We start from the raw sequence: 60,948 nt of genomic DNA on the forward strand, positions 1-60,948 counted from the left end.
GGTATTGTGATAAGACTTTGAGGGCTGAAGAATGTGAAGGGCTTCAAGACATGATGACACAAGCCACAGGTTCCAGTTGACCAGTGTCCACATGAGGAGAGGGACTTCTTAGCACATGTGAACTTGGGCAGAGTCTGCTCAGTGATCAAGATACTAGATCGGTCCCCTGGAATTTAGAAACTATTCCAGGTATATGTGTGGGCACAGCGTGGAGCGTGAGGTGCAACCTTCAATTAATGGAATTTATTTTATTCTAAATTGGTCTGATTGGCCAGGTGCAATGGCTCATGCCTGTAATCCCAGCACTTTGGGAGGCCATGGAGGGTGGATCACTTGAGGTTGGGAGTTCAAGACCAGCCTGGCCAACATGGTGAAACCCATCTCTACTAAAAATGCAAAAAAAAAAAAAAAATTACTCTGGCATGGTGGTGGGCACCTGTAATCCCACCTACTCAGGAGGCTGAAGTAGGAGAATCGCTTCAACCCAGGAGGTAGTCATTCTCTGTCCAGCTTTGTTCCGTTGCTGGCAAGGAGCTGCGTTCCTTTGGAGGAGAAGAGGCACTCTGACTTTTAGAATTTTCAGCTTTTCTGCTCTGGTTTCTCCCCATCTTTGTGGTTTTACTGCACTTCAGCCTAGGTGACAGAGGAAGACTCTGTCTCAAAAATAAATAAATAAATAAATAAATAATAAATAAATTGGCCTGATTAAAATTTTCTGATTTTCTGCTGCCAGGTAGAATGAGCTCTTGAGATAGAAACCAAGTCAATAGGGAGGTTCCAAGATGGCCAAATAGAAAGAGCTCCATTTTATAGCTCCCAGCGTGAGTGACGCAGAAGAAGGGTGATTTCTGCATTTCCAACTGAGGAACAAGGTTCATCTCACCGGGGCTTGTCAGACAGTGGGTGCAGGACAGTGGGTGCAGCCCACCGAGTGTGAGCCAAAGCAGGGCGAGGCATCATCTCACCCGGGAAGTGCAAGGGGTCAGGGAATTCCCTTTCCTAGCCAAGGGAAGCTGTGACAGGCAGCACCTGGAAAATCGGGTCATTCCTACCCTAATACTGCACTTTTCCAACAGTCTTAGCAAACGGCACACCAGGAGATTATATTCTGCACCTGGCTTGGAGGGTCCCATGCCCACAGTGCTTCTCTCATTGCTAGCACAGCAGTCTGAGATTGAACTGCAAGGTGGCAGCGAGTCTGGGGGAGGGGTGCCCACCATTGCTGAGGCTTGAGTAGGTAAACAAAGTGGCCGGGAAGCTCAAACTAGGTGGAGCCCACCGCAGCTCAAGAAGGCCTGCCTGCCTGCCTCTGTAGACTCCACTAGTGGAGGCAGGGCATAGCTGAACAAAAGGCAGCAGAAACCTCTGCAGACTTAAATGTCCCTGTCTGACAGCTTTGAAGAGAGTAGTGGTTCTCCCAGCATGGAGTTTGAGATCTGAAAACAGACAGACTGCCTCCTCAAGTGGGTCCCTGACCCCCGAGTAGCCTAACTGGGAGGCACCCCCCAGTAGGGGCAGACTGACACCTCACACAGCCAGGTACCCCTCTGAGATGAAGCTTCCAGAGGAACAATCAGGCAGCAACATTTGCTGTTCAGCAATATTCACTGTTCTGCAGCCTCCACTGGTGATACCCAGGCAAACAGGGTCTGGATTGAACCTCCAGCAAACTCCAACAGATCTGCAGCTGAGGGTCCGGACTGTTAGAAGGAAAACTAACAAACAGAAAGGACATCCACACCAAAACCCCATCTGTATGTCACCATCATCAAAGACCAAAGGTAGATAAAACCACAAAGATGGGGAGAAACCAGAGCAGAAAAGCTGAAAATTCTAAAAATCAGAGTGCCTCTCCTGCTCCAAAGGAACGCAGCTCCTCGCCAGCAACGGAACAAAGCTGGATGGAGAATGACTTTGATGAGTTGAAAGAAGAAGGCTTCAGACAATCAAACTTCTCCGAGCTAAAGGAGGATGTTCAAACCCATTGCAAAGAAGCTAAAAACCTTGAAAAAAGAGTAGACGAATGGCTAATTAGAATAACCAGTGTAGAGAAGTCCTTAAATGACGTGATGGAGCTGAAAACCATGGCACAAGAACTATGTGACGCATGCACAAGCTTCAGTAGCTGATTCGATCAACTGGAAGAAAGGGCATCAGTGATTGAAGATCAAATGAATGAAATGAAGTGAGAAGGGAAGTTTACAGAAAAAAGAGTAAAAAGAAATGAACAAAGCCTCCAAGAAATATGGGACTATGTGAAAAGACCAAATCTACATCTCATTGGTGTACCTGAAATTGACGGGGAGAATGGAACCAAGTTGGAAAACACTCTTCAGGATATTATCCAGGAGAACTTCCCCAACCTAGAAAGGCAGGCCAACATTCAAATTCAGGAAATACAGAGAATGCCACAAAGATACTCCTTGAGAAGAGCAACTCCAAGACACATAATGGTCAGATTCACCAAAGTTGAAATGAAGGAAAAAATGTTAAGGGCAGCCAGAGAGAAAGGTCAGGTTACCCACAAAGGGAAGCCCATCAGACTAATAGCAGATCTCTCGGCAGAAACTCTACAAGCCAGAATAGAGTGGGAGCCGATATTCAACATTCTTAAAGAAAAGAATTTTCAACACAGAATTTCCTATCCAGCCAAACTAAGCTTCATAAGTGAAGGAGAAATAAAATCCTTTACAGACAAGCAAATGCTGAGAGATTTTCTCACCACCAGGCCTGCCTTATGAGAGCTCCTGAAGGAAGCACTAAACATGGAAAGGAAAAATCGGGTACCAGCCACTGCAAAAACATGTCAAATTGTAAACACCATCGATGCTAGGAAGAAACTGCATCAATCAACGAGCAAAATAACCAGCTAACATCATAGTGACAGGATTAAATTCACACATAACAATATTAACCTTAAGTGTAAATAAGCTAAATGCTCCAATTAAAAGACACCGACTGGCAAATTGGATAAAGAGTCAAGACCCATCAGTGTGCTGTATTCAGGAAACCCGTCTCACATGCAGAGACACACATAGGCTGAAAATAAAGGGATGGAGGAAGATCTACCAAGCAAATGGAAAACAAATAAAGCAAGGGTTGCAATCCTAGCCTCTGATAAAACAGACTTTAAACCAATGAAGATCAAAGGAGACAAAGAAGGCCATTACATAACGGTAAAGGGATCAATTCAACAAGAAGAGCTAACTATCCTAAATATATATGCACCCAATACAGGAGCACCCAGATTCATAAAGCAAGTCCTTAGAGACCCAAAAGAGACTTAGACTCCCACACAATAATAATGGGAGATTTTAACACCCCTCTGTCAACATTAGACAGATCAACAAGACAGAAAGTTAACGAGGATATCCAGGAATTGAACTCAGCTCAGCACCAAGCAGACCTAATAGACATTTACAGAACTCTCCACCCCAAATCAACAGCATATACATTCTTCTCAGCACCACATTGCACTTATTCAAAAATTGACCACATAGTTGGAAGTAAAGCACTCCTCAGCAAATGTAAAAGAACAGAAATTACAACAAACTGTCTCTCAGACCACAGTGCAATCAAACTACAACTCAGGATTAAGAAACTCATTCAAAACCACTCTACTACATGGAAACTGAACAACCTGCTCCTGAATGACTACTGGGTACATAACGAAATGAAGGCAGAAATAAAGATGTTATTTGAAACCAATGAGAACAAAGACACAACATACCAGAATCTCTGGGACACATTTAAAGCAGTGTGTAGAGGGAAACTTATAGCACTAAATGCTCACAAGACAAAGCAGGAAAAATCTAAAATTGACACCCTAATATCACAATTAAAAGAACTAGAGAAGCAAGAGCAAACACATTCAAAAGCTAGCAGAAGGCAAGAATAACTAAGATCAGAGCAGAACTGAAGGAGATAGAGACACAAAAAAACCCTTCAAAAAATCAATGAATCCAGGAGCTGTTTTTTTGAAAAGATCAAAAAAATTGATAGGCAACTAGCAAGACTAATACAAAAGAAAAGAAAGAATCAAATAGACGCAATAAAAAATGATAAAGGGGATATCACCACCGATCCCACAGAAATACAAACTAGCATCAGAGAATACTATAAACACCTCTATGCAAATAAACTAGAAAATCTAGAAGAAATGGATAAATTCCTGGACACATACACCCTCCCAAGACTAAACCAGGATAAAGTTGAATCCCTGAATACACCAATAACAGGCTCTGAAACTGAGGCAATAATTAATAGCCTACCAACCAAAAAAAGTCCAGAACCAGATGGATTCACAGCCGAATTCTACCAGAGGTACAAGGAGGAGCTGGTACCATTCCTTCTGAAACTATTGCAGTCAATGGAAAAACAGGGAATCCTCCCTAACTCATTTTATGAGGCCAGCATCATCCTGACACCAAAGCCTGGCAGAGACACAACAAAAAAGAGAATTTTAGGCCAATATCCCTGATTTACATAGATGCAAAAATCCTCAACAAAATACTGGCAAACCGAATCCAGTAGCACATCTAAAAGCTTATCCACCATGATCAAGTGGGCTTCATCCCAGGGATGCAAGGCTGGTTCAACATAGGCAAATCAATAAACGCAATCCATCATATAAACAGAACCAAAGACAAAAACCATACGATTATCTCAGTACATGCAGAAAAGGTCTTTGACAAAATTCAACAGCACTTCATGCTAAAAACTCTCAATAAACTAGGTATTGATGGGACATATCTCAAAATAATAAGAGCTATTTATGACAAACCCACAGCTAATATCATACTGAATGGGCAAAAACTGGAAGCATTCCCTTTGAAAACTGGCACAAGACAGGGATGCCCTCTCTCACCACTCCTATTCAACATAGTGTTGGAAGTTCTGGCCAGGGCAATTAGGCAGGAGAAAGAAATAAAGGGTATTTAATTAGGAAAACAGGAAGTCAAATTATCCCTGTTGGCAGATGACACGATTATATATTAAGAAAACCCCATCGTCTCAGCCCAAAATCTCCTTAAGCTGATAAGCAACTTCAGCAAAGTCTCAGGATATAAAATCAATGTGCAAAAATCACAAGCATTCCTATACATCAATAACAGACAAACAGAGAGCCAAATCATGAGTGAACTCCCATTTACAACTGCTTCAAAGAGAATAAAATACCTAGGAATCCAATTTACAAGGGATGTGAAGGACCTCTTCAAGGAGAACTACAAACCACTGCTGAATGAAATAAAAGAGGATACAAACAAATGGAAGAACATTCCATGCTCAGGGATAGGAAAAATCAATATCGTGAAAATGGCCATTCTGCCCAAGGTAATTTATAGATTCAATGCCATCCCCATCAAACTACCAATGACTTTCTTCACAGAATTGGAAAAATTACTTTAAAGTTCATATGGAACCAAAAAAGAGCCCGCATAGCCAAGACAATCCTAAGCAAAAAGAACAAAGCTGGAGGCATCACACTACCTTACTTCAAACTATACTACAAGGCTACAGTAACCAAAACAGCATGGTACTGGTACCAAAACAGAGATATAGACTAATGGAACAGAACAGAGCCCTCAGAAATAATACCAAACACCTACAACCATCTGATCTTTGACAAACCTGACAAAAACAAGAAATGGGGAAAGGATTCCCTATTTAATAAATAAATGGTGCTGGGAAAACTGGCTAGCCATATGTAGAAAGCTGAAACTGGATCCCTTCCTTACACCTTATACAAAAATTAATTCAAGTTGGATTAAATACTTAAATTTTAGACCTAAAACCATAAAAACCCTAGAAGAAAACCTAGGCAGTACCATTCAGGACATAGGCATGGGCAAGAACTTCATGTCTAAAACACCAAAAGCAATGGCAACAAAAGCCAAAATTGACAAATGGGATCCAATTAAAGAGCTTCTGCACAGCAAAAGAAACTACCATCAGAGTGAACAGGCAACCTACAGAATGGGAGAAAATTTTTGCAATCTACCCATCTGACAAAGGCCTAATATCCTGAATCTACAAAGAACTTAAATGAATTTACAAGAAAAAAACAAACAACCCCATCAACAAGTGGGCAAAGGATATGAACAGACATTTCTCAAGAGAAGACATTTATGCAGCCAAAAAACACATGAAAAAATGCTCATCGTCACTGGCCATCAGAGAAATGCAAATCAAAACCACAATGAGATACCATCTCACACCAGTTAGAATGGTGATCATTAAAAAGTCAGGAAACAACAGGTGCTGGAGAGGATGTGGAGAAATAGGAACACTTTTACACTGTTGGTGGGACTGTAAACTAGTTCATCCATTGTGGAAGACAATGTGGTGATTCCTCAAGGATCTAGAACTAGAAATACCATTTGACCCAGCAATCCCATTACTGGGTATATACCCAAAGGATTATAAATCATGCTGCTTTAAAGACACATGCACATGTATGTTTATTGCAGCACTATTCACAATAGCAAAGACTTGGAACCAACCCAAATGCCCATCAGTGATAGACTGGATTAAGAAAATGTGGCACATATACACCATGGAATACTATGCAGCCATAAAAAAGGATGAGTTCATGTCCTTTGTAGGGACATGGATGAAGCTGGAAACCATCATTCTCAGCAAACTATTGCAAGGACAAAAAACCAAACACCACATGTTCTCACTCATACATGGGAATCAAACAATGAGAACACTTAGACACAAGAAGGGGAATGTCATACACCAGGACCTGTGGTGGGGTTGGGGGAGAGGGGAAGGATAGCATTAGGAGATATACCTAATGTAAATGACGAGTTAATGGGTGCAGCACACCGTCATGGTACATGTATACATATGTAACAAACCTGCACTTTGTGCACATGTACCCTAGAACTTAAAGTATATATATATAAAAAAGAAACCAAGTCAATAAAAGCATTTACATTTATTTGCACACTAAACACATTGATTTACTACTTATTCCCAGTTTTCTTATTTACTTATATAGGATCCATTCATTCATTTTACAAATACAGATTTTCAGAGTAAGAAGAGAGAATAATTCTTCTAAAAATAAAGGCATTACAATAGAATTTGCAAATCTAGGTACCACGTGGAAAGTCTCATCTGTTCCCATATCATTAACTGCTCATTTTCATACTAGTGACTTCCAAGTCCTTATTGTCAGCATCCTCTATCTTCCCATCTCCACTGGAGCATTTCCAACCTCCTGCCACCAACTCAACACATTCAGGGAGAAGAGGGCTGGTCTGGGACCACAGAAATCCTTGTTTTAATCTTGGAGGCAGTGCTCAGTATGAACTTAATGAATTGTTAAGTGAATTTGTTTTTTAAGAAAATCAACAAGTAATGTATCCCCAGGCAATTTTATCTGATTTTTAATATTTAGATTGGTTTTCTATTACTTGGCAAAGAGAATGGCGTACCGTCACTCCTCTGGGGGTTCTGCATGAGGAAGTATCCATTATACTTGCTGTTTAGCAGTGATCAGGTAGGGAGGGAAAGGCTTGGTCACATCAACTCTCCTTTGTGAAGCCAACAGCTCTCAACAAGCAGAATACAGTGCTCTGTAGAGCAGAAACATGAATAGGGCTGAGATCCTTCCTGGATGATCCCAGGCAGAACCCTGACCCTCATTCTCCAGGCCCACCTGCCCTCCATGGGGGCTCTGCATTGCTGGGTAGAGGGCAGCCTCCTAACCACGTGGGTGAAGGATTGACTCCAAGGTCTTATCCCTGACACTCTTAAGAAAGCTCATAATTGCAGTTCCACCTGTGCCCCTGTCTTTTAAAGCCTGAGGAGGCCCTGGGAGATGGTTTGGCTTCCCATGCTTTGCCTTGGCTGCAGCTGTGATGAGGTATTTGGTGACCATGGTGATGTGATAGCTCCGCAGCTCTGCCAGGGCCTGCACACACTGGTTATAAGCTGTCAGCAAGTGGTCCTGTCCAGAGGACAGGATGTAGTCCCTCAGGGAAGGTGCTGAGTGGATGTCTTCTATGAAGGCCTTATGGGAAGGAGGCATGTAATCCCTCATTCTGTACAGAAAGTCAGCTGAAAGAAACAATACAGCATAATGTCATAGCTCTATGTGGAAATATAGCAGAGCTCGTCTGCTTCTTCTTCTTTTTTATTTTTTTTTCTCTAGATAAGATCTTGCTCTGTTGCCCAGGCTGGAGTGCAGTGGTGTGATCTCAGCTTACTGCCACCTCTGCCCCTGAGTTCAAGTGATCCTCCCACCTCGGTCTTCTGAGTAGCTGAAACTACAGGTGTGCGCCACCACACCCAGCTAATATTTTTTTGTATTCCTTTTAGTAGAGACGGGTTCTTGCTATGTTGCCCAGGCTTGTCTTGAACTCCTGGGCTCAAGAGATCCACCTGCCTCAGACTTCCAAAATGTTGGGATTACAGGCGTGACCCACGGTGCCCAATCTTCTCTGCTTTTTCAGACAAGAATGCACCAGAAACTGTTGCTGGTGTTCTAACTCAAATCTACCTTGGCCCTTTTGTTTGCAGACTTCACGTACTCAAATGTATATTTCTAACAGTTGACAGGAGATGGAGAAGAGGAAACGAAGCAAGAACATCTCAGATGACAGAGTTGGAACTAGATTTGTTTGCCAATGTATAAATATTTACTACACAACAAATGTAAACAAAGTATCCCGTTGGTAGCTGCTGTAAGGAATATCTTCAAATGTAGGACACAAACCCTTGAACTGACTAGCTGAATACTCCGGTGAATTTTGTTTCCTCAGTGCTTTGTTTTGGAGGGAGCACAAGAAAAGGAGAAAGTTATATAAAGCCCGTGAAGGCAAAAAAGACAAAGAATGAGTCACTGTTTTAGTAATAGCCTCTTGAAGCCAAGTGATTTAAAAATCAAATCAATAGATACTTATAGGAAATTCGTTATGGGTTTAATATTATGCATGGTAAGTAAATCAACCATTAACGTCACCAAATGCCAAAATCCATGAAAAATTATGACGGTTTTAGAGAACTGACTTGAATCTATGACACTAAGTTCTGGTGATTCTTTTTCTTCTAATCCAACTTGCAAACTCCATAGTATGAAGTGTCTTTTTGCAACTGTTAAAAACTTAACTTGATCCTGGCAGGTAAGAAAATGAACAATTTCAAGCTTCCAGGGTGATAGATCCCTCTGCTGGTATAAATAGATTTGGCTAGAAGTTGCACCATTTTGTGGGGAAGGACTTTCTTGGAAGAGCCCAGACCTGTTTCCAGCTGGCCCAGACTCACAGCCTTCAAACTCCACATCTCTCCCCCATTTCAGAAAAAGGAAGCTAGTGTCTAAAGATCCAAACCAAAGTGATAGTGAACAGTTGGAAACAGAGCAACATTTTAAGATTTGGAAGTAAAACCCAAGATCAAGCTGAGATCTGATATTCCAATATTAATTGGCTTGACACAAAAACATTGGCAGTCATGCAGTTTCTTGGCTGACAGAGAAGTATAAACTTCATGACATTTTAATTTATATTTGGTTTTATCAATTGGTTAAAAAAAAAAACACCTCTCCTCTTCCTCCCTCTACTGTCAAGGGAAAACAAAATGTCTGACTTACCACTTTCCTTGCTATGACGAATGTCTAAGAACTCATCAAAGGCATGAAGCACTGTGCTCTGAGCTGCACTCCTGCCGGAGTATTTCAGGGGCTCTTGGGAAACTCCTTCATACATCAGCCCTGCAGGCATTGCTGGGTTGTCTTTCCATCTAAGCAAGAGAAAAGTGAGAGAGATGAAAGGGGTGCAGGGAGGTAACGGTATATTTTCTGACATGGAAACTGAGAGTGAATGAGAAAGGGAACATGATTTCAATGGTAATTTTAGGGCGAGGGATTGGGGGTATCTTTGTAGGGTAAGTACTGAAGCATCATCTTCACTCCAGCTTCATAACAAGCTATAAAATCACAGCCCTTTTCTTCCTCATCTAAAGGGTTATTCCAGAGAGGTAAAGGCTATTTAGAGAGGAATTTGTGGCACGGGTCCCAAGACATATTTATTGCACATACTCAGTTATAAAGATGTCCTCAGTGTTGATCAAAAGGCACATTTTAGGGGCTCTGGAAAAATCTTCACTTCCTTTGCTAATCTCAATGTTGATGACCAGATACTTTTTAACTCCGCCAAGTAAAGAGCCTCACAAATATACACAAACACCCACAATTACATACACAGATACACACAAATGAACACACACACACACACACACACCCCTTTGCCCTTCCCTGAAACAGTTAAGAAGTCATCACATTAAACTACCAATTCTGGATATTACTCAACTTTGTAATCTATAACGTACAGATGTTACCTGACTTTGAGGATGCCTTTATCAAATACTTTGTTGACCACAGGTATTGATAATAAGGATGGATAAGAAGAGTAACAGCAGGAAGCACAGAGTAAGCCTGTGCCTCACCAGAGGCTGAAGTCAGGGACATGCAGAAAGGCTGGGACTGGGCTGCCGGCCATGCTCTGTGAAGCAGCTGTTCTCCTCTCCTCCATTCCCTTCCCCCCCTTCCTTCTCCTCTCCTCCCCACCTTTCCTCTCCTTTGTCTTTCTGATTCCTGCTCTTCACTGTTTTCTCTGAGTTCCCCCTCTTTATGCCTCCATCTGTTTTACTTATTTTCCTGTGTCTGACTTTGCATAGTCTTGAACAATCACAATTTGTGGGGGTGACTTTATAATGTGTCCAAAACAAGAACAAGCTCATGTCACATTTGCACCTACCATGCTGTATAGTTTATAAAGCATCTTCACATTCATTTTCTCATTTGACCTCTTGTGTGTACATCAGGACAGATTTTTGGAGTTTTTTTAATACTTCATTTCATAGATAAAGTAACAAAGACTCAAAGCAATTAAGGTTCCAGGGTCATACTGTTAAAGGATGATAGAACCAGAACTTGATCCCCAAACTTGCAATTTTCTGTCTTCATTTTCACAAGAACCCCATATGTGGATTTCCATTTTTACTAAGGAATATCGTCTTTTCCTCCTATAGCCAGAAACAAGCTACTTTCTCTGTTATGAGTTTAAACAGCAGATTCACATTGATGTTGCACATTTTTTTTCTATAATTCTAAAAGTCATTTTGCTCAAGAGAAAGGACATACACACACACCATATACACATACAAAAGCCACAGACAGACTGCTGCGTTTGCTGTTCATGATATTTTTCAAATACTGCTCTGAGGCTGGAAGTGCTGTAAGGAGCCAGGTTGTTTTCACTGGGGGCGCTTTGGGTTGGCTGTGCTACAGCTTTCACTGGATAAACAGCACAGTGGCCTCTGCAATTGGGGCAACATCACTCTGAAAAGAGATGTGGTACAGAAAGCAGTGCAGGGGAATGGTGGGAAGAGGAAAGGAGAGGTTACTGCTGCCAGGTCCTGACAGGCTGCAGCTGTTAGGAGCAAGGCCTCTATCTCAAGCAGATATGGAATTTAATTTTACCTTTGCTATTTATTAACAGTGAGCCTTGGCTTAGTTCATTAACCTCTCTGAGCCTCGGCTTTCTCATCTGAGTAAATTAGTATCTCCCTTATTGGATTATTGTGAGAACTAATTAAAATAATACCTGCCCAGGGCCTGGAACATGTTAAGCATTCAGTGAATACTAGCCATTTTATCATATTCTTTAGAGTGAGTGGGAATCCCGGCTCCCCTTTCATTACTGTGTAACTTTGTACAAATCTTTCTGAGCCTTAGATTTCCAATTTGTATTTGCTTCCTACAGCTGTTGAAAAATAAAATAGGCTCCAGAGAGGTTTTGTGATTTGTCCAATGTTAAGACCCTGGTCTAATAAAGTTGATGAACAACATTTTATGGGGAAGAAACTTGAAAGACATAACTGCTGTTGGGTGATATATGGGCACACATGTTCGGGTTTTTCTTTGTAATCTGGTTGATGGTCTTATGTAGTCATTTGGGGCTTATTCACTAGCTCCTTCCCATCTTGAGTACTGCTAAATGTTGCACTCTCAAAGGGTCAGTCCGTGGACTGCTCACTGCTCTCAATTCCCAGATGGTCTTATCTAGCCTCATAGATTTAGAAAACAACTATATCCCAGCTGGATGGGGTGGCTCATGCCTGTAATCCCAGCACTTTGGGAGGCCCAGGCGGGGAGATCGATTGAGGTCAGGAGTTTGACACCAGCCTGGTCAACATGGTGAAACCCCATTTCCATTAAAAACACAAAAATTAGCCTGGTATGGTGGTGCACACCTGTAGTCCCAGCTACTCGGGAGGCTGAGGCAGGAGTATCGCTTGAACCCAGAGGCAGAGGTTGCAGTGAGCTGAGATTGTGCCATTGCACTCCAGCTTGGGTGAAAGAGCAAGACTGTGTCTCACAAAAAGAAAAAGAAAAGCCTATATCCTGACTATTTACAAATGTAAAAAGCTATTTACACTGATAGCTGGACCACTCCCCTATATTCCAGACCCATACATCCAACTGCCTACTTGATATGACTGTGTCCCCAAACTGATATCCTGATTTCCTTTCTTCTTTGCTAAACCTGTTCCTTCTATAGTCTTCCTCATTGGAGTAAATGATGTCTCTGTTCTTTCAGTGAACCAGGACCCCAAAACCTGCAAATTATCTTTGACTCATATCTTTCCATCAACTTTGATTTCAGTATATATCCAGAATCTGACCATTTCTCAACACCTTTAGCCCTTGTACCCTAGTACAAGCCACCACCCTGGATTGTAATGATAGCTTCTTAAATATTTTCCCTGTTTCCATCTTTATTCTTGGAGTTTATTTCCTACTCAGTCAATACGGAGATGATTTGCAACTGAAGGCAGATCACATTGTTATTCTTTTCAAAACGTGTCAGTGTTGTCCATCTCACTCAGAAAAGAAGCTGACAAAGCTCTACATGATCTGGTCTCTACTGTCACCTCACTCTTTCTCATTCTCCCCTGAGTGTTGCGGCCCTGCTGGCTTCCTGCAGCTCTTCCACCATGACCAACACGCTCCCACCTTAGGGTAATTGCACTTGCCATTCCTTCTTGGCGGCTCACTCCCTCACTTCCTCCAGGTATCTGCTCAAATGTCATAGAGGGCTGTGGCACTCTTGGACCACAATAAACAAGACAATTTGGCCACTACATTCGACAGTCTCTAATACTCTCTATCCTGCTTTCCATTTCTTCATTGTGCTTACCATTGTAATGTATATTGTATGATGCTTTTATTAGATTTACTCGTGTATTAATTGTCCATTCCCCCCACCCACCGCATGAAATGTAAGCTCCAGAGGGGCCAAGTTGAGGGTTGGTTTTACTGCTCTATTTCCAGCACCTAGAACTGACATGGGGTAGGCACTCACTAAATATGTGATAAATGAATGATTTAAAAATAGCATCCTACAAGTATGTATTATGTATCCAGAATATGTAGACCCAAGCATAGTTCTTGAAAGAATGTGGCCAACTTAAAAGAGCCATCCAATGTCTCAAATGGCCAAGAGACATTAATCAATCTGCTTTCAGTGCCTCACCCTGAAGAGGATTTCCACAGTGAAGGTGACAGAGAAAACACCAGCATACAAGTCCAAAAAGATAAAAGAAGCACATCTACTTTCAAAACTCATGTTCTCTAGGTTGGCAATTCTAGTCTGAGGAAGGGAAATTGTGTTTCTTTGAGCAGCCCAAATATTGCTCCCATACATTCTCAGGTCCAAGCTGCTACTGTGAAAAAAGAGGAACTATTTTCCTTTCAAATATCTGTAGGCACAATTATTTTTAGCCTTTCTTGTAGCAACTTTCTAGCAACCCCAAGAAAATGAGAAGTTTTAGTGGGGAAAAAAAAATGAGATGACTTTTTTTTTTTTTGCAAAGGCTAACTTCCTCAAGAAATTGAATGTGAGTGGGAACTAAAGGGAATGAATGTGTCATCTACACATGAAATATCTCCATTCTCCTAAATAAAAATGTTTTTTAAAAAGTAAGCAAAAAGTCCAGGTGTGGTGGCTCATGCCTGTAATCCCAGCACTTTGGGGGACCAAGGTGGGCAGATCACCTGAGGTCAGGAGTTCAAGAACAGCCTGGCCCGCATGGCAAAACCCTGTCTCTACTGAAAATACAAAAATTAGCCAGGCACTGTGGCAGGTGCCTGTAGTCCCAGCTACTTGGGAGGCTGAGGCAGGAGGAACGCTTGAACCTGGGAGGCAGAGGTTGCAGTGAGCCAAGATTGCACCATTGTGCTCCAGCCTGGGCGACAGAGTGAGACCTCCATCTAAAAATAAATAAATAAATAAATATAAATAATAAATCAAAAATAGGATAAATCAAGAACAAAAAAGCAAATTTACATTTTTCAAGACAATGCTAATGGGAATTCTCAGTAATCCAGATATTTTTGTCCATCTACACTTATTAATGCATGTAGGATTCGGTACCGGCCACTTAGCTACATGGGAAATATTTTGAGGGTAAGAAACAGAGGGGAGGCATTTACGTAAATCAAAGATAAAATGTGTCAATGACTCCGAATTTATTTTAATGAAAGTAAAATCACCTTCTAGTACACATCTAATCATGGGGATTTCAGAATATATAGTTCATCCTCATCAGATGCTTCTGACATAAAGGAGAAGTAGAATCAATTTATCCCTTGAAGGATACTGTGGTAGGTATAATTCTAAAAATGGTTTTCCAAGATTCTTATCGTAATTCTTAGAACTATTAGTATTATGCTATAGCATGTCTGTCAGTATGATATATTATGGCAAAGGGGACTTTGCAGGTGTAATTAAGGTTATTAATCAGTTGACCTTGACATAGGGAGTTATCCTGAATTACCTAGGTAAGCTGAATCTAATCACATAAGACCTTTAAAATCAGAGAGTTTTCTCTGGCTAGAGGCAGAAGGAGAGGTGAGAAGGAATCAAAGTGCTAGAAGGATTAGAATTGTCAGTGCTGGCTGGCATGATGGCTCATGCCTGTAATCTCAGCACTTTGGGAGGCCGAAGTGGGAGGATCACTTGAGGTCAGGAGTTCGAGACCAGCCTGGTCAACATGGTGAGACCACATCTCTATGAAAAATACAAAAATCAGCCGGGCTGGTGGCGGGTGCCTGTAATCCCAGCTACTCGGGAGGCTGAGGCAGGAGAATCACTTGAACCCGGGAGATGGAGGTTGTGGTGAGCCGAGATCGTGCCACTGCACTCCAGCCTGGGTGACAAAGAAAGACTCTGTCTCAAAAAAAAAAAAAAAAAAAAAAAAAGTGCCAGTGCTGAGATGGAAAAAAAAAACACATGACAAGGAATACTGGATGCCTCAAGAAGCTGATAGCAGCTCCTGTCTGACTGCCAACAAGGAAACAGATCTCAGTTCTAGAACCACAAAACACTGAATTCTGACAACAACCTAAATGAGTTTTGAAGGGAATTCTTCCCCAGATCTTCAGTTAAGAGCCCAGCCCAATAGATAAATTGACTTCGGCCTTTTGCGACCCTAAATGGAAAAGTCAGTTGAGCTTGCCTATGATTCCGACTTACAGAATTGTGAAACAATGAATGCATATTGTTTTAAGCTGCTAAATTTGTGGTAAATTGTTACATAACAAGGGAAAACATACAGATTTAGAGAGCAATGTGAAGCAAAAAGGGATTTTCCAGAATTGGGGTGCTTCCTAAATCCCAGTCTGTTTCTGCATCTATAGTATAAGCCTGCTATGTGGTAGCATGAAATTTTTTAAAATGGTCCATTTTTCTTTTTCTAATCCTATCAAAGGTATACAGAGAAAGCCTAAATACTAAAACACACTCCCAGCTCCATTTCTGCACCCTTCTTTTTGCTTTCCCTTTCCCCCATAAACCATACACCCATTACTCTCAATCTTGGAAACCTTCTTGCTTCCACTCTGTACCCTCTACAAGGAGGATTCCATCCCCACTCCCTCCCAGGCTGGACTCTGTTTGAAGTGCTTCACACGTCAAACCCACCCAATCTGGAGAAAATACTTAGTATGTGTTGCTACTCTGTCCTTGCACCAATGTAATATAGTAGATTTTTAGCATTTGCATGTCTCTTGCTGTATCCAGACACAGCTTCAGATTATTTCTATTGATAGCACTTCAGGTGTCTCCTAGTTAATAAGATGGCCCACTAGATGATATCTATTTGACATATTCACCTCATCCAGCCATTGCCTCCACCTTTCATTTTTCACTGTTTAAAAATTAAACAAAAACAAACCAGAAACTCTTAATTTCCGAAGTTAACAGGAAGGCAATCTGATTAAAACATGTCAAGGAAGGAATGGCTAATTTGTTTAAGCAAAGAGAGTATCTAAAAGTAGAGTTATAGGCCAGGCGTGGTGGCTTAAGCCTGTAATCCCAACATTTTGGGAGGCCAAGGTGGGCAGATCACCTGAGGTCAGGAGTTCAAGACCAGCCTGACTAATATGGCAATACTCCGTCTCTACTAAAAATACAAGAATTAGCCAGGCTTGGTGGCAGCCACCTGTAATCGCAGCTACTCAGGAGGCTGAGGCAGGAGAGTAGTTTGAATCCAGGAGGCAGAGGTTGCCGTGAGCCAAGATGGCACCACTGCACTCCAGCCTGGGTGAAAAGAGCAAGACTCTGTCTCAAAAATAAAATAAAATAAAATAATAGTAGAGTTCTCTATGTGAAGAAATTTCAAGCCATGTGACAAAAGAAGAGTACTCAGAAAATACTAAAAAAATGGTTTGGGATAGTGTCTGAGTTTGTTCCTGTTGCTACAACAAAATACATTAGACTGGGTAATTTGTAAATACAGATGTTCCTTAATTCACAATGGGTTACATCCTGATAAACCCAATGTAAGTTGAAAATATCATAAGACAAAAAATGCATTTAATACATCTGACCTACCAAACACCTTATCTTAGCCTAGCTGCCCTTAAATGTGCTCAGAACACTTACATTAGCCCACAGTTGGGCAAAATCACCTAACGCAAAGCTTATTTATGTCAACATGTTGAATATGTTGTGGAATTTATTAAATACTGTACCAAATGTGAAAAACAGAATGGTTGTATGGGTACTCAAAGTAGTTTCTACTGAATATGTATGCTTTTGCACCAACATAAAGTCAAAAAATGGTAAGTCAAACCGTATTGAGTTGGGGACTACCCATAACAGAAATGTATTTCTCACAGTTCTGAAGGCTGGGAAGTCCAAGATCAAGGTGCTGGCAAGTTCAGTGTCTGGTGAGGGCCTGGTCTCCACGTCCAAGGTAATGCCTCAACTCCCGTGTCCTCACATAGTGGAAGGGACAAGGAATGGAAGAAAAAAGGAGCAAAAAGGGCCAAGTGAACTCCCTCCAGCCCCTTTATAAGGGCATTAGTTCCACTCATGGGGATTGTCTTCTCCTCTCAGAGGAGACATAATCACCTCCCAGAGAACCCACCTTCGAATACCTCACCATCACAATTAGGTTTTAACATATGAATTTTGGAGGGACACATTCATTCAAACCATAGCGTAGCTCTTCCAGGAACTTTAGAAGAAAGCTTCGATGCTATCCAACTCTATACTACACTCCTCAGCCTTCTACCTGCCTTAATAACAAGAAGAAAAAGTAGATGTAAGTGATAGAACTGTGTGAGTGACATACTGTCTTTTTCTTCTTCTGTCATTGAGCTAGGATTCTAAGAAAAGTGAATATAAATGGATCTGAACTGCCTAGGAACAAACACTCTTAACTGAAATATTTAGCCCTCAGTGTTATTTGTTGTGCAGATGGTATCCCACTTCTTTTACCTGAGAGTGGATCCCTAGCAAGAGTAACTTGGTATGTTTCTTACGCTAGGAAGCTTCTGTCTCTTCATCCCCTTATACATTCAGTCAATGCTACAGAGACTTCACACAGGAAAACAACTGAACTATACTTACCCAGAGAGAAAGATCCGGATGACTGCATAAAATATGTCTGGATCTACATAATCTGGAGAAGCAATCAAAATGTGAACTTTACTACAGGCAAAGAAAGCAATTGGTTACATGTGCATGGGCCCTGCTGCTGTCCCGGAGTTCCTTCCCTATCTGATATGCATGGAGACCTGGAATGAAAGCTGCAGTAACGGGGGATAGAATGTTCTCTTCTGCAGTTGCCCTCATGGGTGCTCCCGGAACTTCTAAACTATTCCATATGTTGCCCTTTGCTATTTGTGGTTCTTCCTTTCTCTGTACTTAATAATAACAACAAAAAAGAGAACAAGGCCATCTTTTAAAATTTCGTAATTTAAACAGGCAATGTTTGAGAAAATGAAGGAAGGGAAAAGAAGAAAAGCAGAGAGAATTACCTCTCTCAAGGTTTTCACAAGAGATGAAAACTAAATTCAGCGATGCTTAACTGAAAGTCTGAATATTCAGTGAAGGATACAAGAGCGGAGCAAGTGTCCCTTGCCCAGGGATTGCCACACTAGGTCAGAGACAGGTTCACTTAGCTTCATGTTTAGCTACCTTCATTAATATAAACAACTATTTTTGATCTATTCCAATGTTTGAGGATAACTGATTCTTCCAGTTTACTAACTTGTATGTAAGGAAGCCTGCCCTCTTATTTGTACCAAATTTCTTTTCATCAACTTTTGAAGGTTGTTCTATTGTTTTCAGGTAGTGGGACCCCTCTGAATTCTGTCACCTGGCATATGCCTATCTTACTGAGATCACTGTGTCTCTGTTTCTGAGATTATCTATCTATCTATCTATCTGTCTGTCTGTCTGTCTGTCTATCTATCTATCTATCTCTGTCTAATCTATCTACATCTTTATGTGAGGCCTAAATAACAACATCTATTTATCGTCTATCTATCTATCTATCTATCTATCTATCTATCATCTATCTACCTATCTATCTACCTATTTATCTACATCTTTTATGTGAGACCTAAATAATAACATCTCCATACCATCAACTTCCTTTTCCAACCAACATACATAGTCTTTGATCCTATTTCTTCTTCCTGCTCCCTAATTTCTCTGAAGCGTCCATGAGCCTGGGTGACTCATGTCTTCCTTCAGCCTCCAGCCCTTCAGATGCTCCTTGGTGGTGTCACATTCTGTCTGCTTACATGTGACAATGCCCCATGCGCTAGATTTTTACTGGGTCCTATTTCTACGTCTTTTTTATTTGATGCTGTCTTTTCACCAATACTGCTAAGACACTACTACTTTTTGCTGAAGCAGAATGACAGGTGATACTTTAATATTTTGCCCAACTTAACATATTAAAGAAGGAAAAGTGAAATGACCATTTCAATAGGTGTGAAATATCTTCTATGTAAAATGATTTCAATAGATGTAAAAAAAATCCACTCGTGATGAAAACAAACATGCAGAAAACTTCAGCTAATTAGGAATAAGAGATGTTCTTAAATGGATAAAAGGAATCCACAGAAAGCCTATGGTGCGTATTATACTTAACAGTGAAATAGTAAAAGCAATCTTTTTTCAAATGTGAAACTAAACAAGGATCAGCACTTCCACTCAATACTGTGTTAAAGGTCCTAGCCAGGAGAATAAGAAAAAAATTATTAAAAAGAAATAAAAGTTGTAAATTTTATAAATGAAGAAGCAAAGCATGCTACTCAAACAATATGATTTATAAATAGAAAACACATATAATCTACTGATAATTATTAGAATGAATAATAGTGTTTACCAAGGCGCTAGACTTAAGGTTAATATTCAAATATCAACATCATTTTTGAAACTGGCAATGAACAGGTAAGAGGCAGGTAAATAGACACCATATTTATTAGAAACAAAAATATCAAGTAGCTATGAATAAAGCGGAAGATAGGTAAGCCCTTTATCTTGAAAGAAATTGAAGAAAAACTAGTAAATGAAAGGATATATTCTCTTTTTTTCATTTGTTTTAATTTTTTTTTTTTTTTTTTTTTTGAGATGGAGTCTCACTCTGTCACCCAGGCTGGAGTGCAATGGCATGATCTTGGCTCATTGCAACCTCCGCCTCCTGGGTTCAAGCAATTCTCCTGCCTCAGCATCCTGAGTAGCTGGGACTACAGGCATGTGTCACCACACCTGGATAATTCTTGGGTTTTTAGTAGAGATGGGACTTTGCCATGTTGGCCAGGCTGGTCTCAAACTCCTGACCTCAGGTGATCCACCCGCCTTGGCCTCCTGAAGGGATATGCTCTCTTATACCATGTTCATGGACAGGAAAACTCAATATGAATACCTAAAAGAAGAAATCTATTGAAGAGAAGAGCTCTCTGTCTGGATATATTTCAGGCCATGTGACAAAAGAATATTGAGCCATATGAAGAAATCATTTGAGGTGTTTTATCCAGGAATTTTAGTTATTATTTTATGCTATTCTCTGCCTCTCTTTTTGCCTTATTCATAATACAGAAATATTGAATAGATAATCAAAATCAAGTCATTTTTCTCCAAATTAATGTAGACATTTAATAAAATTTGTACAAAATTTCCAACATAGATATTTATTTTATTTATTTATTTATTTTTGGAGATGGAGTCTCACTCTGTCACCCAGACTGGAGTACAGTGGCATGATCATGGCTCACTGCACCCCCCGCCTGCCGGGTTCAAGCGATTCTCCTGCCTCAGCCTCCTGAGTAGCTAGAATTCAAGTGCCCAACGTCCAGCTAATTTTTGTGTTTTTAGTAGAGATGGGGTTTCGTCAGGCTGGTCTCCAACTCCTGACCTCAAGTGATCTGCCCTCCTCAGCCTCCCAAAGTGCTGGGATTACAGGCGTGAGCCACCGTGCCCAGCTCCAACATAGATTTTTAAAATGCAACTTGACTAGATGATTCTAACAGTCTATATGAAGGTCTTAGTCCAGGATAGCACAAGCGATGCTGGAGGAGAAAAGCAAGGTGACGGGGTTTGCTCTACTTGAAAATGAGGAATACCACAAGGCTAGAGTTTTTAAGGCAGATGATATTGTTGCAGGAAAAGACAGTCAATGAAACAGAACAGAGAGCCTAGAAAACACACCTATTCATTTTAGAAAATCTGACATAAGACTGTGCTAATACTGCAGGTTTGTTCTTATCCATAGAAGGGAAATAGAATTTATTTCTCATCTCATACTACTTACAGATAATTATAAGTAGCAAGTAGTAATTATATGTGAATTAAAAACTAAAAAGTGAAAGACAAAACAACTTTAGAAGAAAATACATAAAAATGTATTTATGGGCCAGGCATGGTGGTTCACACCTATAATCCCAGCACTTTGGGAGGCTGAGACAGGTGGATCACTTGAAGTCAGGAGTTTGAGACCAGCCTGGCCAACATGATGAAATCCTGTCTCCACTAAAAATACAAAAATTAGACTGGTGTGGTGGCACATGCTTATTATCACAGCTACTTGGGAGGCTGAGGCAGGAGAATTGCTGAACCCAGGAGGCAGAGGTTGCAGTGAGCTGAGATCAAGCCACTGCACTCCAGCCTGGACAACAAAGCGATATTCTGTCTCAACAACAACAAAAAAGTACTTATGACTTATGATGATGGGATAATTTCTTATTCAAGACCTCTTAAACCACAGACTTTCACAAATGATTACAAGTTGGCTATATTTAAATTAAGAACTTTTACTTTCAAAAGGCATAAGACAAACCATAAAAAATGCAACACATACAATTAACAAAAATCAGCCTTCAGAGTGTACAAAAAACATTAAAAAAAACAAGTAAAATAAAAGCCTAATTAGTATAAAAATGAGGGAAGATGGCTGGGCGCAGTGGCTCACTCCTGTAATCCCAGCACTTTGGGAGGCCGAGGCAGGCAGATCACAAGGTCAGGAGTTTGAGACCAGTCTGGCCAACATAGTGAAACCCAATCTCTACTAAAAATACAAAAATTAGCTGGGCATGGTGGTGCATGCCTGTAGTCCCAGCTACTCTGAAGGCTGAGGCAGGAGAATTGCTCGAACCCGGGAAGTGGAGGTTGTGGTGAGCCAAGATCGCGCCACTGCACTCTAGCCTGCAACAGAGCGAGACTCTGCCTAAAAAAAAAAAAAAAAAAAATGAGGAAAGCCACATATTTTACAGAAAATAGGCACGAATGGTGAGTACCTGTTTACACAGAGAGAGAGAGAAAGAAAGAAGAGATTGTTAACTCATCAGAAATCAGGGAAATCAGCTGGCCACAGTGGCACACGCCTATAATCAATCTCGGTACTTTGAAAGGCCAAGGTGGGAGGATCATTTGAAGCCAGGAGTTCAAGACCAGCCTGGGCCATGTAGCGAGACCTTGTTTCTACATAAAAATAATTTTTTAAAAATTTAAAAAGGAAATCAGAGAAATGCAAAGTAAAACCATGATGAAGCACCACTATACACCTATCAGACAGGCAATAAACAAATAAACAAAAGACTGAATGAATGAATTAGTGAATGAAGAAATGAAGTTGACAAAACTAAATGTGATGGGGAGGTGGAATTTCAACTTAGTTCAAACATTGTGAAGAACAATTTGGTGTTGGCCAATAAAACTAAAGATGAATGTAAAGTCCTGTTGAACAATTCAACTCCCTGGTGTCCACCCTACAGAAAACCTGAAATATGTAAACTTGTAGCTATGGGCATGAATATATGTAATGACATTGCTTTTCATAGCAAAACAAACAAACTCAAAACAAACAAACAGAAATAAGTGCAGAATAAGTAAATTGTAGTCTATTTGTACAAAACGCTGCTATATAGTGGTGAAAATGTGCTATATCTATATGACCAATGTGAATGACCCTTAGTGAAATAGGGAAATTGCAGGAAGAAATTCATACATTTTAATTCTTTTTAGACAAGGTTCAAAACCCTACAAAACAAAATAATATATCATGATAATATGCTGTTTAGGAACACTTTTTTTTTTTTTTGAAGATGGAGTCTCACTCTGTTGCCACGCTGGAGTGCAGTGGCACGATCTCAGCTCACTGCAACCTCCACCTCCTGGGTTCAAGCGATCCTCCTGCCTCAGCCTCCTGAGTAACTAGCACTACAGGCATGCCACTACGCCCAGCTAGTTTTTGTATTTTTAGGAGAGACATGGTTTCATCATATTGGCCAGGATGGTCTCAATCTCTTGACCTCATGATCCGACCACCTCAGCCTCCCAGAGTGCTGGGATTACAGGTGTGATCCACCAAGCCCGGACAGGAATACTTACTTTTTTAATAGTGAAAGTATACTGGATGTTTTATAATCACCTTAAATTAAATGTCTTTAAAAAATTATCTTTGATTATTTTTAAAGAAATTAATTTATGAAGTCTAGGTAAGACATGCATTTGGCACACAATTTATGAAGTTCAACAAGGTATCTAATGAGAAGTATGCTTTCCTCCCATTCCTGACCCCAGCAATCAATTCCTCTCACCGAAAGTATCCCATGGTCACTGGCTGCCTCTGGTGAATGTTTACGGAGAATATTCTCAGATTGGCTATTGGGCAAGACTTCTAAAGCTTACAATTGACCTTTCTTCTCATCCTCTTGAGGAAGAAAATAAAAAGTTTAACAATTTTGGCCAGGCGTGGTGGCTCCCGCCTGTAATCCTAGCACTTTGGGAGACCAAGGTGGTGGATGACCTGAGGTCAAGAGTTTGAGACCAGCCTGGCCAACACAGTGAAATCCTGTTTCTACTAAAAATACAAAAATTAGTTGTGCATGTTGGCAGGTGCCTGTAAAAATAAAAAGTTTAAAAATTGTGGCCAGGCGTGGTGGCTCAGGCCTGTAATCTTAGCACTTTGGGAGACTGAGGCGGGTGGATCACCTGAAGTCAAGAGTTTGAGACCAGCCTGGCCAACATAGTGAAATCCTATTTCTACTAAAAATACAAAAATTAGCCTGGCGTGTTGGCAGGTGCCTGTAATCCCAGCTACTCGGTAGGCTGAGGCAGGAGAATCGCTTGAACCGAGAGGCAGAGGTTGTATTGAGCCAAGATTGCACCACTGCACTCCAGCCTGGGCAACAGAGGAAGACTCCATCTCAAAAAAAAAAAAAAAAAAAAAGAAGCAGCAGAATGAAGCCCAAGGCCAATAAATTGAGCAACCCAAAAAGTAGACAGATACAGAGAAACAGGTACACATAGTCAGGGGAGAAAGATAAACCGACAGCTAACATCTCAATAGCAACCATGGAAACCAGAAGCTTTTGTACTGATATATTCAATATCTAAAAGAATATAGCTGCTAGCAAAAATATCCTTCAGGAATTGAGGAGAAATAAGGCAACTTTTAGAGGGGAGAGTTTACCACCAGCAGACACTCACTAGAGGAAGTCTTAAAGGATGTACTGAAGGAATTTCTAAAGGAGTGAGGACAAACTTTAGAAGCATTAACATGGGGCTGGGCATGGTGGCTCACGCCTGTAATCCTAGCACTTTGGGAAGCTGAGGAAGGTGGATTTCCTGAGCTCAGGAGTTTGACACCAGCCTTGGCAACATGGCAAAACCCCGTCTCTACTAAAAATACAAAAAAATTACTGGGGTGTGATGGTGCGCACCTGTAATCTCAGCTACTTGGGAAGTTGAGGCACGAGAATTGCTTGAACCAGGGAGGCAGAGGTTGTAGTGAGCCGAGATCATAGCATTGCACTCCAGCCTGAGTGACAGAATGAGACTCTGTCAAAAAAAAAAAAAAAATGAAGAATAAAAAAAGCATTAACATGGGAGGGAGGGGAGTCTGAGTCCTGCAAACAGAGCTCCACACTGGAACTGATTCCCTTGCAGTTATTTTCTGTCCAACCAAACAGCTGATCAGACATGGGAGCCAGCCAGAGCTGCACTGGAGATGAATGGGGACTGCTGTATGACACGTGCTTCTGCACGGGGAATTTCCGAAGACTGCACTGGAGGAGTCATTATGTTATAGAGCCTCATGATGACAGTGAGGACAGCATGAATGGTCATGAAGATACAAAAAATGTATATTTTGTTCAAATATACATTTTTCAAAAGAAAGTTGCAGAGAACAAAATATATATTTTTTGATTGCACATGTCACTAGGATAATGAAACATGCCATATCTCAAATGGGAAATGGCCAAGAAAGTGTTAAACAACGTGTACGTGTGTTCATCAGCTTTATAACACCTGAGGCAAGTGAAAGATGCCCCCAAGAGAAACGGAAATGGCCAGTGGAGAGGATTTTCACTTTGCCATGTCTACCATAGGCTTCGACAGTTATGTGGAACCTCTGAAATTATCCCTCAGAAACTCAGAAAGGCTGTGAAAGGAGAGAAGGGACTTGGTGGAGAAGTCAGAGCTACAGATGGGCTAAGTGAGGAGCTCACAGAATAGGCATTTGCTAGCCAGTCACCAGCCGGCTTCATACCTGCTGCTGGGCAACAACAAATGTTATGACTTATGTACCACCATCGCAAGAGATTTCTGGTGTTCAACAAATTCTGTTTCCATGCTCTGAAGAAATGATGGGATGGGGAGTGTAGGGAAGTGAGAGTGTGTGATTCTGGAATAGAAATATCAGAAGACAACGACTGGTGAAAATGTGTCCCTTTGTGTATTAAGTAGCTGTAATGTAACTTCCTGATGTTTGGCTAGTTGAGGTGTTAATTCTGACTACAGAATCTTTTTCATAAAAGACATTTATTTATTTATTTATTTATTTATTTATTTATTGAGACAGGGTCTCACTCTGTCCCTAGGCTTCAGTGCAATGGTGTGGCCTTGGCTCATTGCAGCCTTGAGGTGCATCCTCCCACCTCAGCCTCCTGGGTAGCTGGAACCACAGGCGCTCACCACCATTCCCATCTAATTTTTGTATTTTTTTGTAGAGATGGGGTTTTGCTATGTTGCCCAGGCTGGTCTCAAACTCCTGGGCTCAAGCGATCCTGCCTTGGCCTCCCAAAGTGCTTGGATTACAGGTGTGAGCCACCGCATCTGGCAATGATTTTTTTTTTTTTTGCTTTGGATTTTAAAAGTATAAAATATTTTTATTTCCTAGGAGAGTTTATTCTTCCCTAAGACTCCTGCATGTATTGTATATTACAATTTATTACTGTCAGAAATTTGTAGACAGTTTCTTATTTTCATATTGAGTCATGCCACTTTTGTAATTCAGGAAGCAGCTGGGTTAATTCATAAAGTCTGCCCTTTTAATAAAATATAATGGTAGAGTTCATTTTGAATGCAAGTTGCTTGTATTACGGATTTGTATTTGTCTTGGTTATATATCTTGCATGATAGTTTAGCTAGAGTTTTAGCATTTACTGTATTTATTAAAATGATTTCTTTTGTAAAGCATTCATAGCTTGAGCAGCACCATTTTTCAACAGTGTAACTGAGTAAGTGTGAATGCAGAAGAAAATATTGTCTGCCCTATTAAACTTGGTGCCAATTAGCGGCGTTTACAATGTTCATTGTGCCTGTTAACGTAGTTTTAGTTGTTGGAGCTTTTGTTAACACTAGACTTGTTTTTGAGTTACATTATTAAGAGTGTTGGAATTCATTTAAGTTTAATGTAGTTCTAGTGCTTGTAAAATGGTGCCCTTTCATTTAGTATAATTTTTTTGAAACCGTATCTTCAAGTACTATATTATTATCCTTCAGAAGAATTTCAGGCTGGATGCGGTGGCTCATGCCTGTAATTCCCAGCTGTAGGGGCCAGCCCTACAGGGTCTGTGGGTTTTTCTCCTCTTGTGCGGAGACAAGAGATCGTAGAAATAAAGACACAAGACAAAGAGATAGAATAAAAGACGGCTGGGCCCGGGGGACCACTACCACCAAGATGCGGAGACAGGTAGTGGCCCCAAATGCCAGATTGAGCTGTTATTTATTAGATACAAGGCAAGGGGCAGGGTAAGGAGTATGAGTCCTCTCCAATGACAGGTAAGGTCACGCAAGTCACGTGTCCACTGGACAGGGGACCCTTCCCTGTTTGGCAGCTGAGGCGGAGAGAGGGAGGTGACAGCTTACGCCATTACTTCTGCATTTCAAAGACTTTTAGTACTTTCACTAATTCTGCTACTGCTATCTAAAAGGAGGAGCCAGGTGTTCAGGGTGGAACATGAAAACGGACTAGGAGCGTGACCTCTGAAGCACAGCATCACAGGGAGACGGTTAGGCCTCCAGATGACTGCAGGCAGGCCTGACTCATGTCAGGCCCTCCACAAGAAGTGGTGGAGCAGAGTCTTCTCCAACTCCCCCGGGGAAAGGGAGACTCCCTTTCCCGGTCTGCTAAGTAACGAGCGCCTTTTCTTTTTTTTTTTTTTTTTTTTTTCTCTTAGGTATAAAGTTTATTGAGATTTTTATATAGCAATGAAAATAAGCATGACATATCTCAGATCTATAGGAAATCAGGGAAGATTAAACAAAAATAAAAAGTATATTTAAAAAGAGTGCCTTTTCTAGGCACTGGCGCTACCGCTAGACCACGGTAGGCGACAGGCATCTTCCCAGACGCTGGCGTTACCGCTAGACCAAGAAGCCCTCTAGTGGCCCTGTCCGGGCATAACAGAAGGCTCACACTTGTCTTCTGGTCACTTCTCACCCTGTCCCTTTAGCTCCTATCTCTGTATGGCCTGGTTTTTCCTAGGTTATAATTGTAGAGCAAAGATTATTATAATACTGGAATAAAGAGTAGTGCTACAAACTAATGAAGAATGATATTCATATGTAATCATATCTATAATCTATTTCTAGTATAACTATTCTTATTCTATATATTTTCCTCATTATACTGGAACAGCTCGTGCCCTCTGTCTCTTGCCTTGGCACCTGGGTGGCTTGCCGCCCACACCCAGAACTTTGGGAGGCTGAGGCAGGTGGATCACTTGAGGTCAGGAGTTAGAGACTAGCCTGGCCAACATGGTGAAACCCCATCCCTAGTAAAAACACAAAAAATTATCCGGGCGTGGTGGCATGCACCTGTAATCCCAGTTACTTGGGAGGCTGAGGCAGGAGAATTGCTTGAACCTGGGAGGCAGAGGTTGCAGTGAGCCGAGATCACGCCACTGCACTCCAGCCTGGGCAACAGAGCAAGACTCCATCTCAAAAAAAAAAGAAGAAGAAGAAGAAGAAAAAGAATTTTATAGGCTGATGGTAAATGTCCTCATTTTGCCTTTTAATTGAAATGTTAAGGTTCCTGTTATACCATCAGGCATCATTGTGTGTACAGACCTTTTGCATGAGTGAGTGAATGGCTGGAGAAGCGAGCGAGGGCTATGAACAGTGTGAATAGAGGCCGTCAACTACTAGTGTGCTCTTGATCTTTGCAGTAAACTAAGCTTAGATAATATAACATCATATAATTTTTTAGTATTTACTTTGGTTGTTTCTTTTTTAAAGTGAGGAGTTGTATTTTCCCAATTATTCTTTTGGTGTTAATTAATCTGAAGGTTTTTTTAAATGGTTAATATTAAAAATTGCTATTATGCAGTCTGCCTAAAAGGAAGTTTGAGTAAATGTCATTTCTGAAGGATACCCCAGTTTATAAGGTAGGAACAATTTCCCAGATTCAGGCTGAACAGAGACATTTACTCTGCCAGAAGGACCCTCTGGGGCATATTTGGGCTAATCGGAGTTTAGTAACTTCCTCACTTTCTAACCCTATTTAAAAAATAATCAGTCCAGGCGTGGTGGCTCACGCCTGTAATCCCAGCACTTTGGGAGGCCGAGGTGGGCAGATCACCTAAGGTCAGGAGTTCGAGACCAGCCTGACCAACATGGAGAAACCCCATCTCTACTAAAAATACAAAATCAGCCGGGCGTGGTGGCACACGCCTATAATCCCAGCTACTCGGGAGGCTGAGGCAGAAGAATCACTTAAACCTGGGACGCAGAGGTTGTGGTGAGCCGAGACGGTGCCATTGCACCCCAGCCTGGGCAACAAGAGCGAAACTCCATCTCAAAAAAAAAAAGAAAGAAAGAAAGAAAAAGAAACAATCTTCATTATAGAAAATTCAAATTGAAAAGAAGGAGGGAAGAAGTTAAGCAAAATCAACTATCATCCTCTGTGTTGAAATAATCAACGTAAATATTTTAATAAATATCATTTGTCCTTTTATTTTGCTAAATATGTATATTTTTATTAAAATGCACTCATATTATGCAAGTTATGTAGCCTGCTTTTTTCACTTAACAATATATTGTGAACATCTTTTATTTATTTATTTTTCTGGGGACAGAGTCTCACTCTGTCGCCCAGGCTGGAGTGCAGTGGCAGGATCTAGGCTCACTGCAACTTCCATCTCCCAGGTTCAAGTGATTCTCCTGCCTCAGCCTCCTGAGTAGCTGGGATTACAGGCATGTGCCACCATGCCCAGCTAATTTTTGTGTTTTTACTAGAGATGGGGTTTCACCACATTGGCTACCCTGCCCTCGAACTACTGACCTCGTGTGATCCACCCGCCTCTTCCTCTCAGTGTGCTGGGATTACAGGCTTCAGCCACCAGGTCTGGCCTGTGAACATCTTTTCTAGGTCAAAAAGAAAAATAAAGAGATGTTTGTATGATTTTATTATCATATAGAATTTATTAAAGAAGAATCTCAGTGTTAATTACTTTCCAATTGAGTTTAGACAAAATAAGTTCACAGGCTGAGATGGAAAATTCCTTCCATGAAATCAAGTGAACTAATGAGAAAGGAACAGTAGCAGAAGTTCACACTACAGCTTAGCCCCAATTTACTCAAAAAGAAACCTGATTTAAATGCATACACTAAACGGTTAGGAAGAAACCCTTCGACTCCACATTACTGCTAAAAGAAAAAATTCTTAACACTGCCAATGCGCCGATGGGTCAAGCAAAAGCTGGAAATTCTGTTAATTTGGAAGTAAATAAAGGCAAACATTTCCATGGCTTTTTGGGGAGAAAAATATCCTTCACCTTTTCCAAGAAGAACATTACTTCCTAGAGAACAGGGGCGATCAGTAAGCATGCCAAAAAAAGAAGAAAAAAAAAAAAACACATGTCTTAATAATCTCAACACTTGAAAGTCTGAAAATAGTTTAACCTTCCAATGAGTCAGAAAGCTCAGATCTGGCTGAGTCGCTGGAAACCAGCTCCAAAGAAGGACTGGATGCAGACACGCACGGTTGACAGGCAGCAGGCAGTGGCAGACTGACATAGATATGGTTATGTTTCTAGTACCATGTGGACTTCTGCCTTATGGGGGCAGATTATGAAAATAGACCGGGCTGGTTCTGTCTTCCACTCAGAAGTGAGCACTTTACAAAACTGAGAAAAGCTGGGCAAAGGACTAGTGACTCAGGTACCAGGAGGGTGGCTCTCCAAAACGCTACTGCAGTCTGCAACAGGCATCTTCTACTCAGCCCTGAGTGTGAAGGGTTCTACGTGCCTGGAAAGGAAGTATTTATGGATGAAGGGATTAGAGCTCATGACTCTTGCTAAAGCTGGGCTCTGAAAGAAGCAATTGTTTGGTACGCTCCATTTTGGGGAATGGAAGCAGAGGGAAAAAGTCCAGACAAGCTCTATTTATCACGCAGAAGAAAGTTTATCATTACAAACCAGAGACAATGACTGGAGCATTCAGGTGATTCCTTAAATCTTGCAGTTCTAGTGTTTGTTACTATTTTTATAACTTTATTTCTCGTGGTTACTATTGCTGCATAGAAACCACTCCAAACATAGGGGTGTGAAAAAACCACTATATTCTGTTGATGGGGAATCTGGGCAGGACAAGATGGCAATGGCTTGTCTCTGCTCCATAGTGGCTGGTGCCTCAGTTTGGAAGACTTCAAGACAGGACATAAGTTGGGATGGGAGCCTAGAACCATCTGAAGGCACCTTCACTCCTGGGCAGAAGCCAACTGGAGAACCCACACATGGCTCTTTGATGTGGTTTGCCTGTGTCATTTGCACAGCAGAGTGATCTCAGGGTAGGTGGACTTTTTACCTAGTGGCTCAGGACACAAGGTTAAACCTGCATCACCTCTTCTAGTCTTGCCTCAGAAGTCTGTGCTATCCCCTATACTACATTCTATTGGCAACACGTACATCACAAGTAGGGGCACAGAGTCCACCCCTGGTTGAAAGGAATGCCCAGGCCACGCTGTGGAGGAGCGTGCAGGATGGCACGGGGCCATCTTTAGAAAACACAGTCCAATCCATTCAGCTATTTCTCCATATAGATGAATGTGACTAGGAGTAAAACACTGAAACGAAATTATGTCTGTGTGGGAAAATGTGCCTTTTGAGAAAACAAGGGCGGTAGCCCTGGGACCTCCTTAGACGATGAGACCTCCTGCAGAGGCTGAGCAGGAGAACACAGCGGGTTGGCCTGGGCCTAAGAAGTGAGTCTGAGCTGGGCGCAGTGGCTCACGGCTGTAATCCCAGCACTTTGGGAGGCCAAGGTAGGCAGATCACCTGAGGTCAGGAGTTCGAGACCAGCCTGACCAACATGGCGAAACCCCATCTCTACTAAAAATACAAAAATTAGCGGGCATGGTGGTGCATGCCTATAATCCCAGCTACTAGGGAGACTGAGGCAAGAGAATCGCTTGAACCCGGGAGGTAGAGGTTGCAGTGGCACTGCACTCCAGCCTGGGCGACAGAGTGAGACTCCATCTCACAAAAAAAAAAAAAAAAAAAAGAAGTGAGTCTGAAAGTGAGCCCTAGGAAAGCCTGTGACAGTTAGACACTGCATGCACCATCTTACTGCTATGTGCACTGGGACCTGGTGGAAGCTTTCTCATAATCTTCCAAAATTACTTCCTTTTGCTCATCCATGTGATCTGAAGACACCTGCACTATCTCCCTAATAGCCTTGATATCCTAAGTGATGGACTCAGGCTTTCTTGGCAAAGCTAAAACACATCTCATCTCATTTCAGCTTGGCAAAGCCACCATACAACTTAAGGGAGCTGTTTGGCAGAAGACCTACTGATGTGATCATGAGGGCTCTAAAATTAAAATTCAAGGAAATAGAGAAAATACAAATATAAACTATAAAACCAGGAAGTGGATAATACCTAATCCTGTGACTTCAGATAGATTTCTACTAGTGCTGAGAGGCTGGGATGACAAATTATATTTACTTTTTTAATACAAGATAATAAAGCTTGGCAGTACCTAGCGTCTTTCTCCCTCCCTCCAGTCCTGCTTCTTGTAAACACTCTCTTTTCCCAGAATCTTTCTTTCCTACAGGGAAGCAAGATTCAGGGAAAACGATACTTAGACTCTGATATTCTCTTGTTAAGAAACCACACCCCTCTCTCACATCCTCCTAAACACATACGTTCTTCAGATTCCTCTGAGAGAAGAATTTGAAGAGCCTCCCAGATGTTGGAAACTGAATGCAGTAACCAGAATAAGATGTAACCGGTCCAGGAAGGTTGGACCCCATAACTGACCATGCCTGTGTTAAGCAGATTAACAGGGAGAGGCTCCCTAATGGAAACCGATATTTATTCTGGAATAGGGCATTGCAATGGGAATACGTGTGCCATAATAAACCATGTGGGTATTCAGAAAGATAAAGGAAGACAAAGGTTTTTAAAGGAAAAATGAGGACAATTACGTAACTGTTTTGAGATCATTAACCTTGGCTATGAGCATCAATAAAAAGGGTGGCACAAGGCCAGTGTTGGAAAGGCAGTTGCTGGGCAGATGTCGTTGTGTAAGTATTTTTTTGTGTATGTAAGGTTGTGATGGCCTTTGTGCAAGGTGGTGATTTTTTCAGTCCTTTGGAAAAGATTTTGTTATCAGGCATTTATACACGGGAGCTCTCTCTTTGTAGCCTTCCCCAGCTCTATTTGTCAAGGTTTAAAAATTTTTCTTCAACACAAGTGACTCCATGTTGATTCTGACAACTTTCCTACCTTTGACAACTCAGCCTGCCCTAACTACAGAAAGGGAACACAGGCCATCCATTAGACAAGGCTTAAAACCAAGGTCAGACATCTCAGGAACCAACACAGGGGGTTAGAATAAAAGGGGCATTACAGAGTGTAGACAACCTGCTCTGCAGTACCTAACACTGCAGGTTGGGGCACAGGCGACCAACATTACTGTGTATCCCATCCCCTCCTCTCAAGCTTCAGGCAAGACCTCAACATGCCTAAGAAATATCTGGCCACTGCAGAAGGGAAACCACCTTAATCACGGGAGAATATAAAGGAGAGGGAGAATACAAAGCTGTGACAATAGCTCTCCAAGATAATACGTGTTTAACCTAAAACAAAGATAGTCCACCAGCGTCATCTGGTGGATGAATGTATTATCACCCCCTTCAGGACATGCCTGGTCTCCAGGCCCTCTTCCCCTAAGCAGAGCCCAGGACCGCTGGGGGATCCTTCAGGAGCTTCGGAAGCATCTTACCATGCATCTGTCCTAAGGTTTTGGTGACGTCCTGAATAGACAGTCTCAGTCGCTGCAGGGCTTGGAGCAGGGCCTCCTGGTTGGGCTGCAAGATAGCATTCGTGGCCTGATCAAGAGCCTAGGGATGAGATTCATGTACACAACTTATTAGCACTCCCTTAAAGTCCATGCAGGCAGAGTAAGCCTCATACTGTGGGAACCCAGGGGAGGACCGGACAGTTTGTCAGAGCTTCCTGGGAACGTCCTAAGCTAGATCCACTGTGTGGTCGGCCTGACAGCCAGAAGCTCCCTGGGGACCTCCCAGACAGACCCCTAGGTAAATGTTTCTGGAATTTCATCTGGCTGTTACTTCTTGCACCTCCCAAGGGCCTGAGTACTACTATTTTACTCTTTTCTTCTCTCGGATTTGTCACGTTATGATCAGTTCTACTGCATCTCCAACTGGGGCATCGTTGCTCCGAAGCTCTCATATAAAGTCAGATTTAAATCTGTGTTTAAATCTGTATCCCCACCCAAATCTCATCTTGGATGGTAATCCCCACAGGCTGATGGAGGGACCTGGTGGGAGGTGATTGAATTATGGGGGTGGGCTCTCCCATACTGTTCTCATGATATGAGGGAGAGTTTTCACAAAATCTGATTGTATAAAAGTGTTTGGCAGCTCCCCCCTTTGCTCTCTCTCTCTCCTGCTGCCTCGTGAAGAGGTTCTTGCTTCCCCTTCACTTTCCTCCATGGTTGTAAGTTTCCTGAGGCCTCCCCATCCATGCAGAACTATGAGTCAATTAAACTTCTTTACTTTACAAATTACCCAGTCTCAGGTAGTATGTTTATAACAGTGTGAAAATGGACTAATACACAGACAGATTCTACAGAGCCCCCAGCTCTAGAATCCCCTCTGCTGGGAAGACTTCCTTGTCTTCCTTGAGTCTCTACTTCATCTGAACTACACTTGGAAGGCCGATATTTGACTCTGTATCTTCTAATGGACTAAACACATGGATGAGAACTAAAGTAACCATGGAGTTTAACTACTGAGAGAGAAAGAAAACGCTATAATACCAGCAATGGGTCACCCTATTGAGGACCAGTAGGTGCTCAACATATGCTTATCAAGGGAGGTAGTGTTGGCTGGGCAGGGTGGCTCACACCTGTAATCCCAGCACTTTGGAAGGCTGAGGCAAGCGGATCACGAGGTCAGGAGTTCGAGGCCAGCCTGACCAACATGGTGAAACCCTGTCTCTACTAAAAATACAAAAATTAGCCAGGCATGGTGGCGTGCACTACTTAGGAGGCTGAGGGAGGAGAATCGCTTGAACCTGGGAGGTGGAGATTGCAGTGAGCTAAAACCACGCCATTGCACTCTGGCCTGAGTGACAGAGCAAAGGCAGAAATCCAACTGAAATATTTTTAGGCAAGGCATTAATGCTGTAGTTGATCACAGGCTGCATCACTGTCTTTTGTCTTCTATCCAGCCTTCCTGGTGCCTGTCTGACTCCTGAAGAATTTCCAGTTTGAGGCCCGGTGCAGTGGCTCACACCTGTAATCCACGTTAATCCATCTTCATCCACTGTATCCATCATAAGCTTCTGTCAGGGCTGGGAAAATGTCTGTCTTGTTCGATCCAATTTCCCATTGCCCAAACCAATGCCTGTTTGTTGAATGGACAAAACGTCCATTCCAAGTTTTATAGGAATTGAGAAAAGGGAGCAAATATGGTGGCCTAGAGCTTAGATCTCTTCTCTCAGACTTGAACTAAGCAGGACAAGGTCTATGTTCATTTGTGTTGAGAAATCCACTGCAGGAAAGGCACTGAGTGGGAAGTAAAGCTCAAGCTCATTTAAAAAGAAAAGGTGCTATCAAGTGAGAAGATACCTTTATCCCAGGCACTGCCGCTTTCTCCACCAAAGCAGTCACCAGTATAAAACCATGCAGGCTCTCTCCCCCAGGAAATGAGATGATGGTCTCCAGGTTCCTTGGGAAGGAGAGGAGCACATGATTAGAGGTGTGGAGACTGTACCGTGAGTACTCACTGCCCAGAGGTCCCTGCCGAGTTAGATAACTGCAGGGTGGAATCACTGGACAACTTTTTCCTCTGCATAAGACAGCCCTGAGGATGGGCATCTACCTTCAGCAACATTCAGGGAGGAAAGAGAACAGATAAGTTCAATTTCATGTTCACCTGACAGGCAGCCTCCCAATGTCTAGCATGGCCCTGATGGTCCTGGACCATCTCCACAGTGGAATAACTGGCTGAATGAGAAGTTCCTAGTAAGAGACGTAGCTGATTCTCCACAGGGCTAGAGAGACCCAGGCAACAGCTAAGTCCGTGCTCTTTTTTTTGCAGGTATGAAACCATGGCCCAGAGAAGCAAAGCAGCTTTTCCAAGGTCATATAGCCAGCTAATTGCAGGACCAGGCTGGGAAGAGTTTCACAACTCAGGCCAGTGCTGCCTCTAATCTGTTTATATGTGTATTAGTTCACTCTTACACTGCTATAAAGAACTACCTGAGACTGGGTAATTTATAAAGAAACGAGGTGTAATTGACTCAGAGATCCTTAGGCTTACCAGGAAGCGTGGCTAGGAGGCCTCATGAAACTTTTCAATCATGGTGGAAGGGTAAGCAAGCATCTTACATGGCGGCAGGAGGTGGGGGAAGTGCCACACTTTTAAACCATCAGATCTTGTGAGAACTGGCCAGGCACAGTGGCTCACGCCTGTAATTCCAGCACTTTGGGAGAGCGAGGTAGGCAGATTACCTGAGGTCAGGAGTTCGAGATCAGCCTGGCCAACATGGTGAAACTCCGTCTCTACTAAAAATACAAAAACTAGCTGGGCATGACAGGGCATGCCTGTAATCCCAGCTACGCAAGAGACTGAGGCAAGAGGTTGCAGAGAGCCGAGATGACACCACTGCACTCCAGCCTGGGTGATAGAGTGAGACTCTGTTGCAATAATAATAATAATAATAATAATAATAATAATAATAATAATAATGAGATATTGTGAGAACTCACTATCATGAGAATAGCATTGGGGAAATCCAACCCCATGATCCTGTCACCTCCCACTGGATCCCTCTCCTGACATGTGGGGGTTACAATTTGACATGAGATATGGGTGGGAACACAGAGCCAAATTCCATCTATTTATCTATCTATCTATCTATCTATCTATCTATCTATCTATCTATCTATGTCAATGCTGTACAATCGAATGGGATCTGGAAGGCTGTTACAGAGGAATCATTTCTAAATGATCTGCTGTCATTTAAATGGAGTAAAACATCTACAAAACCTAAAACCTTAACTCTATGGATCATATTTGCCCTTCACATTTTAAGCATGAGACAAAGATGAAAAACAAACCAATGTCAAACCAAACCAAACCAAGACAAAGTCAAGACTTAAATTGTTCCAGCAGCCACATTAGCTTGGGAAATGATGTCTTCACCTTCTGTGCCCCCATCTGCCCAGTTTTTCTACTGGACACTCTTATTTGATGGGTTTGGCGATAGAAGCTGAGGTTTGGTGATGGGAGAGGCAACACTGGATCAGAGGCTATTTTTGTTTTCCAGGAGAAGCGGAGCCTAAGGATGTGTGGATCAGACCTGCCCCATGAGCTCCAGTCTATGTAATAACAAGGTCTTTTGAAGGGATTTTTCTGTAGCCAATCTGCAATCTGGCCTCCCATAGAAGATATAGTGAGATGAGAAATATTTTTTTCACACTATTAAACTTCAACTGGGTGCAGTGGCTCACGCCTGCAATCCCAGCACTTTGGGAGGCCAAGGCGGGTGGATCACCTGAGGTCAGGAGTTCAAGACCTGCCTGGCCAACATAGTGAAACGCTGTCTCAACTAAAAATACAAAAATTAGCCAGGTGTGGTGGTGGGTGCCTGTAATCTCAGGTACTCGGGAGGCTGAGACAGGAGAATCCCTTGACCCAGAGGCAGAGGTTGCAGTGAGCCGAGATCACACCACTGCACTCCAACCTGGGCAACAGAATAAGACTCAGTCTCAAAAAAAAATTAAACTTCAAAGAGTTACTGAAATTTGATAAAGTTTCATTTTGTTTTGTTTGCATTGCACATTACTTGTTTTATTATGTACAGACTGGAAAATACAGTAAAAAAAAATCCCTTATCTATACAAGGAAGAGGCAATCACTGTTAATTTTTAGACTGTGAATTTTAGGCACATTTCCTTCTAGTATATTTTTTATGCATTTTATATGGTTGATATTATACTATACATATAATTTAGCATGCTTTGTTCTTTGTTTTATTGTAAGATTTTAAATTTGGCCTGGATTCTAAAGTGCGTAAATGATTTCTGAGAACTTACCCAATTTCCAGGAATCTAGCCCAATTTCAGTTATTGATGACCACCAAGAGAGAAAAAAAATAAAAGAACAATTCAGTTTGTAAACCAGATATATTAATAACTTCTGGGGTCACATGTCCACAGGCATGCACACTTGTGTGCAAGGCACTGCAGACACACACACATCCACACTTACTTTGAATTCTGCAAGTTGTGGCTGGACTATGGGGTGCTATGTGATAAAGGGTGAGCGACATTTCCACTCACATTGCAGCCCCAGAATATTTGGCCTGTGGCCATCTTAATATATTATTAGGCTGGGCGCAGTGGCTCATGCCTGTAATCCTAGCACTTTGGAAGGCTGAGGCAGGTGGATTATGAGGTCGAGGATTCGATACCAGCCTGGCCAACGTGGTAAAACCCCATCTCTCTAAAAATACAAAAATTAATCGGGTGTGGTGGTAGGTGCCTGCAATCCCATCTACTCAGGAGGCTGAGGCAGGAGAATTGCTCGAACCCAGGAGGCAGAGGTTGCAGTGAGCCGAGATCATGCCACTGCACTCCAGCCTGGGAGACAGAGGGAGACTCCGTCTCTGAAAATAAATAAATAAATAAATAAATAAGTTATTTCACTCATCTTACATTTTTGTATTTACCACAACCCCACATTTTATTCTAGCTAGTTGATTCCTACTCAACTTTTAGGATTTGCCTTACATCAAGTTCTGCCTCGTCACCAAGATTTTTACTGACTTGTAAAGCCTGCATTGATGTCATTTCTCTGAAATTCTAAAGGACATATTGTTTGAGTCACTCTTTGACATTTGTCATATAGTGTCTTGTTATTTAACCACATGGGGAGTACTTTGCTTCTATTTCTTTCATTTCTTCATAGCACTTAGCTCTGTGTTAGGCATATTAAAAAGGCTTCAAAAGATAATTACCAAGCAGAATAACTGGTGAGACCCAGGACTGTGTCCGCATCTCTGGAATTAAACTAGCCCTTCACTCTTACTCCCTAGGAAACTATTAATAGCTTTTTTGTTATTGTTTTGTTTTGTTTGTTTTTGAGATAGGATCTCACTCTGTCGCCCAGGCTGGAGTGCAGTGGTGCAGTCTCGGCTCACTGCAAACTCTGCCTCCCAGGTTCAAGTGATTCTCCTGCCTCAGCCTCCTGAGTAGGTGGGATTGCAGGCACCCACTGCCACACCTGGCTAATTTTTCTATTTTTAGTAGAGAGGGGGTTTGGCCATGTTGGCCACGCTGGTCTCAAACTCCTGATCTCAGGTGACCTGCCCACCTGGGCCTCCCAAAGTGCTGGGATTATAGGCGTGAGCCACTGCACCTGCCTGTTGTTGCATTTTTGACTACCATTCTAGTACAGTCATTTTTCCCTTCAACCTTCTCTTATTCTGTCTTTCTCTTCGAGTAATAAATCCAGCTTATTCAATATTCAGTACCTTGAACAGAATAAATTACGCACATATATTTATTATTTTTTTCATCCAAATTCTTACCCAGATTCAGCAGCTTTCAGTAGTCACCCATTTTATTATTAAAGCATAATTAATCAAGGATCACAATTCATAATTGCAGAAAACATAAAACTCCAGGGCTCAGAGCTCCCGAGAGAGATGAGATGGCCGAATCTCACTTCTTCCAGTGGGGCACATAATTTTTTTTTTCTTTTGAGACAGAGTTTGTCACCTAGGCTGGAGTGCAATGGCATGATTTTGCTCACTGCAACCTCTACTTCCTTCGTTCAAGCATTTCTCCTGTCTCAGCCTCCCGAGTAGCTGGCATTACAGGTATGTGCCACCATGCCCGGCTAATTTTTTTGTATTTTTAGTAGAAACGGGGTTTCACCATGTTGGCCAGGCTGGTCTTCAACTCCTGACCTCAGGTGATCCACCTGCCTCAGCCTCCCAAAGTGCGGGGATTACAGGGGTGAGCCACCGGGCCCAGCCGGGGCACATAAATTAGTCTTAAAATCTAGGCTGTCTACTAAATATGTAACCCTTTTAAGTAGATTCCCATCATGGCCTCTGGCAATCCCATGGCTGAGGAAGTTCTTCCTCATATCAAACCTCAGTGAATCTTCAGCTGTTGTAATCAGCCACAAAAGAAAGTGCTGTCTCTTTCATCTAGAGCTGAAATAAATTTGGCTGCAAAAATTAAGGTGAAAGGAAAATTTAACATTTCAGATCAACTGTCTAATTCTATTTGTTGAATTTCTTGTTTGTTAAAATCTCATGCTATTCCTTCTGTAGACAAATGCCCCTATTCCCAGCCCAACTGTCAAAGGAATGATGTGACTTTGGTGGAATAGATGGAATTATTAATCAAATTCTCAATCCAACCCACCTGGAGCATCTGCTCTGAATTCATCCATAATCATTCTCTTCTGATCATTATATAATGATTACTTATCAAAGCCAACTGGTTTTAACCTGATATGAATGGAGGGCATCTTAGGGAATAAACAGTTTGAAGAGAAAGAACAAATAAAAGCTGATTTTGCAGGAGCTTGAAGGTCTGGTTGAGAAATTCACACGTGATGTGGAAACAAACAAGACAAAATGATCTGAGCCACTGTGTTCAGAATGGATTAAGAGGAAACTTCCGGGGCCTGTGATATTTGAATTTTTGGTCAAGCTCACCCCTTCTTTGGAACCATACGGCAGACCATAAATATGAACTTCCCTAATTATAAAAAAAAGCCTGGGTGTTTCCTGGGGGAAAGTTATGGAAATTCAAAGCATTCTCTTCTTTCCTTACCCGTCTGCATCTTTTTTGGTCCAGTTCGTCAGCACCAAATCTGAGTGGACCAGGATAGGAGGGAGCCCCGAGTTCCTGGAGACTTCGACAAATGGAAGGGCAAGATTCCTTGGCAGGACCTTTCAGATATAAATCCAGACAAATAGCATATTCTAGAAAGCTTGCAGCAGAGGAAATAACCATGGTTGTCTTTTATTTCAGCAATCCTGTGGTACAGAAATGACCTGGGAACCAAGCTTGAATTACCTGAGTGATGCACATTCATATGCCGCACACATATCTTTCGTTAATGACCCAGTGGAAATACTGCTTATGAGTACACGGTGCAATATATGTGAAAATTACAATGCTGGACCACACATACATATAGAATATAAAATAACCTCTGTAAACTGACTGTGCAAAGAAAGGCATTACCAAAACAATTAAACATAAACTGGGGCCCGAGAAGATTATCAACGGAAAAAAATTTTGATAGATAGGTAAGTAGATGGATGGATAGAAATATATATATATGTATATACACATATATACACACATATAGAGAGAGAGATGATAGACAGATAGATGATGATAGAGAGATGATAGCTAGATAGATAGATAGATAGATAGATAGATAGATAGATAGATAGATGATAGATCGATAGACAGATGATAGATAGATTTATTGATTGACCGACTCATAGAGATACAAAGCTAGATGCAGAAACCTGTGTGTGCACCTAGGTATCAGCCTGGGAGACCACAGTGCCCTAGAAAAGCATGAGGACAGACCGCCTCAGCCTGTGGGGAAAGTGACTCCGTCTCTTACTCCATGAGTCAAACCCAGTAATACCTTCAAGTAAGCCACCACAGGACAGACCCCCTTCAACCTTTTTTATCCAAGTAACCCTCCACGGCGCTTTATCAGCCACAAGTCCAGAAAAGCTGCATGAGGTTCTCTATCGGAGGTAAAGGCTGAACGAGTCTAGATTCAAACCGCATCCTTGTGCCCCCTCTTCCATCTCCATTTTCATTTCTCCTTAAGATAAAATATCCATTAAGAATGCCCTGCTTTTGCCTTCATTTTTCCCTTGAATTTTTTCTCGGGTGGAAAACAATAAAGAGCTTTAATGAGTCTTGCAATGTGAACCTCGGGTAAACTCTCCTCAGAAGGCATTGGAAAGCCAGGTACTTTCTGAGCTGAAAAGTCAAGGGAGGAGAAACAAAGAAAGTGAAGGGTGATCTGAGGCGGGGTGGTGGGTGTGGGGAGCCTCCCGGTCCCCTGGAACTACCAGGGCACAGCTGGGAGGTGGAGACTTCTTTCCGCTATCACTCTTCTCTCCCCCAAACCCCAATTTAGGATAATGGTTTGCAGAGGGGATGGTATAAAGAGGACCCACTGGGACGTGCCTAGACTTCAAACTTTTCAGCATCAGACACACTTTTAAAAATGCACGCCGGGCACGGTGGCTCACGCCTGTAATCCCAGCACTTTGGGAGGCGAAGGCAGGCGGATCACGAGGTCAAGAGATCGAGACTATCCTGGCTAACATGGTGAAACCCCGTCTTTACTAAAAATATAAAAATTAGCCAGGCGTTGTGGTGGGCGCCTGTAGTCCCAGTTACTTGGGAGGGTGAGTCAGGAGACTGGCGTGAACCTGGGAGGCGGAGCTTGCAGTGAGCCAAGATCATGCCACTGCACTCCAGCCTGGGTGACAGAGTGAGGCTCCGTCTCGAAAAAAAAAAAAAAATGCAATGCACTGGCCAGGTGCTGGGGCCCATGCCTGTAATCGCAGCACTTTGGGAGGCTCAGGTGGGTGGATCACCTGAGGTCAGGAGTTCGAGATCAGCCTGGCCAACATGATGAAACCCGTCTCTACTAAAAATACAAAAAAAATTAGCTGGCCGTGGCGGCAGGTGCCTGTAATCCCAGCTACTCAGGAGGCTGAGGCAGGAGAATCCCTTGGACCCAGGAAGCCGAGGTTGCAGTGAGCCGAGATCACGCCACTGCACTCTAGCCTGGGCGACAAGAGTGAAACTCTGTAACAAAAAAAGAAAAAGAAAAAGAAAAGAGATGCATTGACAAATAACAAGGCTGCAATGACTCAACACTTTTCCTCTTCCCTGAGTCTCCTGTGTTTCCCCGAGAGACAAGAGGTAGGATCAATCAGGCAAACACAATGGGCACAGGCTGTTCTTTTCACCATGGAGTTCTAGGACATGGGTAACTCCCTGATTTCTGGGGAAGGCACACTTTTAAAAATAATAGTAACTTTTAAAAACAGTTACTTCCAAAAATAAAAGTAAAAGACACTGTGGGTGGAAACTGTACAAAGTTATGCAATGATTCAGAAGAGATTTGGATGAATTATTAAAAGACAGACTAATAATTGGCTGGATAGAAAGCAGTATTAAAAAAAGAAATAAAGATGAGTGTTGTAAATGTCAGTGCGTCCCTTGGGGAAAGAAGGCTGCACTAGTAAAATCAGAAGACCTGGGTTCTGGCCTTGGCTTTTCCACTAATTTGCTGTCTGACCTTGATTAAGGAAATTAGTGTCTGTGCTTTTCAGTTGTAAAATGGGCTGGTATGGCTCTCGTTACTTTACAGGATTATGAAGAGCAACCTAGATAATTTGTATACATAAGAGTACAAAATGCTGTGAGGTTTTTATGAATTCTCAGAGTCTGTCTTCAGGCCCGGCATGGTGGCTCATGCCTGTAATCCCAGCACAGGAGGCAAAGGCAGGAGGATCACTTGAGGCCAGGAGTTTAAGATCAGCCTGGGCAAAACAGCAAGACCCTCATCTCTACAAAAAATTTTTAACATTAGCTGGGTGTGGCGGTACATGCTGGTAGCCACAGCTTCTCAGGAGGCTGAGGTGGGAGGGTCGCTTGAGCCTGGGAGGAGTTGAGGCTGCAGTGAGCTATGATTGCACCACTGCACTCCAGCCTGGGCAACATGGTGCGACCCTGTTTTAAAGCAAAAAAGCAATCTGCCTTCAAATGCAGCTCTTCAAACATTCTTGGAAGAGGGTGCCAAAAACCAAACAAACAAACATTCAAAAGCTTATAAAAGGAAGAAATAGCTATCAGTTTAAAAAACAAATTAGCTCTTAGTCAGAAAAATAAAAATAAAAAACTCCTTCATTTAAATGGCCCTTCAGGCTGAACGCAGTGGCTCATGCCTATAATCCCAGCACTCTGGGAGGCCCAGGCAGGCAGATTACCTGAGGTCAAGAGTTCGAGACCAGCCTGGGCAACATGGTGAAACCCATCTCTACTAAAAATACAAAAATTAGCCAGGTGTGGTGGTGGGTGCCTGTAGTCCCAGCTACAAGAAAGGCTGAGGCAGGAGAATTGCTTGAACCTGGAAGGGGAGGTTGCAGTGAGCCAAGATCACCCCACTGCCCTCCAGCCTGAGTGACAGAGTGAGACTGGCTCAAAATAAAATAAAAAAATAATAATAATAAATAATAAATGAGCCCTTCAACGTTGCTTAAACTAATGCCCATCGAGAAGAAGAAAGTACCCATTTTCCAGGAAAACAGGGTAGCACCAAGCAGGGAGCACGTTACTCCAGGCGCAGGTAACCTGCCAGGTAACAGGAGAAGCTGCTCTCTGGCCCTCACCTCTGCAGGCTGCGCCTCTCCTTCCTGCCAGACATAACCCATGGTGAGGAAGCTCAGGACCAGGTTGGCCAGGCGCTGCTCCCGGTGACCCTTCAGGAACTGGTAGCTCAGCAGGGGCATCTGTTCATGAAAGTCCAAATGCCGTCAGAGGAGGGATGGGAACGGGGACAGGGGAGGTAACGGGGGCCGGGGACCTGGGATGTGAAGGGACCTTTGGGTGGAAGGCAATGGGTTATATTTTAATGAAGGTACAAAGAGCCCGCACACACACCCATTTATCCCCAGACACAGGACCCTGCAGTATAGGAGGTGGTCCACAGGACTTTGCTCAGGAAGAACCTAACCGCCCACCCGAGCCCACAGTTTGTCCCCATGGCTGTGGCAGCCTCCCGTCTCCATCCCTGAAGCCACTGCTTGGCTGGAATGTTGTAGGATACTTAACTCCCAGGACCAAGCGGACTTATTTCCTAGGAGTCTTGCATGGCAACTTTTACAAGCCTGTCTTATCCAAACACTGTGGCCTGCTTGCTATCGCTGACCCTGCAACAGCCCTGTGCGGTGGGTGTTCCTCTCTCTATCAAACAGGAGCAGGAGCACAACCCCTGACGCTGCCTGGGGCTTTTCACACCCCCTCCACCCCCGCCCTCCATGCCTATAGCCCTGTTGCCATAATGGGGAAGACACAGCATCACTGTGACGCGTAAAGGCGGGTATCATGGTTGAAAGCAACACTTGGTAAACAAGTATCGGCAGTTTCTCCGCGCTGCCCGGGGCTGCCCTGCCTGACAGCAGCGGCCTCTGAATTCGGCTTCCAGGCGCGTCCCCTCTGCTCGCCTCTTCCCCCCGCCCCAGCCCACTCCCCAGCTCTAGACACAGACTGATCTGGATCTTCCCGGGTGGTCCCCTCCCGGGTCCGAAGCGCCAGAAAGGAGGGCGGCAGGGGGTGTTTTTGTTGTCCTTTTAATCTCCAGGCACCGCCACGTGGGCGCGGAGCTGGGGCTCCTCCAGTGCAGGCCCGGGTTGAGGTTGGGGTATCCTCAGGCTGGTCCTTCACCCGCTGTCCTCCCCATGGCCAGACTGCGCACTTCTTCCTCCCAAAAATGAGCTCCCATTCACCATCCCCAAGGGTTCCTAAATACAGCTAGATAGAATGAATAAGAGCTGGTGTTTGACAGCACAACAGGAGGCTACAATAACATTGTACATTTAAAAATAACTGAAAGTGTAATTGGATTGTTTGTAACACAAAGAAAGGATAAATGCTTGAGGTGACAAACACCCCGTTTACTCTGATGTGATTATTACATGTTGCATGCCTGTATCAAAACATCTCATGTACCCCATAAATGTATACACCGACTATGTGCCCACAAAAATTAAAAATAAAAATAAAATTGGCTTTCAGAATCACAACTAGAATGTGCCCTAGGCTTGCAGGGGAGGCACAGCTGGAAGGAGGGAGTACTGTTGAGATGTTACTTGTTTTGTTTCGTTTTGTTTTGTTTTAGAGACAGGATCTTGCTCTGTTACCCTGGCTGGAGTGCAGTACAGCGATCATAGCTCACTGCAGCTTTGAACTTCTGGGCTCAAGCAATCCTCCTGCCTCAGCCTCCTGAGTACCTGGGACTACAGGCATGTGCCACTGCATCTGGCTAATTTTAAAATTGTTTGTAGGGATGGGGGTCTCACTATGTTGCCCAGGTTAGTCTCAAACTCAAACTTCTGGGTTGGAACAATCCTCCCGCCTTGGCCTCCCAAAGTGCTAGGCTTACTCATGCCCGGCCTTGAGATGTTGCTTTTTAACAGGAACCAGGTGAGCATTATAACAGCAGTTATTTATTAAGTACATTTTAAATTTATTGACACTCTCTTAGCCGAAACCAGGTAGTTCATTGTTTTCACTGGCATTTTTGTTTTATTCTTGAGATTGAGCATTTTTGCCTGTTTATCATCAATTCAAATATCTTTCACTGTCTTAACGACTTATATTATTTGCCCATCTTTCCCCATCAATCATTCATCTTACTGATTTCATAGAATACATTTTGTATTATGGATCTTAATCTTTCATATAAATGTTCTAAAATTTTTTTTAGTTCATTGTTGTTTAATAATTTATTTTGAGTGTTATATAATTATTTTTATTACATCTAGACACATTTGAAAGATACACTATTAGAAAATTATTAATACTTTTCTCACAAATAAATAAAAAATATTAATCACATTTTATTTCTAAGTCAATTTGTTCTGAATTGTAAATGACTTTGAGGACATGAGCACAAAATTATTTGTCCCTGATGACAGGTGTATTAAAAGTCTATGAATTAATAGAAATAATATCGGACTAAAAACAGAAATACTAATTTGTGGGTTTCCATCACAATGGAAAGGTACTCTACCTTCAGCACTTTTCTTAATGCTACTCAACTAACATTTTGACAGTCTCTGGCCTCAGTTTGGGAGGGCCAAATATGTGATTTTCCCTCTAAAAGCAAAAATGCAGTTTGAGGAGCTTCTCGGAACCATTGTGAACATTTCTTTAGAATCTGCGACATGATTCAGGGCAACATGTTTGCACTATTTTCTGCTGAACACTTTGAAATGCATCTTATAACTTCCTGTTTATTAGAAGCATTTCATGAATTTATACACCGTGAATATAAATTAAACACATGTAATATCTATTTACAACCTAAAGAGTAGACATAAGTAAACACTTATTTACTCATCACTCAGCTTAAGAAATAGAACTTGACCAAAATTTTTGAAACCCTCTGTGTACCTCTCATTGATTGTAATATCCTGCTTGCTCCTCGAGAGTATCTATTTGTTGAATTTTGTATTTGTTATTTCCTCGCTATTTATGTATGCTTCAAAATTCATATACGTACGATCACTGAACAATATATTATTGGCCAGGCACGGTGACTCACACCTGTAATCCCAGCATTTTGGGACGCTGAGACGGGCAGATCACTTGAGGTCAGGAGTTTGAGACAAGCGGCCAACATGGTGAAACCCCCATCTCTATAAAAATACAAAAATTAGCCAGGTGTGGTGGTGCGCACCTGTAGTCCCAGCTACTTGGGAGGCAGAGGCAGGGGAATAGCCTGAACCTGGGAGGTGGAGGTTTCAGTGAGCCAGGATGGTCCCACTGCACTCCATCCTGGGGGACAAAGTGAGACACCATCTCAAAATATATTGATTATTTAGTTTGAATGCTTTTGAACTTAACATAATAGAATTATACTGAATACAGGATATTCTATGATTTCCTTTTCTCATCACCATTATGGCTTTGACATTCATCATTACTGGATGCTTCTGCAGTTTATTTATTTTCACAGTTATTTTATGTTTTTTTGCTATGATAAATGATACTTTCATAACTTTCAGGGTACACAGGCCTAGGAAGCTCTAAGGTATTTATATACACAAGAAGGAAGTTCTTAATAGGATTTGTATTTTCAACATTGCCAGATAATGACAAGCAGTTTTTGAGAGAGGTTGTACCCACAGTGAATAAAAGATTCAGGTGTTTTATATTCCTGCCAATACCTGTTCACGCCAGACTTTAAGCATTTTTCAGTTGTATGGTTATAAAATGCTATCCCATTATGGTTTTAACTTTCATTTTCTTGACTATTAATGATAGCTTGCATTTTTCAGATGATATATTGGGAACTTGTGTCTTCTATTCCACAAAATGTCTGTTGAACATTGTTTTTTATTTGGTTGTTTTTCCAATCAATTTACAAGATTTTGTATATTCAGGATACAAATCTTCTTTTCATTTATATGTGTGACAATATCTTCTCTCAGTTTGTAGCTTGGCTTTTCATTGTCTTTTGGCCTGTTTTGATGAACAGAGGTCCTGTTTTAAGGATATCAAGTATGTCATAAAAATACTCCAATGTTGAATGGCGTGAACCCAGGAGGTGGAGCTTTCAGTGAGCCAACATCATGCCAATGCACTCCATCCTGGGCGACAGAGTGAGACTCTGTCACAAAAAAAAAAAAAAAAAAAAAACAAAAACAAAAAAAAAAACTCCAATGTTGTGCCATATTAGAAAAATCTTTTTATTTTTTTTTTGAGACGGAGTCTTTCTCTGTTGCCCAGGCTGGAGTGCAGTGGCATGATGGCACGATCTCGGCTCACTGCAACCTCTGCCTCCTGGGTTCAAGTGATTCTCCTGCCTCAGCCTCCCAAGTAGCTGAGATTACAGGCTCATGCCACCACACCCAGCTAATTTTGTGTTTTTGTTTTGTTTTGTTTTGTTTTAGACGGAGTCTCGCTCTGTCACCAGGTCACCAGGCTGGAGTGCAGTCGTGCAATCTCGGTTCACTGCAACCTCTGCCTCTCGGGTTCAAGCTATTCTCCTGCCTCAGCCTCCCAAGTAGATGGGACTACAGGTGCATGCCACCACGCCGAGCTAATTTTTGTATTTTTAGTAGAGATGAGTTTTCACCATACTGGCCAGGATGGTCTCGATCTCTTGACTTTGTGATCGATCTGCCCACATGGGCCTCCCAAAATACTGGGATTTCAGGTGTGAGCCACGGTGCCCAGCCAATTTTGTGTATTTTCAGTAGAGATGGGGTTTCACCATGTTGGCCAGGATGATCTCAAACTCCTGATCTCAGGTGATCCACTCACCTCGGCCTCCCAAAGTGCTGGGATTACAGGCGTGAGTGACCGTGCTGGGCCCTAGAAAATTCTTCCTTTATCCCAGTACATAAAGATACTCTCCTACATTTTCTTCCAACAGATGAAACATTTTTGATTTTGACATTTAAGTTTGTATCCATCTTGAATGAATTTATTTTTGTTTGTGGTGAAAAGAGCAGAGCCAGTTAATCATTGTGCTATGTGCCAACTCCATGTATGGATTACTATTCATGTTTTTACCATCGTGTTCCCAACATTTCACCCTGTCATATGTTTAGTATGTATTCCATACACACATGGGTCTGTATGTAGGTCCTCTATTAAGTTTTTGGTTCCCTTGTTTATTGCTGCCCTGATGCCATCTGGTCAGAATTTCTATGGTTTTATAACATGCCATGAAATCTGATAGGACAAATCTTACTTTGCTGTTAACTGTATATTATTTTTCTGGTTCATTTGTTTTATAATCCGGCATAGCACACCAATACAAACATTATTTTGGCTGGGCACAGTGGCTCACACCTGTAATCCCAGCACTTTGAGAGGCCAAGGCAGGTGGATCACTTGAGGTCAGGAATTCAAGACCAGCCTGATTTTGGTGAAACCCAGTCTCTACCAAAAATATAAAAAATTAGCTGGGCGTGGTGGCAGGAGCCTGTAATACCAACTACTCGGGAGGCTGACGCAGGAGAATCGCTTGAACCCGGGAAGTGGAGGTTGCAGTGAGCCGAGATTGTGCCACTACACCCCAGCCTAGGAGACAGAGCGAGACTCCATCTCAGAAAAAAAAAAAGAAGAAAACGAAAAACAAGAAAACCCATGATTTTCGTTTTACAGCTCTCACTCCACTATGTCCCATGTTTTGTTAAAAAGAAATATGGAGTTTAGCTGTATCATTTTAACACAACTTGGTCACAAGAATATATACCTACACACAATGCACAATTAGAATGCTATTATAATATTTTATAAAGTATTTTCTTATTTCACAGTCACATTATCAATGATTATAATGACCATAAAATTTACTGATTTCATTGTTTCACAGTATTTCTTACATACTTACATTTTCCTTTCCTAAGGAAAGGAAATTATCAGCTATTTCTTCAAGAAGACCAGGCTCCTGTTATTGGAGAAGGGTATTTATCTGGGCGGTGGGTTTGCTCATTGCTACTGGGATGTCACTAATTCTAGATCCTTGCAGTGGATAGATCTAGGAAGCGTGTGTGTGTATATATAAATACATATAACTCATTATATAGGCATATGTAAGTAGTATTATATTTATAAATATTAAACAAAACATGACTTCATACTGATGTCTCCAACTCTAATCCAGTGGCACGTATTAATTCTAGCTTTCCCTCCTACCCCTTGCTAATCTATAACTTCCCTCACTCACAGTGAAACATCATCCACCATCTATTTACTTATTGTTCAACCCCAGTATGTACAGGCATACCCTGGAGATAGTCAGGGCTCAATTCCAGACCACCACAATAAAGTGACTATCCCAATAAAGCAAATCACACACATTTCTTGGCTTCCCAGTGCATGTAAAAGTTATGTTCACACTATAAAGTGTGCAATAGCATGATGTCTAGAAAAACAATGTACATTATAAAGTACTTTATACCTTAGCTATAAAGTACTTTATTGCTAAAATATGCTAATGATCATCTGAGCCTTCAGTGAGTCATAATCTCTTTGCTGGTGGAGAGCCCTGCTTTGATGCTGATGGCTACTTACTGTTCAGGATGTTGGTTGCTGAAGGTTGGGGTGGCTTAAGAAAACAAGGCGGTTTGCCACATCAATTGACTCTTCCTTTCACAAGAGATGTATCCGTTGCATGCATGCAATCTGTTTGTTAGCATTTTTTCCCCAGTAGAACTTTTTTTTTTTTTTTTTTTTTTTTGAGATGGAGTCTTGCTCTGTTACCCAGGCTGGAGTGCAGTGGCGAGATCTTGACTCACTGCAACCTCTGCCTCCCAGGTTAAAGCAATTCTCCTGCTTCAGCCTCCCAAGTAGCTGGGATCACAGGAGCCTGCCACCATGACCAGCTAATTTTTGTATTTTTAGTAGAGGTAGTGGTATTTCATCATGTTGGCCAAGCTGGTCTCAAACTCAACCTCAAGTGATCCGCCTGCCTTGGCTTCCCAAAGTGCTGGCGTGAGCCACCACGCTCGGTACCCAGTAGAACTTCTTTTAAAATTGCAGTTAATCCTCTCAAACCCTGCTGATGCTTTATCAACTTGTTTATGGAACATTCTAATTTTTTTTTTATCATTTCAACAATGTTCAACAACATTTCAACAGCAGCTCAAACACAGTATTTTCACCACGAGTAAATTCTGTGTTGTGCAACTACTTTCTTTGCTCCATAAGAAGCAACTTATCTCTTAAAGTTCAATCATGCAGCCGGGGTGTTGGCTCATGCCTGTAATCCCAGCACTTTGGGAGGCCAAGGTGGGTGGATCACCTGATGCCAGGAGTTTGAGACCAGCCTGGCCAACATGGCAAAACCCCATCTCTACTAAAAATACAAAAAATTAGGTGGGCATGGTGGCAGGCACCTATAATCCTAGGAACTCGGGAGGCTGAGGCAGGAGACTTGCTTGAACCAGGGAGGCAGAGCCTGCAGTAAGCCAAGATTGCGCCACTGCACTCCAGCTTGGGCAATAAGAACGAAACTCTGTCTCAAAAAAAAAGAAAAGAAAAGTTCAATCGTAAGATTGCAGCAACTCAGTTATAAAATCAGATTCCACTTCTAATTTTAGTTCTCATACTATTTCTGCGACATCTGCAGTGACTTCCTCTGCTCAAGTCTTGAACCCCTCAAAGTCATCCATGAGGGTTGACTTCTTGCAAACTCCTATTAATGTTTTTATTTTGACGTCCTCCATGAATCATGAATGCTTTTAATAGTATCTAGAATAGTGAATCCTTTCCAGGTTTCCATTTGACTTTGCCCAGATTCTTCAGAGGGATCATTATCTGTGTCAGGAATAGCCTTACAAAGTATAGTTCTTAAATAATAAGACTTGAAAGCCAAAATGACCCCTTGATCCATAGGTTGCAGAACAAATGTGTTAGCAGACATGAAAACAACATTTATTTCCTGTATATCTCCATTAGAGCTCTTGGGTGACCAGAGGCATTGTTAATAAGTAGTAATATTTTGAAAGGAATATTTTTTTCTGAGCAGTAGGTCGCAACAGTGAGCTTAAAGTATTCAGTAAAGCATGCTGTAAATAGATATGCCATCATCCAGGCCTTATTGTCCATTTACAGAGCACAGGCAGAGTAGATTTAGCATAGCTGGTAAGGGCCCTAAGATTTGGGGAATGGTAAATGAGCACTGGCTTCAACTTAAAGTCACCAGCTGCACTAGCCCCTAACAAGAGAGTCAGCCTGTCCTTTCAAGCTAGGCATTGACTTTTTTCTAACTATGAAAGTCCTGGGCCGGGCGCAGTGGCTCACACCTGTAATCCCAGCACTTTGGGAGGCCAAGGGGGGTGGATCACGAGGTCAGAGATAGAGACCATCTTGGCCAACATGGTGAAACCCCGTCTCTACTAAAACTGCAAAAATTAGCTGGGCATGGTGGCACGTGCCTGTAGTCCCAACTACTCAGGAGGCTGAGGCAGGGGAATCACTTGAACCCGGGAGGCAGAGGTTGCAGTGAGCTGAGATCGCACCACTGCACTCCAGCCTGGCGACAGAGTGAGACTCTGTCTCAAAAAAAAAAAAAAAAAAAAAGTCCTGGTTGGAATCTTCTTCCAATAAAAGATGGTTTTGTCTGCATTGAACACCTATTTTTAAATGTAGCCACTGGCCAGGCGTGGCGGCTCATGCCTGTAATCCAGCTCTTTGGGAGGCCAAGGCGGGTGGATCACCTGAGGTCAGGAGTTCAAGACCAGCCTGGCCAATGTGGTGAAACCCCGTCTCTACCAAAGATACAAAAATTAGTCAGGCGTTGTGGCAGATGCCTGTAATCCCAGATACTGGGAAGGCTGAGGCAGGAGAATTGCTTGAACCTAGGAGGTGGAGGTTGCAGTGAGCCAACATCATGCCACCGCACTCCAGCCTGGGGGACAGAGCAAGACTTTGTCTCAAAATAAATAAATCAATAAATAATAAAAATAAAAAATAAATGTAGCCACCTTCATTGATGATTTTAGCTGGATCTTCTGGATAATTAGCTGCAGCTTCTCCATCAGCACTTGCTGCTTCACCTTGCACTTTTATGTTGTGGAGATGGCTTCTAGCCTCATACTTCATGAACCAGATTCTGCTGGTTTAAAACTTTTTTTTCTACAGCTTCTTCACCCCTCTCAGACTTTGTAGAATTGAAGAAAGTTAGGGCCTTTCTTTGAATTAGGCTTTGGTTTAAGGGAAGTTGTGGCTGGTTTGATCTTCTATCCAAAATACTCAAACTTCCTCTACACCAGCAATAAGGCTCTTTTGCTTTCTTATCATTCGTATGTTCACTGGAGTAGCACTTTTAATTTTCTTCAGAAGCTTTTCCTTTGCACTCCCAGCTTGGCTGTTTGGCAAAAGAGGCCCAGCTTTAAGCCTATCTGGTTTTGACATGACTTTCTCACCAAACTTAATCATTTCTAGCTTTAGATTTTTTTTTTTTTTTTTTTTTTTTGAGAAGGAGTTTTACTCTTGTTGCCCAGGCTGGAGTGCAATCGCACAATCTAGGCTCACTGCAACCTCCATCTCCAGGGTTCAAACGATTGTTCTGCCTCAGTCTCCTGAGTAGCTAGGATTACAGGTGTGCACCACCATGCCCGGCTAATTTTTGCATTTTTAGTCGAGACAGAGTTTCGCCATGTTGGCCAGGCTGGTCTCGAAGTCCTGACCTCAGGTGATCTCCCCGCCTTGGCTTCCCAAAATGCTGGGATTAGAGGCCTGAGCCACCATGACCAGCCTCTAGTTTTAGATTTTTAAAGTGAGAGACATGCAACTCCTTCCACTTGAACACTTAGAGGCCAGTGTAGGATTATTAATTGGCCTAATTTCAATATTATTATGTCTCAGGAAATCAGGAGGCCTGGGGAGGGGGAGAGAGATGGGGCAATGGCTGGTCAGTGGAGCAGTCAGAACACATACATTTATCAATTAAGTTTCAGGACTTATAGGGGCACAGTTTATGGCACCTTCAAAACAATTATGATAGTAACATTAAAGATCACTGATCACAGATCACTGTAACAGATGTAATAGTAAAGAAAAAGTTTTAACTATTGTTATAATTATCAAAATATGACACACAGACACCAAATGCGTACACACTATTGGAAAAATGGGGTTGACAGACTTGCTTGATGCAAGGTTGCTACGAATCTTCAATTTGTAAAAATTGAAATATCTGCAAAACGCAAAGGTATGACTACATGTAAAGCAGTTTCACAACTGTTCACCCGCACCCCATGAAAAACTGATTTACCAATTAGAGTATAGTGATCCTGTAAAGTTTCATTTACCATAAGCCTTATAGATTCTAGTCACAACACAACACTATTTTCTGGAGTAATTTAAGTCCGTTCCTTTCCCTACTCCCCACTCTCTTCATCGAAGTTATATAGTGCATTTGTAGTCCAGTTAGGTGTTTTTTTTTTTTCACTTTTTTAAAAATTTGCTTTAAGTTCTGGGATACATGTGCAGAATGTGCTGGTCTGTTACATATGTATACATGTGCCATGGTGGTTTGCTGCGCCTGTCAACCCATCATCTAGGTTTTAAGCCCCTCATGCTTTAGGTATTTGTCCTAATGCTCTCCCTCCCCTAGCCCCCCACCCCACAACAGGCCCCGGTGTGTGATGTTCCCCTCCCTGTGTCCTTGTGTTCTCATTGTTCAACTCCCGCTTATAAGTAAGAACATGCGGTGTTTGGTGTTCTGTTCCTGTGTTAGTTTGCTGAGAGTCCAGTTAGTTTTATTTATCACAGTCTGCATTCCATCCTAGTATTCTCCCAATTTGCTGGTTTATTTTTTAAAATTTGCATACATGAAAGTCCATTCTTTGTGACATACAATTCCATGGGTTTTTCAGTGCCTACAGCCATATATCCATCACCTGAGTGCCATATAAAACAGTTTCACCATGCTAAACATTCCCCTATATATTACCTTTGCAGTCAACTACCCACTCCTTACCTGTCTCTAGTAACCATAAAGCTATATTTAATCCTTCTAGTTTTGCCTTTTCTAAAAAGTCATTTGAAAAGAATCATACAATATAGGCCTGTCATCTTTCATTTAGGTAAATGTATTTAAGGTTCATCCCTGTCATTGCACAAATTAATTGCTCAATCATTTGTATCGCTGAATACTATTCCACTATCCATCCTGCAATTTACAATTACTATAATTTGGTTTATTCATTTCCCGGTTGAGGGATATCCTGTTTTCTTCAAGATTTTTTTTTTTTTTTTGGTGATTATGAATAAAGCTGTTATAAACATTCACATATGGATTTTTTTTCTGGGAACATACATTTCCATTTACTTGGATAAATGCTTAGGAATGCTATTGCTGAGTTGCATGGTAAATCTATGTTTCATTTTATAAGAATCTGCCAAGCTAGTTTTCAAACTGGCTGTACCATTTTGCATTTCAACCAGCAATGAATGAAAGTCTCTATTGCTATACGTCCTCTTCAGTATTTTGATATGGCCAGATTTTTAACAAATTAGCCATACAAATAGGTATGAAATTGTCTTTTAGGCCAGCACGGTGGCTCACGCCTGTAATCCCAGCACTTTGGGAGGCCAAGGCGGGTGGATCACCTGAGGTCAGGAGTTTGAGACCAGCCTGGCCAACATGGTGAAACCCCGTCTCTAATAAAAATACAAAAATTAGCTGGGTGTGGTGGCGGGTGCCTGTAATCCCAGCTACTCGGGAAGCTGAGGCAGGACAATTGCTTGAACCCAGAGGCAGAGGTTGCAGTGAGTCGATATAGCACCACTGCACTCCAGCCTGGGCGACAAGAGTGAAACTCTGTCTCAAAAAAAAAGAAAAGAAACTGTCTTTTAATATTTAGCATTACAGGTAAACAGTCGTATGTATTTACTCTGTAAATAAACTATTTTTCATTTTTGTTTTCTATGAATATGCAGATTTCTTTACCCTGGAAAATTCACAATTTCATCTGAGTATTTACATGTGCCCCCCAACCCTCACCCCAACACTGTCTTTCTGATATTAAAAACTCAAATATTTCTTAAGGTCTAAAAATTTTGTGCTTATATGTTGGAAGTTTTACTTTTCCTCCACCCATCTGCTTATGGGATTCCATTAAAAGGAATTTGGATCACCTGTATTTCTCTTTTTTATATATTTGTATTTTTCTGATGGTTTGCACTCTTTGATTTTTCTTTATGCTTTATGAAATTTATCAAGGAAGTCCCTAAGTCACTATATATATTTTTTGCAATCAATGTTTTACTGAATTTGTTGGGTTTATATTGAGGAGTTCTGGGATGTGTGTGGTTTTTTATTTCTAATAGTTCTTTTTATATATCAGCTTTCACTTAATTTAGGAAGGCAATATACTGGATACACTAAATAGAATATTTAAAGCACTAATATCATCTTATTTACTGGAGGCCATTGGTCCTGAATGCCAAGTGGGCTACCCTCTTCTTTTTGAGTTGCCCATTTTTTCCATATTGTTTGGTAATTTTGTCTATTCAAATTCATGAACGAAGGTTAGTTTTATTAAGATTAGTGTCTAATATGGACTTTCTTATTGTATTTCCAGAGTTCTGCTGGATTTCTTCTTGCATAGCTCCCTCTGATCATGTCTTCCTAGGAAATGTGAGTGAATGGGTCTAAGGCAATTAATATATTTTGTTTCAAGATACAGATAGGTATGTTGAGACATTCTAAGACAAGGTGGTTGGCTTAGGTGCACTGTAAGATCAAAGCTGTAAATTCACCTATTGTGTTGTCTGTAGCAAGTAAAGGATCCAGAGAACACATGTTTTTGTTATAGCTCCATCTGTGGTTCTAGAAACTACTACATTTGCCTCTCACAGGAAATTGCTAACTGATTCAGTCTCTGGAAACTATTGTATTTGCTTCTCACAAACAATTCCTGTTTCAATTTCAGCCTTTGGTGGTAAAGTCTAAAAACTGGCCTTGATTTGTTAGGTATTTTCCAGGCAATTAAGAGTAGGGATAGAGGCCGTGCCTGGTGGCTCAGGCCTGTAATCCCAGGGCTTTGGGAGGCTGAGGCTGGTGGATCACAAGGTTAGGAGTTCGAGACCAGCCTGGCCAATATGGTGAAACCCCGTCTCTACTACAAATACAAAAATTACATGGGCATGGTGGTGGGTGCCTGTAGTCCCAGCTACTCAGGAGGCTGAGGCAGGAGAATTGTTTGAACCTGGGAGCTGGAGGTTGCAGTGAGCCAAGACTGCACCACTGCACTCCAGCCTGGGAGACAGAGTGAGACTCTGTCTCAAAAAAAAAAAAAAAAAAGAAGTGATAGAGACCAAGAGTGTTGTGTTAGTTTTATGCGCTGCCATAACTAATGACCACAAACGTCATGACTTAAAATAGCAGAAATGTACTCTGCCACAGTTATGGAAGATAGAATTCCCAAATTAAGGTATCAATAGGGTTGATTTCTTCTGGAGCCTCTGAGGGAGAATTTGTTCCATTCTGTTCCATGCCTGTCTCCTAACTTCTGGTGGCTGCCAGCAATCCTTGGCACATCTTGGCTTGTCAATGCATCATTCCAATTCTACCTCCATCTTCACGTGATGTTTTCCCTTGTGTCTATGTTCCTGTGTTTAATTTTTCCTCTTCTTATAAGGACTCTCATCATATACAATTTAATCCAGTATCACCTCAGCTTAACTCGAATACATCTGTACACACCCTATTTCCAAATAAGACCACTTTCACAGATTATGCATGAACATGACTTCTAGGAAGACACTATTAAACCCAGTAAAAATTTGTATTTTAATATATATATATATTTGTTTGTTTGTTTTGTTTTTTGAGACAGAGTCTCACTCTGTGGCCCAGGCTAGAGTTCAGTGGTGTGATCTCAGCTAACTGCAACCTCTGTCTCCTGGGTTCAAGTGATTCTTCTGCCTCAGCCTCCCAAATAGCTGGGACTACAGGCATGTGCCACCATACCCTGCTAATTTTTTGTATTTTTAGTAGAGACATGGTTTCACCATGTTTCTCAGGCTGGTCTCGAACTCCTGAGCTCAGGCAATCCGCCAGCCTTGGCCTCCCAAAGTGCTAGGATTACAGGCGTGAGCCACCACACCCAGCCTAAACCCAGTACAAATGTTAGGTGATGGATTTCACACTCGATTTTAGCCAAAAGGCCAAGAAGGAATAGGGACTGGTTTCAATGCTGTGCTAGGAGGAGCCCCAATTTAACAAGTCCTTCTCTTCCTTTATGGCAGTTAAATCAAATAAAGCTTGGTAAATGCCTACGGCAGACGACCTCATAATTCACAAACTGAATTCTAACCTGCCCTCCTGCCAACTGTTCCAGGCTTCCCTTGCTTCTCTTCTCTGCTATTCTGAGATGGGAAAAGGGGACTCATGGGGATCTCCCTCTGCTTTGGTTAAATCCTTGACATGGGTCCTGTAAATTTATTTCTGGATTTTATACATGATTTGCTTAATATGTTCAAAAAAATCCTTTAAATTTTTATTCCATCATTGGAACTTTTCTCTATTTTTCTGTGTTTACAGATAGTTTTTTTTCTTATTTTTCGATTTCTTTGGTCATGACAACACATTTTATCTATCAGGCAAAGAAATTACTCTGTTTAGTTTGCTACCTTCACAGACATTGAAGCCAGTCCCTTACTCATCTTTTACAAGGTTCTAGTGCTTTGCACAGAGCAAACATTCAATGAGTATTTTAAAAAGAATTTGTAATTCTAGACATTAAATATTATCCATCAGCAAACGGAAATTTTGGAGAGTGGAAAACTTTTCATGGACTTCCGCAATTATGTGGTACTCCAAACTGATAGATTAAGACAGATGGAGAAGAGACTACAGAGAAGTAATGAATGTATACTGAATGCTATTATAGGACAAGAACTACAAAAGGGCCACTTTGAAAGTGATTTACTTCCCATAACAATACTGTGAGACCAGAGTTTCTCTCATTTTATAAATAAGGAAATGGGATTACAGAGTTGAGTAACTTTTTCAGGGTTACATAGCAATTAGGTTGGTACAAAAGTGTTTGTGGTTTTTGTCATTAAAAGTAATGGCAAAAACTGTGATTACCTTTGTATCAGCCTAATCAACACTTTTGTGGAATTTACAGGCTTATTGGATGTTTTGTAGAACCCATGGCCAATTTTATAATTCAGAAATTCCCTCCATTTAACTATTCTATAACACCTAGGACAAAATCAAGTTAGACCCCCTCAGTAACAACAGAGCCTTGAGCACGTACATGGAATGAGGAACCTGAGAATTTCCAAGCTGACCTTCTTAGGCGATACCTTGTCCATTAGTTAGTTTATCATTCCCACCCAGATTCTTCTTTAAACAAACATTTGGTGAGTTATCGGCATGTGTCAGGCATTGTTTTGTGCTGGCTCTGAAAACCTTAGGAAAACACATGTATCAGATTACGAAGGGGTCATTCTGTTTTTCAGGAAGGAAGATATAGCTTTGCTGATAAGTTCAATGGTAATGAACAGTTTCCCAGGACAATTGACACACTTCCACAAGGCTAAGAAAGAAAAGTGGTATGATGATGAAAACAGAATGTGATGAGGAGGTGAAGAGAAGAATACCTTGTCCACATGAGCTTGAAGCTGGTGAGCATCAATCAATTGAGGAAGTTTGTTGGCAATTTCCATCCAAGGCCTGTAATGATCTGGAAGTTCTTTCTGCATTTAAAATAGAAACAGGTAAATATTTTAGACCTCTCTGGAAAGGGGCTTCCAAGAGTAGCTATTTTCACATTTGAGTCTTCAGGGGAATTCAAGTCAATGCAGTTGAACGAACATTGAGAATGCACCATATGCTAGTTAGGCCCTGTGCTCACCTCAGATACACAGATGACTAAGGAGCATATTGCCTAGTACGGGAGGAAAACACATTAGTCAGATATATGCCAATGCAGTAAAATATGTTTAATTACTGATATCTGTGTGAGCCAAATAACTTGCAAAGAAGAGGAAGTAGTTAATTCTGTCAGCTGTTGTGAGGAATTAAAGTGAAATATTCATAAAAATATGACAGTTGATCCCAATTTTTGGAGGGGAAGTGACTTTTTTGGGTATAAATGTGAAGAAGGGAAGGTAGTAAAGGTAGAGGGGACAGCAGATAAACAGATGTAGGTGCTTCCTGGGACAAAGATGACTCAGTGTTGCTAAAATATAAAACTCAAGAGAAAGTGATAGAGGCAGGAGGCAGACAGATGCCTAGGCAGATAGGGAAGGGTCCCTGTGAAATCCCACCTTCAAGCCTAAAACAGTCTAAAGGCTGAAAGGCCAGACTCCTGGTCCCAGATGAAACCCGTGACCCAGAGGGAGAACTTCCCCTATTGGCTCACCCTTTCCCGATTGATTCTTTCTGAATAATGCCTTTTAACCAATCAAATGTTGCCTTTTCTGATACTACCTATGGTTTGCTTGGGTGAATAATGCCTTTTAACCAATCAAATGTTGCCTTTTCTGATACTACCTATGGTTTGCTTGGGTACACCCACATGCATACTACGAAAACTGGTGGAACCACCAGGAATTCATGCCTTATGCTGGGGAGGAGCCTAGCCTTTTCAGCTTGTGTGTGAAAGTCCTGGTACTCCATTGTGAGGTGGGAGACTGCTGGTGAAACCCCTCTCTTTGCAGAGAGCTCCCCTTTTGCTTAATAAATTCCATCATCCTCACCCTTCACTATGTCCACCTGCCTAATTCTTCCTGGTCATGAGACAAGATCCTGGATTTCGCTGAGCTGAGGAGCAGAAAATCCTGCATCAAAAGGATGATGAAAGATGAGCCTAGAAAGTTACATGAAATGTGCTTTGTGTAGAATACATGCATTTTCCCTTTCTATAAGTTGGTGACATGGTTTGATTTGAATTTTAGGAAGATAAATTTGTAGGACTTTAAGATATAAAGTCAGATAAGGAAGCCTTTAAAATATTGTTCAAGGACTAAACTTAGGTAATGACAGTGAATTTGGAAAGGAGAAGCCATATATTCAAGATACACTTGGAAAATGA

At 41.8% G+C, this 60,948-nt stretch overlaps 1 protein-coding gene and 1 pseudogene across 1 annotated transcript; one reads left to right on the forward strand and one right to left on the reverse strand.

Moving 5' to 3' along the window:
* Nucleotides 1-7,714: 7,714 nt before the first annotated feature.
* On the reverse strand, nt 7,715-60,533 carry IDO2 (indoleamine 2,3-dioxygenase 2). Its single transcript, XM_055348231.1, has 10 exons — nt 60,441-60,533; nt 59,513-59,608; nt 44,041-44,160; nt 40,430-40,548; nt 37,673-37,687; nt 35,201-35,300; nt 33,329-33,446; nt 17,931-17,982; nt 9,602-9,750; nt 7,715-8,070 (listed from the first exon to the last, which is right to left on the reverse strand). Exons 1-10 carry the CDS (start codon nt 60,531-60,533, stop codon nt 7,715-7,717), a joined length of 1,218 nt encoding a protein of 405 aa, XP_055204206.1.
* LOC109027908 (nuclear transcription factor Y subunit beta-like) lies at nt 24,823-25,480 on the forward strand (annotated as a pseudogene).
* Nucleotides 60,534-60,948: the final 415 nt, after the last annotated feature.

Source organism: Gorilla gorilla, chromosome 7 (genome assembly GCF_029281585.2).
Source record: "Gorilla gorilla gorilla isolate KB3781 chromosome 7, NHGRI_mGorGor1-v2.1_pri, whole genome shotgun sequence".
NCBI lineage: Eukaryota > Metazoa > Chordata > Mammalia > Primates > Hominidae > Gorilla > Gorilla gorilla.

Coding starts and splice junctions, on each gene's coding strand:
- IDO2 (XM_055348231.1), bottom strand. CDS start 60,533: ATGGAGTACCAGGACTTTCACACACAAGCTGAAAAGGCTAGGCTCCTC. Junction 59,609..60,440: donor TGGTTCCACCAGTTTTCGTA/GTATGCATGTGG, acceptor TTTTAAATGCAG/AAAGAACTTCCAGATCATTA. Junction 44,161..59,512: donor TTCAAGCTCATGTGGACAAG/GTATTCTTCTCT, acceptor TTTCATGAACAG/ATGCCCCTGCTGAGCTACCA.